Raw genomic sequence first — 72,089 nt, 5'->3', positions numbered from 1 at the left:
AAGACGCGTGTTGTGAGGTGAAGCTAGCGACGGGAGCGAACACTAGGTTCCTGGCAATGACGAGCTACATGAACGAGCCTCGGACGGTGCTCTTTGGGTGGCTAGTGAAGTTGTGATCGCCGGGACCGCACAGTTCCACAGAAAGCTCAACGGCGGATCCACAGAAGGTCCAGCAAGGCTTTCTCCTTCATATCCTTAGAAGGTTCTAAGCATCCGCAGAAACTTTTAGGCATTCCGTTGAATTCGTCGAGTAAACGGCGCCGATGAAGAGGAAAGAGATGCACTGCTACGAAGGCATGCGCAGCGAATACACAAGCGAAGAAGAAGACGAGGCTTGAAAGCGAGTGGAAGCCCGCCATGTACGCCGCCGCTGGACCGGCAGCCCTGGTAAGCGGCGCTGCTCTGTTCACCATTGCTTTTCTTTGCGGAATCACCGCGGAATCGCGTAGGGGGGGAGGAGGGGGGATTAACTCTCTGGAAAGGCGTGAATATGGCTGAGGGCAGGACTGGACAGATCTGCAACGTCGGCTAACGGCACCAGCTTTCCCCGCAGCAATGTTTCCTGCCCCCGACTGAAGTAATCACGCAATTGTTCTTTCATCACGCGCCATTTCCATGGACGTCGCAATGACATCCAGCTACCTCGGCGAACAGTGAGCGTACAGCGTTTGTTAGCCTAGTTATTTTCATGTGATAGCGTGCATTACATCATTTTTATAGTTTGTAACGTCTTTAGCTCATGTACGAATTGTGTATTACTGAATTCTCCTCATTGTGGAGCGCACTTCGAAGCTACGAAAAGCTTGAGGTCGATTGGCTCGCGCTACGGAGCATAGCACTGGAGGTATGTTATGACACTGACATATAGGCCTTTAGAAAGGACTCTACTATACTCGTTTACTACTCAAGAACGGCGCCACCTCATGTAGTGTATCACTCCGCCAAAGTGCCGGACCCGTGACGTCAGTGCGCGCGCGTTTTGAAAGGGGTTTGCTATGAATGCGTGATCGTCTGCCTTGTCTCACGCAGTTTGTTTGTCGTCACTAAAGTCGTTTATAAGCATATTAAGTCCAAAAAATCACGGGAACGGCTCATGCCATGTTCAAAATATTCCCAGTAACGCCCTACTTGCGCCGCGTGGAGAAACATCCGGCTACGGTGATAAGGCACAGCGGCAACTTCCGGTGCCGTTCTTAAGTTTTCACCGAGTATAATTAGTGGGTAGGCCGAAAGTATAGAATTGCGAGTTTCTATGCTGGGTTATAACTGCGCAATTGACGCAGTTTCTTCTTCATGCTAGCCTTAAATTCCAAGTGCCGCTTTTCTGGCACCGTCATTAACATATTCGCGACATGGGCTGGGAGAGACAGTTCAGAAAGTTCACAGGGCGCCGTTTAACGAATTTTGAGATGGTTCGATAAGCGTACGGGTGTACGTTTTGTTCGTTTATATTACGGCGGTACATGTCGTTACCCTGGGACGCCAGCGGCTAGTTTTGCTTGTTGTGGCGTTTGCTGATGCGGTATCACATCACGGAGCTTTGCGTGGAAGGTAACACCGTTATAGATTGAAGAAAAATCAATTCTGGGCACTGTTGCGTAGAGGATACTACAAAGGTTGTAAAGAAAAACGGTAGGAATACGTTGCAAAAGAAAATGTTTTCCAATTAGGTACTAGGCTACACAAGACATAGCAGCGGGAATAAGCTGACAAAAACATACACAATTAAAAAACACACGGCAAGCGATGGGCCCGCCGTAGAAGAAATTTGTTGAAAAATATAATTTTGTATGCCAAGGTTAACTTCGATTAATTTTATTCGAAATATGACGAAGCAGATTGCAGGCTTTACTGCATTGTAGCGTGTACGCGTACTGGATGAACATACCATGTTTGCACGAATCTAACGCCCCGCCGATTATAACGCGCCGCAGTACAATTCAACGCCCGGAAACTACAAAGATCGTTTTCCGCCGTTAACAGACGCCTCAAAATGTTACAAAACTCAATTGAACATGAATCGTCGCACGCTGTGGGCAGCTGAAGTCCATCCATGAAGCTTGGCGCTTAAAAATGTGGTCCTTTTTTTTCTCCAATCGCGAACTTACGACTCCAGGAGGCCTATGGACGGGACGCTGCCCGGTTGTCTTCTGTTTCCGCCAAGATGATCACTTTGCGTTTAAACGAAGCCTCCATCACTCGTTGAACCACTTCGTTTCGGTTTCGAGTTCACGGCTTCGGTTTTGAGGTTTTTGAGTTTTGCGTCTGATTGTAACGCACCGGTATTTTTGAACGCCTATTTTCATTAAAAAAAATTATCAGTGGCTTCGCTCGGTTATGCCAGGATATGCGTAGCGTGAGCTAAGGTTTAGCTGGTGTTTCTTAGCTTTCCTGGTTGTCTAGGATTAGCTTGACTATCATGCTTACTGCTGCTTCAACGACACACGCACACGATATACGCATTATGTGACACATGTACATTTATCAAGCGGCTCCGGCGTGGCGTCACCAATAGCCCCAGAGCTATGCTGGTTCCACAGGCGCACGCCGGTGTTGCTGCGACGAACGAGCCATTGGTGCCACACCCCGCCTCCCCTCGCATGATCATCAAGTGGAACGGGCCGCCACGTGCCGAACGGAGGTCGGCGAAGACGCTGGGCGCGTGGGGTGTGTGAGAGACGCCGTGCAGCAAGCAACGTTTTGTGCGCCGTGTGACGACACTGCTGCTTGCGCCTGCGCAGCACGGCTCTCCAGGAGCCACGCGAAACTGCTCAACCTCGGCCAGTGTAGCTCACGCTACGAAAAAGATGCGCGTTGGAATCGTTCAAATACGGTAATCACAGCCACGCGTTTTTTTTTTTTTTCTGTATTCTCTGTTCGTTCGCTTTGGGGACGACTGATCAACGGCGAAAACTTTCGTCGACATATCCCATACATCACTCGCAAAATAAAAACATTTGATTTCGCACGCGAATTAAACCCGGGTAACCGCAGCAGGAGCCGAGTGTGTTACCGGCGCGCTACCTCAACATTATGTATGCGGCGGAACTAGAGTAGTGAAATCACTATGACCTCACGTCGCGATATGACGCTAGCCGCAACAAGCGCTGACGTCATATCGCGTGAGAGGTGAACGGTACGCCACCTGAGTGGAACAGGTTACCCTATAGACACGGAGAAGTCTCTGGGGCAGCTGTGGCCTGAAGTGTGGCCGGCGGGTCTGAGTGGCTTCATTTCGAATTACTTCGACATGTCGAAAACGGCGAAACGAAAGCCAAGAGGTGCAAACATCGATGTATTGGAGCAAAGAAGTCTTTGGCAAGTTTCGCTTGACGCCGGGAATGGGAGTGTTTCGGGAACCCTCAGTTGAAAAGAGGGCTCTGTGTTAGAGTCGCGATTTCACTCTCGCGTTCCGAAATGCATGCATAACACGCTTAAAGGCCAACTGCACTCAAAATTTCGGCCTCTTGAAAACCCTATTTTCGTATAGTCGGCTTAAAAACGAAGAAACATACCAATTACAAGAGGTGAAATACGCGCGCGGACGCCGGAAGCGGCCAGCAAAAATCGGCGATTTGAAACCGAAACCGAGGAGAGCGCGGCCATTGCAGTGACGTTGCAGCCGTCCCGCGAGCGGCCGGACTGTCACCAGCTCGGGAGAAAGTCTGCGTACGCGCGCACGGGGCAGCACGTGGGCACATGGGTGAAGCGTGCGCAGCAGAGCTCGACCGGTTCTCAAGCTGCGTGGCTGGCCAGAGGAAGAAGCCCCCGTCGGCTGGAACGTCACAGGCGCGTCATGGTTGTTTACTGCGATCAGGCGGAAGGTGCAGCGTGCTCTGCGGCGGAGCTTTTTTAAACGCTTCTGACTGATCAACGAGGCGTTTCACGGGGCTGCCACTCGTGTCCCAGATGATTTGGGGATACTTACTACACATAAAAATAAATTTGGTTCAGGTGAAATTTGAGTGCAGTTGGCCTTTATATGCGACATAACAGGATACGCTGCCTTAACATAAACGAGCACGTTCTTCTTACTGCTCGATGCGCGGAAATCGTCAGGGTGTGTTCTACAAGGAGAGTTGGAGAATTTAAATGTTGGAATTGGAATTGAGGTGTTGGCAGGGAACAACGTCTTCGGATAAAGGCAGCCGCAGCAAGTGGCAGCTTGTGTAGACGATGCTCGGATTAAGAACTGTCCGGTTACTTTCAAATTCCAATACAAGTTATTTCGCATTTTGACATATGCAAAAAAATCACACGATGGCTGCGAATATTTTCTGCATTCGCTGTCTTTGACCAGATGCGCTTTTACATGAAAAGCTAACGCAGACTTTTTAGAGTCCCGCTCCCTGTATCACAGCCCTCATAAAAATTTTTACCAACATTGAGTTCAATGTTTGTTGACAAAAGTCGACAAAAGCTACCAACATTGAGTAGACTGTCTACTTACTGTCTATAGACTTCCTAGCAACAGCCTACCAACTTTTTGTCAACCATTGGCCACCGTGTTTGAACTGAAACGTTTCTGTAGACTTTCTACAGAAAGTTTTTTGTAGACTTTATACTCAATCGCTGTTGCTAACCGAAGCGTTTCTGACAGGATATTCGAAACGTGATGCAGTGAGAAAAGCCGGCCATTCCTAGACCGTGGTGTCAATACAGCTTAATAGAACGTCGTCATTATTGCCCTTTAAAAGATCGTTTAGTGGGAGCAAAAATGAAAAAAAAAAAAAATGAAAGCAGAAACAGATTAGGCCTCGGGAACCTCGTCTGCGAGGGTTCACATTTTGCGGAGCCACACATCCACACGCGCACTTTCTGAAACACAACACAACAAACAACACAACCCCAGCTCACAAACGTACTACATCCGAAAAACCACAAGCGCTTGCAAGCAGGACACCGACACCGCACGAATGCTAGCCATGCTAGCAGTGCACTTCATGTATATATACCCGCCAGCCGCGGGATGCCGATGCCGCGGTGAGGTGCGCCTCTCATTGCATGTTTACAAAACTACGCGTTATTATTTCCAGAATATAATACCGCGAAACACTGGAACGTAAGCAATTGCACATATCTTCATGTTTACTTTATTGTTGCAAGCTGTAACTAAACAAAACGGAAATCTGGAATGGGTTGCGCGCCGCGTTTCGGCTGCCTCCGGTGATTGACGCGTTTCTCCCGGAGGTACGCAAAGAGGGAGGGGCGCCGCTGGCGGTTGGCCGAGAGCGACCAAAACATCTGCGCCGGCCGTATTAGGTGGGCATAGCAGGCGATTTTAGATTATCGCCGTTGTTGGAGACACGTCCAGTAGTCTGTCGCGAAATATATACTGGCATAATTCGTTCCTTTCAACCATGCATGGCACTTAGCTTGCGCAAATCAAAACACAGTGACGAGCGGTTGCGCGTGGTTGATGCCGCTGGCTGGCGCTTGTTCGGAACCGCTGAATAGTCATGTTAATCACCGTGAAGAGTGAAAGCGAGCGGGTCGTGAAGTACCAACCCGTGCGGCTGAGGGACGAAGTGGTTGTTCCGAGGGAGAAACTGCGCGGCTCGAGGTACGAACAGTGAAAGTTGCTCCCTTTTGCTACTTTTTTTTTTCTCGGGCTGCACAAGTGTGAAGATACATGCAGAGAGAGAGGGAGAGAGAAAGATACGTGTGTGTGTGTGTGTGTGTGTGTGTGTGTGTGTGTGTGTGTGTGTGTGTGTGTGTGTGTGTGAGAGAGAGAGAGAGAGTATGTGTGTCTGTGTGCGTACGTGCGTGCGTGCGTGCAGGCGCTCGGGCGCGCGTGTGTTTGTGTGTGTGTGTGTGTGTTTAAAACCTGATTCAAACAAAGTAACGTAATTTGGTTAAAGTCAAGTAAATAGTTTGTCCCCAAATATTGTGAACCTGTCCTGGTATTTAGCAAAAACCAATATGAATTAATTGAAATCGGACTCCAGGACGAAGGAAAAAGATGTTTGCGTTAAATTCAACTTGAGACAAAGCGTGTCAGAACACTTTTAGTGGTCATCCTACAGAAGCTCGTCAACAGACAAATGTCAACAAAAATGAGGTAGACTTTCTATATACAACCGTCAACAGACAAATGTCAACGTGAATTAAGTAACTTTCTACATACAACAGTCAACAGACGGGTGTCAACATACATTCAGTAGACTTTTTACAGACGACTGTCAATAGAATGTGAGAGTATGTAGGATAGCAATAAAGTTGGTAGGATGTCAACAGAACGTCTACAGAATGTAAAAAAACATTTTTGTAAGGGAGGGTCGAAGAAGTACCGTTGGCTTGGCGACAGTGTCCTGCTCGATTTAAAAATCGCCCTTGGATAATCAAGCACTTTTTTCTGGGCTACATGGAGCTTGTCCTTAAAGGGGTCATGAAGACAATATACAAGATTAGCTGATTTAAGAACTGCTTTGTCCCCAAAGCAATGGTACCACGTTTATCGCAAACTTCCTACAAATAATGAATATAATAAAGATAACAGATGAGGCAGTGTAACTGCCCAGCCAATTTTCAGTGATTTCGCTATCTGGTTACAGAAAATTGGCTGTGCGATTTGCAGCCGTCGATTTGAACCACCGCCAGGAAATACGACTGGGCGATTGTAGTTGGGCTTCCGGATTTGTTAGACCGTACGATTTGAAGGCTAATGCGCAGTTACGACACCGAGAAGCATATTTTCAGTTCTAACCCAATACACGTCACTCCTGCCTATATTGCGTCACTGTAGCGCGAAATTCGAAAGTTCTTCAATATTTCTTGCGATTTTTTTTTCGTCAAAAAATGTCTTTTGGTGCTGTAATTGAACTGAGTTACCTAAAGCTATATATTTTGTTCCAATAAACCAAGTTGTATTTTGTCTTCATGCCCCCTTTGAAATTTCTCGCAGCCGATTCCCTTCGAGAAAATTGCTTAAACGTTAACCCCTTAAACGTTAAGCGTTAACCCAGGGAAAATTCGCAGCAAAATCAAGAGCCTCGAAGCTAAAAAGCTGATTTGACGACATTGTCTTTAAACGCGCATTCTAGCGTTGTTCAAACGACACGAATAGCACAAACCAGGTTCGTCTAAAATCTGAACGACTTTATACCTAGCCGTCTTTTATATACCGGAACTTTCGAACACGCAACGAATGTCCACTTTAATAAATTCTATATTCGCGGAAATAGAGACGAAAATTACGCGAATTGTGTGTATTCAACGCATATTTTATCAAAAACGGCAGTATCCTTACCTGTTATCAGAACAACACGCGAATGGAACATACCAGGGATCAGCCGATGCTTACGCGCATTTGAAATCGACTCTTTTATGCGCTGCTGAGCACGAGGTCGCGGGTTCGATTCCCGGCCGCGGCGGCCGCTTTTCTGATGGAGGCGAAAAGCAAAAACGCCCGTGTGTACGAGATTTCCGCGCACGATAAAGATCCCCAGGTGGTCAAAATTAATCCGCAGCCCTCCACTACGGCGCGCCTCATCGCCCGCGTTGCGTTGGTGCGTTAAACCCCACAATCAATCAAATCAATCAATCGACTCTTTTATGTCTAGGCCAAAGTAACATCCGACGGTCCCGACTCCCGTGTACGCAGAAAATTCCTCCGGTGAAAATCCGTGCGCATGCGCGGGAAAACGAGTTTTGGGAGGAATTAGAAGTTAGGGGTGGGGGTTGGTTTTATAGATGACGTTCTCGCATGTACGCCACGGTTAAGCGGGAATGGCGCGTCAAAGGGGAGCGAGAGAAAGAGTCTCTCGCCGCAGAGCGCGCGCACAGCGAGCTGCTGCCCGAAGCACAGCTCAGTTAGCGTCGGAGTACCCGTACTAGCGCGACACCCCGTGTACGTCCTTGCAGGGACCACCCGGGGAAGTTGACTTCGAAGGTGGCTACTCTCTGCTGGCTGTGGTGGTTGCCTCGGTCGTTGGAGTCATCGTCGGGTCGGGGGCTGGCGCCGTCGGCTACCTGATCTTCGCGTACGCCACAAGAGGCGATCGCACAACCACAAACACGATTTTGACCACGACTTCGGCCTCAGCGCCGACAGTGAAGCAGATGGAGCCGTCCCCACCACAACCCCCGCCGCCACCGCCACCTACACAACCCCCGCCGCCACCACCACCTACACAAACTCCGCCGCCACCACCACCTACACACACACCGCCGCCGCCACCACCACCTACACAAACTCCGCCGCCACCACCACCACCTACACAACCCCCGCCGCCACCGCCAACTACACAACCTCCACCACCCCCGACGACCCGACCAACAACGACCCGTGACTACGTCGCCTGTTACACCAGCAGATGCATAGAAGTTGCGGAAATCCTGCGCAAAACGCTGAACCCTGTGGTGGACCCATGCCGGAAGTTCTCACAACACGTGTGCGGGCGCTTCGACTGGAAAGAAGGGGACACTTACGTCAACCAGGTGGGTTTCAGTAGAAGAAACACATTTATCGGTGAGAACCGCCATTTTGGGAGCGACCGTGGCCGCCCGGGCTACAGCTGTGCACGGGCCGAAAATTTGGGCCTGAGCCTAGCCGGGGCCCGGTGCTTATCGCAGTAGGCCCGGCCTGACCCGACGAAGAAGGCCGACGCGCCGGCCCGGTCCGGCCCGAGACCTTAACCTTATGGCCCGGGCCTGCCCGGCCCGGCTGCGTGTTTCCAACCCAAATACCCTAGGGGCCCACGCCTGATTGGGGCACGTTTGGAAGCAAAAACTACCTAAAGGCGGTAAAATGCATCGTAAGGGAAATGATAATAGGCAAAACCAACATTAAACGAGCAAAACAACCCTAGTTAAACATAACAATCATGCATTTATCCCTACCGCAGCTGTCCTTCGCTCTGCTACATACGAAAGAACTGAAACCGACATAAAAGTGACCGAACCGGCCAACCTAAAAAAAAGATGAACCAAAAACCCCCAACCACGGACAAATTCATGGTAATATTGAAAAATATTGAAGAAAAGCAGCCGAAACTCAAATATCCCAAACCACTGAAAAGTAAAAAAAAGAGCTGGAGCTCACCTAAAGGGAACAAAACCACCCTGCATTTTGTGTAGAATTTCATAATGTGCCATAAATGAATTAAAACAAGCAATTAAAAATAGAATGGCACCTTTGGCATTTGAACCTGATTCTTGACATTTCTATCCAGAAATGGACCCTGTATGCCAGGGTACCAGCCGGTTCGTGTTTGTTTAAACAGGGTGTGTACTTGCTTTGTTGTTTCGTCCGAATACGATACCTTTTCTCAAGAGTATATAGGGCTGTCGGACTCGGTCCCTTCTTTTTATCCAGACGCAAAGTACACGCGTGCATTTATGCCCATTTTATCGTTGCCGCATCAGTACGTTCTATACCGACTCATATCGCTTATCTATAAAGTTTCAATCATATTAAGTGTTACAGTTTAGGCGGCTGTTGGCACATTTAAACCACCCTACTCCCCTGTTGAGCTTTTCCTTTCGTTTTCGTCTGCCGGCCACGACGCCCGAGGGCACAGGCCACCACCTACCAGCAGGTACGCTCGCCACGATGTTTTCCCGCCGAAACAAAGAGCAAAACTAAAGTTGAATTGTTACCTCAGTCTCTGACAGTTTTCCTTTTGTTGGCTCAGAGAAGGAAATCTGAATAGGGCACTGCTACAGAAAACAGATGGAGACGCAGGTTTCTCTAGCAGTGTTTGCAGTTCAAAGTGTTCCATCTTGAAAATTTGTTTTCGCCCGAACTTAGAGGTGGAAACTAACGCTGAATTGTCATTCGCTGTACTTCCCTAGGCAGTGTGTCGCTGAGCCGCATGTGTTGATCAGTTCATCCCAAGACATGCAGTTGCAGATCTCACACTTACCCGCTCGACATACGCCCACATGTGCCTCAGGGCCTAACGATAAGTCCCGTGGAATGTAAAAAGAAACCTGACCCGTGCTTTTACCGCGTCAGCAACATGTAGTTTCTATGATATCATAGAAAACCTAAGTATTGCTTCACTGTGCCGGGCCAGCCCGGGCCGTCGGGATGGCCCGGCCCATCTGAAGCATTTACATTTCGGCCCGAGTCCTGCCCGCGCCCGGGTGAAAAGTAAGTCGGGTGGCCCGAGCCCGACCCGTGGGCCGGGCCGGGCCCGAGCTTTCCGGTAAGCCCGAGCCCATGCACACCTCTAGCCCGGGCTACCAGTGAATCTTGAGCCTCCTATTCAGGGCAGTGCAACGCCTCTCCCACTACTCAGACGTTGTTTTAACACGACAGTGTTTTATTCGTGGATACACGAATATTTCGCTGACACAATATACGTCACGGAAGGGACGCCAGGACAACGAAGCAAGCGGCCTGTAAAGGGTGCACCCCTGTACACAGGGTCCTCTTGCGGGGAAGCAACCTTTAGTACTGAAGAGTACGTCATCCCTAGGGTTGTTCGTTTTCTGGTTTTATATTTCAACAAGACAGTGTTTTATGCCGCGATACCCCAAGACTTTACTGAGGTCATATCCGTTACAGAAATGACACCAGTGCACCTTTGCCTAAGCGACCCGCCAGCAGGACGTCGCTCGCCAAGCACACCCATAAGACAACCGTCGACCCGCAAATCATGCTTACCTGCAGATTTCGCTGCACATTTCACTTTCGTGTTTTGCTGATTCTGATGACAGAGGAATCAACCGCAGTTTTTGCACTGGGAAGGAGTTTCTCGGGCATCCCCACGTATCGAGTACCTAGCGATTCCGTGGAACCTACATTTTGTTCAAGAGCAATGTCAGCCACCTTCTGTAGAGTGCATGTGAAAATCCAGCGTTGCGTTAGTGGGGTAACCACATGTAATGTCTAAACAAACTCGCGGAAATAATTTTAATTCGACCATAAATTTTCCGAGATATTAAAGGTGCTGCCATGTAGTGCCTAAACGCGACACCACCATTTGTTTGCCAGCGGCTCCGTCGGCTTCGATGTGGGATTCAAAAGCTAAAAGCAGTTCCACTTAAAGGAGTCTTCTTGAACAGGCTGATAGAAGGGGCGGTGACATAGTTTCCTCCTCTTTTAGACACCATCCCGAAAGCCTCCCCTGTGTGATGGTTGTCATTGGACCTCAGGACAGCGGACGTATCTTTATATTCAAAAGTGCGCAGTACCTGGCACAGAGCCTAGCCAACGTTCGTTTTTGAACTGTAAGCGCTCTTCCACTCAGCTACGCAGCACCAGCAAAGGTCTCCACTGATGCGCTACTAACACCGCCGCGTTGTTGCTATTTCCTGATAACCATATTATAACCCAGGCGATAATGCTTCTTTCGGCGCGACTAACGCAATCTGAGTACTAGCAACTAATTTCAGTGCAGCATTTTATTTGTACCGAAGTTGACGGCAAAATGTTGAAAATTTGATTCAAAAATTGTCCGCGTATGCGCTCACTTCGCTGCAAGCGTCGGTGAAATACGATAGACTTCCACCACCAACGCCCCGTAAATGCCTCTCTACGCTTTCCTGACCACCTCTCACCTTCTTCCATATCGTCTCGCTCCTTCCACAATAACCACAGTGGAGGTTTGTTCAAGTGAATTCAATTTTCCCGCATTCGCAATTCTCGCGCGCCATCTGTTGCAACCTTTTGTTACTGCTGGACTTGGAATGCCGCCTCGAGGTATGGGCTCGGGCGCGTGGCCTCGTTGTGTTTTAGGTCAAAAAGCTTACAACGCATTTTAATTTACTATCGCAAATGTCGCGCACACATCACTTTTAATTAGAACACTGCGGCTAAGAAATAAGTATTGATGCTAGGCCTCAAATATGCCTAGTATAGTTTTATTTTGCGGAACAGTGTTGACAGTATTCAGCAGTTTGGAAAAATTTTCCTTTGGAATTTATTCAAACTATTGGCGGGGTGGCTGAGTCGACAAGCAGGCAGACAGACGAGCAGGGCGACGAGCAGACAGACAAGGCCGGGCAGCCAGGAAGGCAAGCAGACAGCCGAATTTGCGTGCGAACGTTCAGGTCTTGTCACTGGAGCTTCGTAACGCGTGCACAGGTCTAGTGCATCACACAGCTTACACTAAAAATGAGTGTCGGGATTATTTTTGAATTGGGGGAGGGGTGCGAGGGAGAGCTCTTTGTCACAACTTATTGCGGCCGTGAAGCGGCTGCTTGACGTTTCTCACTTCCATCTTGCGCTGAGCCGTTAATTTACACGGTTACAAGACGGGGTGAAGGCCGAGTTTGATTGTATAACTGGAATACATTTGTCTAGATACCTCAGAGATCGTCACCCGAAACAGAGGCGAAATAACGGCCATTCTTTTCGCAGGATTTCATGACGAGGTTGAAGTCCGTGATCAACTCGGCCGAACGTACGGGCGCGAACATCAAAATCCACACTGACGACCCATATGAGAAGCTATCCTTTTACGTAGCGGTTTGCACGAGTACGTTCAACACCAGAGACGCTTCTAAGTCGGACTCCGCAGCGGTTGTGCGCTTCATGAATCAGCTTGGGCTGTCTCTGTCGAGCCCGCCGCCCCCCCGGCTCGCCGTCGACGCGCGACCAGCTGCTCTCGCTGCACGTGGAACTGGCCTTCGGGTACGGCTTGAGCGCCATCATGATCATCCGGCCCCGCCCGTACAACTCCCTGCACGTGGCCTTCAACGGCAGGATGATGCAGGCGGCGCTCACCCGGGGAACCGACCCAGGGTGAGGGCGAGCTCGAAAACCTGCTCCTGTCGCTGCCTACCCGAGGTTCTCAGGGAGAAAAAAAATGAATGGATGGGCTTCATTAAAGGGGCCATGAAGACAAAATATGTTTCGTTCATTAAAAGGACTCCGATGACAATGATATCGATATCGCAAACTTGAGGCAAATAATGGGGATATAATGAAAACATAGGAAGCTGTGGCGACTCCCCATCCGATTCCAGGCGACTTCTCTGGGAAATAACGGAATTTCGTTTTTTACTATTAACGCCTGCAGACCTAAATCACCGCCAAGGCACATGATCGGCGATTGTAATAGGGCCCCTATAATTCCGTTTTATAGTCTTATCGTTCCGTTTCATCGTATCACTTGAATGCTAATGCCCGGTCGACAAACTGATAACTATGTTTTGGTGCTTGCCGGTAATACGTCACTCCTGCCCATATTACGTCACTGTACCATAAGAATTGGAAGTTTTTCAGTATTACGTTTTTTTTGTTTCTGTCAAGAAACTTCTTTCGTGACTGGAATGGAGCTTAGTAAGTTACCAAGCGCTAGTTCTTTCAAAACGAACAAAGTTGGGTTTTTTCTTCAGATCTCTTTAACATAAACGCATGGCGACTCGGCCTATTTGGATGGGGGACTATCAAGCGATCTTCACAACCGTAGGTCGAGAGTAAAGTCACCCAAGAAACGTGCTCGCCTGTGGCTGCTGCGGATAACAAAAAATCTTGCAGAGAACGTAGAAGCAATGTTGATGTATTCGTTGCGTTGTTCGGCTTGGGAAGCGTGAGCCGATTGTCACGCGTGATGAATCCAGGAAAACACCAGGGGCTGTATTCTCGTAACTGTCCCTTTTGAAAACGTCCCTTTTGCGTCCCTTTCATCGTGACGTACTTCCGGTTAAAGGAGCCATGAAGACAAAATACAAGTTGGGTTTATTAGAAAGACTGCTTAGTCCCGATAACAATGATACCAATATCATCGCAATCTTCGAAAAAATAACGGAGATATTAAAGAAAACGTGTGAAGCAGTCGCGACCCCCTAGCCAATTTCCCGCAACTTTCCTATGACGTCACGGAACCTTGTCTGTGCGATTCGCGGCCGCCTAACTGACCTGTCGCGACGACATATGACTGGACGTCTGTAATGGGGCCTCTAGTTCCATTTGACCGCATCACTTGAATGCTAACGGGCAGTTAACGCACTGAAAATTATATTTTATTGTTGGCCCGTATGACGTCATTCTTGCTCATAACACGTCACTGTGGCGCAAAATTTGAAAGTTTTTAAATACTTCTTGCTTTTTTTTCGTTAAAAAACATCTTTAGTGGCTCTAATGGAGCTGAGTGAGATACTGAATCCTAGTTCTTTCAAACTAAACGAAATTGTATTTTCTCTTCATGGCTCCTTTAAGTAGTGGGCGTTGGCAGTAGATTTGCCGCGCTTGGGTTACGTCACTTCCGGTTGTTTGCTTTTAGCCAATCAGGGCTCGCCAAAAGGGACACTTTTGAAAGGGACGCAAAAGGGACAAAACTAGAGAATACCACCCCAGTGCTGGAGGAAGGTCATCATCATCATCATTATCATCATCATTTATTCTACCCTTAAGGGCCCCTGGTATTACATAAGGGAAGGGCAAGTACAAAGATTCCACAGCAGATGATGGTCGATAGTACAGGCGTAGAAGTGAGGCAGATTCGTAATGAAATGGCAGCAACACAGCAAATATACACATATACATAAAGTAACAGTAGCAGTAAAAAAAAAGAGCGCGGAACACCTTTCAAAATAATTAATACCAACCATTGATTGACCACAAGAACCAACCAATCCTACACATGTCCCCACCTGCGGTCACGGGACCCGGTATACCGACAGAACAGCACGCGACAAAACGGCACGCGACAGAATAGCACCGACATAACAGCGCGGCGTCAAAAGGGCACGCGTCAAAACAGCACGCGTCAAAACAGCACAGCGACAAGAGCGCACAGCGACAAAACCGCACACGACAGAAGAGCACGGCGCCAAAACAGCACGGTGTCAAAACAGCACGCGACAGAAGAGCACGGCGACAAAACAGCACGGCGACGAAACAGCACGCGACAAAACAGCACACTGCAAGAGATGAGCACTGTAAAAGTTGGGTGCGGTGGCGTTGCTAGGTGGTATGGCATAGTGCACTCGTCGGAACGGAATCCAAACTCTGCGGCAAGTAAGGAATAGAAAAGCACATTCATTTGAACTTATTTTTACAAGACTTATCTGTGCAGGAACATATCAGTACATGGACATTTAGGCACCCGCATATTCCAGTGGAGGGCGATTTCGGTACAGGAAGAGATTTAGGTGTGCCTGTGATAGGCTGAAAGAACACAACATAGTGAGCCGTTGATATCAATTACAGATTTTACTTGTTCGTATTACTTTCTTTTTCACGCATGGTTATATGTGCAATTATTTCTATGAAACGACTACTCCAGTAATTGCCTATTAAAGGTGGTTCCTCGATCCCGTTGTATTGATTGGTTTTTGGTCATGAATTCAGGGATCTATTTTTATGAAGACGGCATCTGTGCCCTTTTCGTGGTAATTTAACGCAGAGCCATGAATCTGCATATTTCGTGAACACTTTTTTCTGTGTTAATTTACTGAGGATTGTTCCTCGATCCTCTATTATTTAATTACTGTTCTTATAAATGTTGTTTGAATTATTCATTTGCTCATTGACGCCATTCTTTTGAAAACTTCGATGTATAGTGACGGTCTTTTTCACTAAAGTGAAGAATGTGAGCTGCCGGGTCACCAATGAGCCACGATCCACAGTAGCTCATATTCGCGGACGCTGCTTTGACGCGCAATATTGTTGCGGAAATATTTCTTACCCACTAAGAGCTCCTCTGTGCTGTTAAACAAATTAAACCACCATGTATAAATTAGAATTAAGTGGTGTAGGACTTCAGTAAGAAGCAAATTATCCGTCAGAATAGTAGCGCTTAAGGATTACACTTCGGCTTTTTCGCTTCCGTCATATTCCAGGTGATTTGGGTTGCAGCGGCTCAGGATAACCTGAGGCATGCCTATTGCAACTGGCACTTGTTCTTTTTTTACACTTTCGATAAAACAGCAGCAAGAGAAGATCTTGTGGGAGCCGAAAGATCACGGCCGCTGCAAAGCATGCCTCGGTACCGGGTTAAGGTCTTTTCTTGCCTTGATGCCGTTTTTTTTTTGTATTCGCAGTGCGGACTCAATAAAAGAAGCACACAAAAGCTTTCATTTCTTTCAGCTTTTTTAGGCTTCAAAACCAGAACGCTGAATTTGGAATATGGGATGCTCCGCAGTGAAGGACTTCACACTTCTTCGCGTGCATTTAAATGGCGACACTCCGGCGTGTTCGCTCTTCTCCTTCATTTGAAATGCAACCACCATTGCGAGCATCTAACTCGCTTTCTTTGGCTCAGCGGCTCAACGCTATCCGCTCTTTCCAGCCCCTACAGGTGGCGCTGCGGAAAACGGCAATAGGAGAAGCGAGTTTAAAACCGGTAGGCGGAGGGCTAACCCGTTAGGGTAATAAAGGGTAGGTTTAATGAGTAGAGTAAGACAGGCAAGTTCGTTGGTGGCAACGGACGTCCCGATACAGAGGGAGGGCTTTTAATCATCATCATCATAATCATCATCTTAATCATCATGGCGTACCAGACTGTGATCCGGCCTTCATACCAACATGCGCGCCAGCATCAATAGAGGCCCAAAAGCCCGTAGCTCTACTAGAAACAATTACTTTATTAAAGATAAACGCAGGCATATGTTGCTAAATGCGAGAGAACGTTAAAGGAGCCATGAAGAGAAAACACAAGTTTGGTTCATTCAAAAGATTGTTTCGTTAGAATCATACTGACACCACTTTTAACGTAAACTTCGCTCAAATAAGCTACATAATTAGGAAAAACGGGAATGGTCATGCGACCCACCAGCTCATTTCCCGCAACTGAACCTATGATGTCACATGAGCTAAGCTCTGCGATTGGCGGAGGCTGGCAGAAGCAGACGAAAATTAGGTAGAGCTTACAAACTAGACGAACGAGCGATTTGCGCTTAAATTTAGGGCACATTCTTTACAAAGCAATAAGAATGATGGGACAAACAGTGGAAGTTACGAAAGCACATGTAAACATAGAAGTACTGATGCGTTCTGCTGTTCGTGCTGCGCACAGCATGCTTGGTTTAGCCAGCTGCACAGCACTACGGTGCTTGGGGTTGTCTCAGACGACACTGGCCGATTGACGCAAGCAACGGTGTCTTACGTGACCCCATTTGTCGAGCGAGCACTGTTTCAGGGAACGAATATTTTCTCCCAGAACAAAAACAAGTCAGGTTTAAATGCGGGCAAAAACAAACCAAATGCTTGCCACGGTATGGTGGCGCCATCTAGGTTACGGAACGTAAAGAAACGCCGGAACAAACCAACACCGCTGTACAGGGTGGAGACAACCTTTGAACGGTCCCGTGCCGCCGCAATTGGGCCAACGGGCTCAACGCGTTATTCTTTTCGTTTCCCACGAGACCTAGCAACGCGAAACAGACAATATGATTCACACTTCTTCAGTAAACCGCGTTGCGGCGATAATTTTAGCGCGGTTTTGACACAATGACTTGCTTCGGCGGCGAGCGAGCAACCAAACATGGCGGCGCAAGCGTATACGTGTGTCTACCCTGTACGGCGGATGCGTGAATGAAGGTATTCTAGGCTGCAGAGCGGTCGGTTCCCGTGATGTCACTTGGGACCACGAAAACGCACGATTGAGCGGGAAAATCAAAATTTTAACCTAAATTGTTTAATTTCTCAGTGAATAAAGCACCGTTTGTATCCGGACAAGCGCTGGGGGCACTATAAAACACGAAATCTTTCGAATAAAACCAACTTGCATTTTCTCTTCATGGCTCCTTTAAATTTGTTTCAGGGTGCCTGGTGCGGCGTAAAAAGAGCCGCGTTATACGCAATCCGCTGTTCATGGCTCCGGCCGCACGGAAGTGGTTCGCGAACACCCGCCTTATTGCGAAAAAAACTGCTATAGGATGTGCAACGCTAATCTCGTGGGGTGTTTGCAGTGTACGTCATCGCAGTGTACGTTAAACTTGAGGCGTGTTTGTTTTTTTCCTGCGTAACTACTAAGCAGAAGACCATACGCACGATGTGCGGGCGATATGGTCCCGGCACAAATGGTCCCGGAGCTACTGGCCCCGGAACTGATAGTCCCGGAAGAAATGGTGCCGGCAAACATGTCCCAACTTCAAAGTAGGAAAAAAATTTCCCACCACTACTTCACCTATGCATGAGCGCCTGTATAAGGGAAGCAGGGAGGGGGTCAGTTTATTTGTCTTTACATATTTGTATTTGTGCCCAATGTATTTGCATCGGTCCGTACATAATATATTTGCTAAGGCTGAAATTATTTGAAATAAATGCTGCATGCGAATTTGTCGTCGTACGAGTATGTTCTCCCGTGCTTCCATTGCTTGTATCCTTTCGTTTATTAACGCTTGAGAAGCGAGTATCACGATTCAGGCTGTGCAGTGAGCGCTTTTACAGGCACAATATTATTTAGGTTACATGATGTATCGAAAATGGGAGTGGGCCGGCACCACTGAATATCAGACAACATAAAGCTGTACTAGCGATCCCGCTCGCCGATTTCTCGCTATTTAAAAAAAAACGAACTTTACCCGATGAATGGTTTATTGCGTTACCTAAGCTGCGATACTGTGCTCTTCATCTGAAATGCTTCGATATCTGCAGTTAGAATCGAGCGAAGCGGCACTAAGGTTTTGGACCTTGATACTTTTGCAGCTTGCAGCTTCGATACTTTTGATTTTCCCCGAAAATATGACATATAGCTATTATCTATGACGCCTATTATCTTGCTGCAAGGCTTAGAAGACTGCTGGCTAACATGCTTTGTTCAATTTGCCGGCGTGTTGCGGGAGCCTAACAATTGCTGACGGCAGCAGGTGAGCTCATAAAAACAGGCCACCCACCATAAACAACAAACTCTGTTGTTGGGAACCGCATTTGTGCAGAAACATATGCAGTTCATTCGCTAAAATACATAAACATGTTCGTGTGCATCTTTCTGACGGCTTTACTTTACCAGAAATTGCGAGAATCAAAGACTGTCACTTGTCATGGTACAATGAAAAGCCAACGATTGATGCAGCGATTGATGCAAGAACGGGTGGACCACGAAACAACCCGAACGCATTTTGCCTGTTTCCAAGTCCCGCTCTCAAAATAACCTGGCTCGTGTTCAAAATCCCTCCACTCAATGCGCATGTTAGCAACTGCCCCCTCTCGTTTCCCCTCGACCTCCTCTCTCTCCTCAGCGAAAACGAGGGTTGGGTCGGCTTTTGTTGCCGCCAAGACGAACAAAGGGGCAGTGGCTGCTGTGGAACGCAGAGCGTACAATGCGCACGCGGAGACGTACAATGAGTTGCTCCCCTGCTATTCGCCCCGAGCGCGAACACAGTCGGGCCGTGGCGGCGGCGGTACGAACCGCTCCTAGTGTGGACGGCGCTCTCGCGTCGTCTGCTTTTTCACGTTGCGTGCGGCGCAAGGCGCGTGCTGCACACGACAAAACAACCAATATGTGTGCTCGTTTGGCAGTAAGCAATGACATAGTAACCTCTGCGTGCTCGTTTCCTCTAGAAACGCAATAATCAGCGGCCGTTGCGGGTTAATGCGCTGGTTTAATTCCACGAAACATCTTCGTTGTGGTCACCGCTTGAGTGTGAAACGTGTTATAAACATTGCTTCCACACATTGCACTTTTCTTATTGTTGAGTGCAGTCGTCTGCCGTTTCGGGAACGTCGAAGGGGGCTTTTTGAAGGTGGCGTGGCGATTATTTAAAGGATAAAAGTTTAGTACGCGAAACGGGTAAGAAGCGACAAGACCTGTGCATACGCGTGCAAATTCCACACCCTTGTAAAATTGCGCTGTATCCTTATAGAAAGAAGAAACAAACAAAAACATTTACACTGCACACGACCCGTGCGCTATCGCCCATACATTACCGGACACGTATTTTACACCCGCAAGCGTCTGTGTGATCGTGTCCTTCCCGTACCTTTTCTAAAATACATACTATTTTTGGACCGTCGTTGGTTATACTCAGGAGGAGGAATAAACATTTATTCAACTGTATCGAGTTGCTAATTTTACGTATTATTTAAAATACGTTTCTATGGATGCGCAAGAGTATTTAGGGGGAATGTTTCGGTAAAATCAAGCAGTTGTGAGTTTGCGTCAGTCATGTGGCATTTTGTGTGTCATTTTCATATATATCATTTTCAAATCCGGCATGAATCACCTTGTCCAGAAACGTGTCTCACTCAGCATAACCAAATGCCTAATTTGGTCACGTCTTAACCTCTTAAGGTAGACCTAAGTTTAAAGAAAGAGGACAAAACGCGTAATATATAATGCACGTTGTTGCCCACATGTGTCTGGGGTGTGTGCCATGACTCTCTGTTTTTTTTTTTTTTTTTTCATTTTTTCCCACAATGCTTGATTTCAATACAATTTTGAAAAAGGCATCACACAATTTTTGGACAATCTCGGACCAAAGGGGGGTTAATCATTTTGGAAAATACGTGTACTGCTTTTTCACCGCTACAGAACACGACGCCTAGTGTAGTTTCGATTCTAAATAATACTGATAACCATAGTTTGGCTTTTCGCGCGCGTTACATGCGTTATCTTCTCGCTGCTCTTGCAACGTTGGCAGGACCCCCCCCCCCTCCTCCCCCTTCCCGAAAAAAAATGAAATGCGCAGAATTTAATTTTTTACCAATCCTCAAGAATTAAATGCCAAGACAAAGGCGATATTCAGTTTACAAAACAAAGTAGTTACCGGGAACCCGTTACGCTGATTTGCAACGATAAAGAAAAAGGAAATGTTTTACTACATCTGCAACAGCGCAACTTCATTTATTGCCGTCTTTAGGGTTCGTAAGCGACCTTATACGCAAGAATGCAAACACATCTCACTGTTGCAGGCACCTGTTAGATTCTAAAAGAACGCAAATCTTCAACAGAGCAGCCGTCACAGAAAATTTGTGCTCACTGTGGGGTCCCAAAAGCTTGGTTTGCACACTGTAAGCCTGTTTGTCACTTTGCGAAAACCTAGCTAAACATGAGATGTTGATTGTACTGTGTGCGTGGACAATTCAATTCGCAAGTTCACTTGCGACGAAGGCCGTAAATAGGTGATCCGAAACCGTTACTGATGAAACCTTCCTTCAGAGTCGCTAAAATTTCATTTAAAAGACCCGTTAGAGCGGTTACATTTATATCTCGGCGCTGATCAAAATTCAGTAATTTTATGTTGCCTTTTGAACACACAAAAAATATCGTAAGCTCTTAGAAGGAATTTCGGGGCAGTTAAGTAGTGTTACCATTTCAGAGCATCCCACAAATGCAAGAATGCGTCATTCTACCAGTGAAAGCGATTGAGATTGCCGTTGTAAACTGAATTTCAGAGATCGAGGCTTCCTGATTTGTTTCTATTTATGCTTTTATTGAAGGCTCAAAGCCCTAGTCTGGAAAGATCGAGCTTGCTACGAGCCACAGCGTACAAGTTTATTGTCACAATTACGGCCATTCTGAGATTCCCGATGGGTCGTCGCGTTTTTTGGCGTAATAATTAAAACTGACTGCCGCTTCCATGCTATACATTGAACGTTGAGTAACCGAACCACAGTATACCACTCTTGTTTGCACCTGTCGTGCGCACATACGGCAAGAAAAAGGCATGAAGCGCGCCCATAGTGTGCATTCTTACGGGCCGCTCAGCGCAGCATCCACACTAGCAGCGCGACGCTGTCGCCACCTACATGTCGAGCTCGCGGCGGGGGCGATCAAAGTTCACTGATAAGGCATTCCTGGCTTTCCCTCCATCTTAAGGCGCGGGAACACCGGAAACACAGGCTTCAGAGTGATGTACAGATGAAGTACAGAAGTGACGAAGCAATTAGGAACAATAGTATCGCAATAAAATTATTATTATTATTATTATTATTATTATTATTATTATTATTATTATTATTATTATTATTATTGATTGATTGATTGATTGATTGATTGATTATTATTATTATCATAAAAATTGTAGGGCTACCTAAAAAGGAACAAAAGTTTTACCAAATGTCGTCCCTGGCTTTTGCTTCTTTCATTTCAGATATCCCACATGCTGTAATAATTAAAGCCGTAGTATTTTTCCCGAGAAAGAGTAACGAAACGTGAAGAGAACCTCAGAGAGAGCAGTTTGCGCCCACTAAAGTGTTTTTATCCACGTTAAAATCAAAATATTTGCCCATTTAGGCGTTCCATAAAATCGTGCCGTTCTGTCGCTGTGCTGTTTTGACGCTGTGCTGTTTTGTCAACGTGCTGTTCCGTCGCGTGCGCTTTTGACGCCGTGCTGTTTTGTCGCGTGCTGTTTTGTCGGGTGCCCATTTGACGCCGTGCTGTTATGTCGGTGCTCTTCTGTCGCGTGCCCTTTCGTCGTGTGCTGTTTTGACAGCGCCCCACGGGACCCAACACTCTCTCATGCACTCATAGTACGTTTCCCCGCGCACGTTATTGCGACCGACAAGAAAATACAAGACATCTGTGGACGAGGGCTCCGGAAAAGAATGGCGCAGCGCACGGGGGGAAAGGGAAACAGCCGCGCAAAGGGGGTGGAAGGGTTGAAAGTTGCGCTAGTCGGATACTATCCGTCGCAAATACAAAAGCCAACAAACAGCGCATAAAAATAACAGCGAACAAACAGCTGACCCTTGTCTTCTTGTGTTCTCGTCTTGTCTTATCACCAGCAATACCAGCCGCCTTGAGAGTCCACCTGGGCGAACTGTTAAATGGTGGCTCGCGAATGGAACGAGATTCCAAGGGTGCAGCCCCAGTGGCTGATCAAGTGATGACATGCGCGGCCTGAAAGTACGACAAATAGTTCAACAGCAGGTCGCCAAAAGGCACAACTATATGATGTCCCTTTGACATCCTTAAGGAGTTCTAAGCACCTGCAGCCATTTTTATATAAAAGAATTTTAAAGCGACAGCTGAAGGCGCAAATTTTAAGAAAAAATGGTCACATCTCCACTCTGTGGATGATGGCGAGGGTGCGGAGTACGGGGACTCGAAATGACATCCCATTTGCGCCCCGACATTCATTCGATTTGAGCCGTGAGTTGCACCTTGATTATTCCCTAAATGAAACTGCAACTCGCGGCTCAAATCGAATTTCGCTTGATTTTCGCTTGATGGTGGTGTGCGCACGGATGACGCGGACGGACATTAGGCGGTCCTAAGGTATACCGTTCCAGGCGAGGGAGTAAGCCGTTTCACTCTCGGGTACTAACTCACGGTCGTAGCCCAATGGGTAAGACGGCTGACACTAACTCTGTCTGTTCTACCAGACACAGGCTCGAACCCTGCCGGTGCCTGTGTTATTTTTTTGCGATTGTAAATGCTATGCGCATGGGCGCGGAAAGACATTGTACGGTCCTAAGGTACTCCGCACCTGATACGCTCGCCGTGTATTTACGTTTATGTGAGCGTACCCTTTTTTAATTGGTTAGAGTCGCTCCTCCGGTAGTCAATATTGTGAGATCGGCGATCCCACTCGGTGCTTATATTTTTACATTTATTTCTTTCCTATCTATATGAAATTTCTTTTCCCACCATAAAGGAGACTGACTACCATTCCTATGCCAGCCTTGTCGTACTGACTACAAGCTGCTTACGCAATGTCATACGGGAAGCCGCTAATTCACACCAATATGCACCGCCGCTGGAAACAAGGTCCATGGATGGAAACAAGGTACATCGAGTGGCCGTGACTGAGGGCTCGGTATTCTTAGTGTTGCTATCACAGGTAGCATGGGCGGGATTCCAACCAGTAGTCTTATTCTGGTACGCATGGCGTAGACGCTCAAGGCACGGCTACAGCGCCTAAAAAGTCCCCTTCGCACCAAAGTTGTCCAAGCTATACTCTACCGGCCCTAAAAGAAGGGTGCCTTTTCAAGGCGCAGGGATGCACGAGTAAATGGAGAGAACACGGGCAGTCGCTGCTGGAGCTCAATTGGTAAAGAATCGGTCGCACAATCCGAAGGGTGGAGTCGGTATACCACCCGGTGCGTATATTTTTCTCCATTTTCATTGTTTCCCACCATTTTGAAACACATTTTTTTCACAGGGAAACGAAAAGTACTTACCAGAATGCTTCCCTTAGGGGCTTACATGTTTCCTGTCATTACTCTTGTATGTTTAGTATCTCCCTCCGCCCGTCCGTCCGTCCGTCCGTTCGTCCGTGTACGTACGCACACACACGTGCACACATGCGCGCACGCGGTCGCACGCACGCACGCACACGCACACTCACACAGTGGTGACAATCGAAACAATTAGCTTGATGGATGGGCTGAGCACGAGGTCGCGGGTTCGATTCCCGGCCGCGGCGGCCGCTTTTCTGATGGAGGCGAAAAGCAAAAACGCCCGTGTGTACGAGATTTCGGCGCACGTTAAAGATCCCCAGGTGGTCAAAATTAATCCGGAGCCCTCCACTACGGCGCGCCTCATCGCCTGCGTTGCGTCGGCGCGTTAAACCCTACAATCAATCAATCAATCAGCTTGATGGATGGGCGCACTTGATGTCTAAATTTAAAATTTGACAGCTGCGTGCCTATTACGTTCGCAGTTATGCCACGAACCTGGCAGGCGTGGCAGGTGTCACGGCGACCACTTCTCTGATAGCATCGAGAACAACGGTCTACAGCAAGATGAGAGTGGCCGTCACCTCGGGCACAATGCAGTTGGCGAAGCCAACTGTTCCTGCGCCATTGGTCGTCGTTCAGGTCAGCGAAGCGCTAATACTGGGACGCTTTGAACAATTTCTAAGCGCGAACAGAACAAAACTGTGTGCATTCTGCCTAAACTACGTTCGGCTGTCGGGGAAGCCTACATCTGGCAATAGCGTAGTGGGCAACCTGTGTCATTGGACCTATGCCTTGTAACCTTAGATCCTAATTCCGCGAAAGCTAAGAAAAGCCGCTATCTTTTTTTTATCGGCAGCAAACTTGCTGGTCGTTTTAATGCGTAGCATGCTTTGCCGAGCACATCTGCATCCCGAACCGTGGAACGCCTGGCATGCTCATAAAAATGCACAATTGGCATTTCATCGTTATGATCGCGCAAATAGAGATAGCAATTTCGAAAAATAAAAAGATACGAAAAGTAGAAAATCTAGAAATTATAAATGTTCACTAACAGAAACATTCAGTCTTAAACGGACCGCCCTCCTCAAAGAGGCGAGTCTCAAAAGGCGAGTAGTGTGGTACACATAACTGGAAAACAAGGTTGCAACCCAACGAACCATAGAAAAAATGGCAGCTCCTCCACTCCGTGGATAATGGAGATGGTGCGGAGTACGGGGACTCGAAATGACATCCAAGTTTCGCCCCGAGTAACATCCCATTTGCGCCCCGACCGTCATTCGATTTGAGCCGTGAGTTGCACCTTGACTATTCCCTAAATGAAACTGCAACTCACGGCTCAAATCGAATATCGCTTGATTTTCGCTTTATGGTGGTGTGCGCGCGGATGGACGCGTACAGAGACTACGAACATTGGCAGGTCCTAAGGTACTCCGCACAGTTACAGACGAGGGAGTCTCGGGTACTGACTCATGGCCGTATATCAATTGGTAAGACAACTGACGTACACTAGCTCTGTCTACCAGACACAGGCTCGAATCCTGCCGATGCATGTGGGATTTTTTGCGATTGTAAATGCTATGTGCAGGGACTCGGACGGACATTGGGCGGTCCCAAGGTACTCCGCGCCTAAAAAGGTGATAGGAGCAGTCCTCAGGGATTAGCCACAAGCGCCTTGTATCAGAAAAAAAAAAAAAAAAAAACCTCGGCAGAGTGAGCCACAGCCACGAAGCACCTCCCTGCGATTGTAGTGGAGCCTCAGGTTCCGTTAGATCGTACGCATCACTTGAATGCTAACATGCAGTTAAGACACAGCTAACGCTCTCTTTAGTGTTGCCGCTATTGGCCTCTTCGATTTACGGACGTTCCGGCTGCCGGCGGGCTACAAGAAGTTTGCTCTCGGGCAGAAAGTTCTCAAGCACGTAGCTCAAGCGTGTCGGGGTACACCGGAAACCAAAAAATCGAGGAGCAGGAAAGCCCAGCCGCAACGGACACTGAAGGCAGCAACCTTTTTTCCAGTCGTCTGCTAAGGTCCCCTTCCCAAATGTTGTATCGCTGCTTGTGTCGTCTGTGTTTCGTCGGCGCGCTCGGTACGGACGGGCCTCTGCCCGAAACTGAAAGCGAGCATGGCGTAGCAACACCAAGAAGGGATACCGACTCATTTAGGCAGCAGCTTGCCGTCGCTAGACATCCAGTTCTTTTCTACTTACGAAATCGGGAAGGCGTCATTATTTTATCTTTTGAACATCCCTCGCGTTCTGCTTTGTTTGAATCTTTTCCCTGGTTGTTCCTCGCGTCCAATGAAAAGAGGATGCCCTCCTTAAGCCGTATTTAAGGTTCTTCTGATGTGCTTCCCGACGCCTCTTATTGAGAAGCAGCCGGCATCGCTTGTGGGCGCGCACACGAAAACATTCATTTTAGGCTTCGCGTACGGACAGCCTGTGTTCGTGCCAAAAAGACAATTGCCTGACCTAACAGAAACATGCATGATTCTGTCTAACTTCTGAACGCTGCTCTCGTCTACCAGCTGAGAAACGCTTGCCGTGTATAACACAAACCCAATGGAAAATTAGTACCAGGTAAAGTGGGAAGATTCTCGTGCTGTATCAACAGACAACGTTTTAATAAAGTGAAATGTTGCGCTTGCAAAATTAATTAAAGATGACTGTGAGATGGGCGTAGTTCATTATTAACTATCAGTGCGAAAAAACAAACACGGCACAAAAAGAAACGAGAAACGGATATCATTAGAGCGCAGCGCTGTCCTTTCCGTTTCTCGTTCTTGTGTGCCGCGTTTTGTCGCTCATCTTTAATATTGCAAAGTTAGGTTGCGCATAAGTTACAGCTACTTTAAACCTTAAAACCCAGAGTAGCCAAACAACCCCCCAATGTTATGCTAAAACTGGCTGCACGGCACGAGTCAATCTTTTGTCGTCTGCTAGCAGCGTCGTCTGCTAGCTTGCTTACTGGTGCCAGCTCGCCACCAGATCACAAACGTCGTGGCGCTTATGGGCAGCGTGTGGGGAGGCATATTTCTCGACCCGAAAAAATCGAAGACTATTTGCCGCCGCCGGAAGTGACGCATGGAGCTTCCCGAGAAAAACGAATGACCGCCTATGGACTGTGCAGCCGACGGGCAGTCAGAATTGGAAAATCAAGCAAGCGCGATTGTCTGTTGCCGCGATTGCATCACTGCTAACGTCGTGTAGCGCGAAGCTATCAAATTTTTCAAAATGTCTTCTGTTCTTTCTTTTTTTTTTGTTTCAGCTAAACGTTGATGCTTGGGCGAGTTGTTTTCCGATATTCTTGAACTCACTCTTGTATACAGCGTATTCTTGAATACGGTGACACAGTCTCCTCTAATCCCTGTTTTCTTACGCTGCAAATTAGAAGTTTGATTTATAAATGTATTTCGTCCCTGTGATAAATCTGAGCGAATTACCAAAGTCAACTTCATTCGAACTCAACAATGTTGTAAATTGCCCCCGTGGCCTCTTTAGGTGCCAGTTAACGCGTATGACATTTTGACGGCACGTTTAAGCGTTTACCAAGTTAGAAAAGGAGGGCGCGGAACTCGGCATCGGGCAGGCGAGTCTGGCTGCTCCATACACTGGAACTCAGAGTTACTTGATCTAGGAGTTGCGAAACTCCCCATAGACCCCATGCATCAAAAAGTGGCCCTATGATTGGTCCACTGCTTTTGATCTTGTTTTACAGCGGCGCCATCTTTTGGTGAGAGAGAGAGAGAGAGAATGCAGTTTAATTATACTTACGAGGCCTGTTCAGCCGATAGCCTAACATGCTACGTCAGGTGAATAATAGAACAAAAAGAAAAAAAACCGACTAGAGGTTTGTAGACAGAGTTAAATAGTTTGTGGTAAGAATAAAATAAGTGTTAAAACACACTGGAGGAATGTTCAAACGCACTGGAGAAATGTTCGCTTTCAATTTTCGCAAAGTTCAGGCAACTGCGGAGCGACTACACGTGGTCATGAGTTCACTAGATCAGGTTAAAAATTAAAAAAAGTTGTAACCACGCACTGGAGAAATCTACAGTTTCAATTTGAGCACAGTTCAGGAAACCGCGGAGCGGCCACAAGCGATCATGGCACGTTGACAGCTAATATAGCAGTCATGGTGATCAGTGATCACAGCCCCGAAATGTTCACTGGGACACCACTGAGAGTTTGAGAGCGCAAACGTGATGATCACAGTCCTGTAGCACATGTCGAATTAATGCCCGGCAGTGTTAAAGACTTAACTAGGCCTGAACTGCGAAGGAAGCTTAGGAAGGCCTTCGTCGCACGTGAAGCCATCTTTGCACATGACCAGGGGCCAAGTACATCATTCAACGTAAGACACAATGTGGGTAGCCTGCCCCAAAGTCACTGTCAAGGAGCGTCATGGTTCGTCGTATCGTTTACACACACCTACGACATGGTGAATATCTTCGGGACAGTTACAGTCTGGACAGAAGGGTGAGCTGGTCTGCTGAAGCTTGAAACGAAAAAGGCGAGTGTAGGCGACATTCAGGCGTATGCGATGTATTACGGCTGCATCGTGTTTGGTGAGATTAGAGGGCAAATTGAAAGTACATTCTGGGTCGACAGAGTAGAGCGGGGTATAGCGGCGCGATGGATCAGCCCATATAGAAAGGTGTACCTTCCGCGCAACACGACACGCAAGTGCCGCTTCCTTCCTGGAGAACGGTATTGCCGCAGTGGGCACTTGGCGATTGTGAGCTTGGGAAACTGCAGCTTCTGCTTTAGAATTACCCGATACAGCGCAATGTGCCGGTATCCACTGTAGTTCAACGAAATGGCAAGCACTGGTGGCTTGGTGATGTAAAAACCGAATGTCCCAGACTAGCTGGTCAGTACGAAAAGACTGAAGGCATTGAAGGGCCGCGCGGGAATCTGTAAAGATAGCCCATTGGCTGGGCGACTGCGTGGTGATGTATTCAAGAGCAGCACGGAGGGCGGCGAGCTCAGTCACTGTTGATGACGTCCTGTGACTGAGTTTTTCGGTTATCGTAGTGCACGACGCAGGTATCCAAACACCAATCGTGAAGATCCTTCTGTCACTGAGCCATTAGTATACATATGTTTATGGCCGGCATATTTGCTGTCTAGAAGTTGTAGAGTGTGAAACTTAAGAGCTGGAGCGGGAACATTTGCTCTTCGCGTCACTCCTGGCACGGCTGTGTGAATACTTATGGGTGGAAGCAACCATAGCGGGTACCATAGCGTAATGTTGCGGTAAAATGTCATGCAGATCCAAAGCAGATGCCTATGCCAATGGATGGTGACGTTGTCTCGTGACAAAACGCAAACATGCCCGAAGCAGTTCCCGTTTGCGCAGCCCTATCGGTGTCAATCGTCTACATTCAATGATAGTTCCCATAGTGGATGTTGTTTTTGGGACGCCGATACACACCCGGAGTATGCGCGCCTGTATGCTTTCCAAAGCCTTGAGATTTCCTGCTGAGAGGGGAAACACGCAGGAAGGCTGTAGCGTAAAAGACATTCGCAGAGAGCGTCGTATACAGGCGAAGAAGCGAGTAAACTTTGCAGCCACAAATGTTTCTGGAAAGCATTCGATAGATGTTGAAAAATGACGAGAATTTTTCTTTTGAACTGTGAATATGGGGCGTCCATGTCAACAATCTGTCGAATGTTACGCCGAGAAATTTATGATTTGTGGCATAAGGTATTAGTATCCCCATTGCCGTGAGCTGGCACCGTGTGACATCTCGTTTAGTAAAAGCGATGGCGGCTGATTTTGTTGCAGAGATTTCGAGTCCACGCACTGCGAGGAATTCTGAGATAGAATCTATTCCCCGCTGAAGCCTTGCACGAAGAACACGCCAAATATCATCGGCATATTAGGAAACTGCGATAGGAGGTGGAAAACATTTTTCGATTCGATTAGGGAAATATTAAAAAAGCGCTGGGCTGAGTACTCCTCCTTGTGGAACGCCATAAGTTACGCTGTGCTTCGATGTGTCGCCATCAGAGGTGGCCATGAAGATTCTTCTGTCGCTAAGATAATCCGACAGCCAATCGTACATCCGACCACCAATACCCAATGAGTGCATTTGAAAGCGGATAGCGTCATGCGTGACAGTCATACGCAGCCTTGATGTCCAAAAACACCGCTATAGCGGTGTTACGGAGTGCTTTTTCGCGGTTGACGCAATTAGCAAGGGCGATTACATTGTCGACACTGCTCCTGTCTTTGCGGAAACCAGACATTTGTGGTGGGTAAATACTTCTAGTACCTAGATCCCAATCTAGCCGAAGCAACACCATTTTTTTTTCCATCAGCTTGCCTACGCAGCTCAAAAGCGCAATAGGTCGATACGATTGAATGTCTGCGGGTTGTTTTCCTGGTTTCACTATAGGCGCAATGCGAGAAGTCTTCCAGCTGGGCTGCAGACGGCCGGTCCTCCAGGATTGGTTGAAAATGTCCAGGAGAAATCTCTTTCCCGCTTTTCCCAGATGGGTCAGAGCTGTACAAGTTGTGCCGTCTGGACTAGGGGAAGCGGACTTGTTGACTGCGGATAAAGCCAAGACGAGTTCCGGCATTGTAAACGGGACATCCGTAAGGGGCGTGTGATGTGATGGGCGTCCGTTATCCGAAAATGGAAGTGACGGAGGTGAGGTTGATTTTTTCACAGAACATCTCAGTGACGTCTAAGAATGTGGAATTGGTACGTAATGAAATTTAATTATTTGGGTGGAGACACGTCGGAGGTGTGCGAATACTACTGATGAGGCTCCACATTCTAGTGAGTGGTTTCCTGGGGTCCAACTTTGAGCAGAAAGATGTCCATTCACGCTTAGCCAATTGTGTCCATGTGCCGTTGAATGCGCTTCTGCACTCGTCTGGATTCTCGAATGTCTTCAGGTACCAGTGTTTTAGGCGCTCTTCTTTTTGCTCGCCGGCGTATGGCACGAACCCTTTCAAACTCTGCGTCGGCGACAGAAAATAACTTGGGTAATATAAAAGTCTTCGTGCTCGTTTTGCGTGCATTAGCTATCGTGCTTACAAGGTCATCGTAGGATAAGACCCTCTTGGACTGCTGTGGTAAATACCTCCCAGCTTGTGAATCGGACCACATGTTTTCTATAACTACCCGGAACACCATCCAGTTTTATGTAGGTAGGGAGGTGGTCGCTGCCGTGGGATTCAATATCCACAGACCAGCTTAATCTGGAAAGCAGCGTGGAGGAAACGACGGTGACGTCAAGAGCGCTTGAAACGCCTTTACGAAAAAAAGTTAATTCCCCGGTATTAAGTACAGTCATGTTGTGCTGGTATGTAATATCTAGTAAGTGCTGCGCTTATAATTGTTCTGCAGCTTCCCCAGGACGGATGATGCGCACTGAAATCACCAGTGAGTGTATGCGGAGGCGGCGTAGCGCGAAGGATACTCTCTAGACGGTGCTATCTAACGCCTTTCAGGGTGGTATGTAGGTGGCAATGACGGTGAAAGACAGATCTTCGATTTGCACAGTGGCTGCTACGTATTCGTTTACTGCACTTGGCGTCAAATCATGGTGCATAATGGTGAGGTCATTTCTGAGAGCCAAAAGTACTCTTGTTGAAGAAACATCAGTTTTGGAACGCAGTAATGTGTAACCTGACTGGCGTACGTGTTGAGATAGACGTGATTCCGAGATTGCGATCACAGGGAAATGGTGCTTGTTTAGAAATCTCCGGAAATCTGGTAGTCGAGACTGCAGCCCACACGCATTCCACTGAAAAATTGTGGCTGCATTGCGAATTTGTTGCATTGTAGGAGAACTGACTGGAGACATAACCCATACAGCCACTCAGTGACAAAGCGAGCTATGAGGGTGATGAAGGCTTCTGGTGAGGTAAACGAGGCCAGAAATGTACGCATGGTCTGTGTCATAAAGAGAATTAAGGAGCTCAGTTTGCCAAAGCCTTGTTGATTGGAGGTTTCTGACTGACCTCCTCTAACGCATGCGCGATGTGGAGATTTTGCAAGACCGGCATTACGAGTCTCTCTGGGAGTGGGAACAGCAGTTTGTTTTGCTGTAGGCGAGGTTAGAGCTGCAGCTGGGGATGCAACCGAGGGCACAACTGGTGATGTATGCACAGTTATATCTGTCGGGGCAGCTGTACCGGCGGCTTCGAGAGGAGGCTGGGGTGGTGTAGGTTCCATTTGGAGTTTCACCGACTGCCCGCACTCGCGTAGAGGTAAAGGTGGGAAATCCTTGTCGACATCGACGGACGTGTACCCATCGGGCGTTTTCCTATTCCTCTTCGGCATATCTTTTGTTGTCGTGCCGCAGCGCTGTTGCACAATCGCCTTGGCTGACTTGTAATCAGTTTTCTTAGTCGACTTGACACGTGTGTGTGGCGTACTGGGCAGTTAAGGAATGCCGACTCGTGCTGCTTAGTGCGGTTGGCACAGCGAGGATCCTTAACACCGCAAGCAGAACGATCATGGTTATCTGCACATCTGGCGCAGCGCAAGGAAAATGTACATGCCGCAGCTACGTGGCCGAAACGTTGGCATTTCGTGCACTGTCTTGGAGTTTCATTGTATTCGAAGACACGGTATACAATGACGTGTTCCAGCGTAGTTTCAGTAGCGAACACAATCAGCACGCTCTGTGATTTTTGTCATAATCTTCGGATCGAGCGTATAGCCACCCTCTCACGCAAAGCGTCAGCGATTACCAAGTCTGAAAGGTCCGTGACCACACCTATAATTACACCCATCCCGCAATTTCTGGGGTGGGGCTCATATGCGTGAACTTGGATCTTCGCAATGCTAGTAATCTTTAGCAGACGCTCTTTGGAAACCGTATTTCGCGTATCAACGGCTAGTAGTTTATCTAGTTTATCTTTTGATGACAAAACAAACTATACAACTTGCTTCGCCGCTCGACGACCTGGGCGAAAAAAGATATTTGAGGGCCTACGTAAATTTATTATGCCAAAGAAGCCCAATGTGCTCAACTATGCAAGTGTTTTGAATACATACGAAGCAAAAGCATTAAAAAGAAATGCGACCATGGGGTCAACCGTCGCTTGCGCACTGTCGTCTGCTGTGCGTCCTCTTCGGTCTTCTGGCGGGAAAAAAATAAATAAGTCGCTTCGACGGCTTTATGCAAGCTGAAAGTGATTATTTAGAGCCACTTGATCGGCTACTACAATAGTTTTGGCATATGAGCTGTAGGCCAAACGATAACTGCAAATTTAGCACTTCAGTTCGGACCTATGTTGTGCCGGAGTGTCCGCACGAGGCAGATGCGCGGGCGCAGAAATAATTACGAAAGCACAAATATAGAGAATTATGCACTTTAAAACAAAATTTAACGTTAAATTGTCAGTTTGAATAATTCGTTTGTTTTTTGGATAGTGCATGCGGCTGCCGCATTGGCGCCACGGCACGCACGATCCAAAGCAGGGGGGGGGGTCCAGGTGCGGGCCGTTTATTGAGGCGGAGTTTCGCAACTGACTACACCGAAGAGCTCTGACCGGAACTCGTCCCAATTGCTTGAACGTTGAAATATGCCCTCAGGTGAAGGACGTGCGGTTTGTCGGGCCCAGCACCATGGCATTCGCGGACGCAGTCGAGGCGAAGACTCCGTACAAGCGCAGCGCCACGCTGTACCATCCCGACCTGCTCGTCAGCGTCGTGAAAAGCGTGTGGGTCGAGCTCAACGAAGCGGAGCTCTTCCTGTGGACCAGCTGGCACGTGGTCGACGAAGTGGTGCCCTTCGCCGATCCCGTCAAATTCTCGGGCAAAAAGTGAGCCATTTACAGGGAGGCGCACTGGGCGCGGCGATGTAGTACGATATTACGTAACTCGCCATAGCTGGCCTTCTAGAACGCGTTTCTTGCCATGGCGTTCGCTGGTGCGCATGCGCAGCGGGGAAGGCGGGCGCTTCGTGTTGCTGTAATTGGGGATTTGGCAGTCGACCAGGTAATGTGTGCCAACTTTTGGAGATTTCTTAGTCACGAAAAATACATTTAAAGGTTCCTTGAGCGCGGTTTTGAATGACGGCCGTCACCTAGGTTCCTGTTCCCGCGTTCCGTTGAACATGAAACTGTCTGACGGCTTTTGTTTTCATTATTTCTGGGTACGGTCTTATAGAAGCGATGCCTAACGGCCCGTCGGACCGGCAAGCGACTTCCCGTGCACTTCGGTTCTCTGCAGTGAGTGGCGCTAGCGGCTTCAGCGTACACGTGTACAAATCAACGGCCAGCGTGAGACTCATCAGTGCGGATAAACGTATTTCAATTGTAAAAGCAAGTAATCTTCGTATTAGCTGGTTGGATAGCGGGGCGGTAGGCTTACTTGCAGCCTTTTCGTACTTCTATCAGCGAGTAGTAAACACCGTGTAGTTCAGAGGCGCCAGAACTTCTCCGTACTGAAAAGAAGCCAAATTTGCGGGCTAGGATGCGGGTGTTTGGCGTGAGAGTTAACGCGTGTATTTCTTCCTGAATTAGTACATTGAAAAGGGTCTGCTTGAATTCGTTATTTTTGGCTCCTCCCGCAACCCGCAATGCTTTCGGCACTGTTCCAGGTTGGTAGCATGTGTTCTAGAGTGATTGCTGCGTGTTCTTGTCGTGGTAATGTAAAATAATTTTCTTTGAGTGCAAATGATGGAAGCGCCAATGAAGTCGTATAGGTCGGGTAACAGCTCCGCTAAGCGCAGTCGCATTACCGCTCGTCGCAAGTGCGAACACCAACTCATCGCGCGACAGGCGTTGCTCGACGTGCCCGAGTCGCAAGGTGGGATGTGCATTAAAACGGCCAGGCCCTTACCACGACGAGTTGGCTGACCTATGAGGCAGCCAATCTGTCACTTGGACACCAGCTTTAACACATGCATTCGAAGACTGCAAAGCTGCTCTCTGCAACGCCACCCTGCTCTCTCATCCAAAGCCAGATGCTCGCATGAGACTGTTCACTGACGCATTTAGCACCACCATTGGCGACTCCCTGGTGCAGCTAGTGGACAACTGGTGTCAGCTGACGTTCTTTTCCAAGAAAATCTCCAGCCCAAAGACGGCCTCGTCCTCCGGAAGCTCTGCCGTACAACTTCGGCGCTTGTAGAGTGAGAGAGAGAAAACATTTTAATGAGCTCAAATGTGAGAGTGGAACCCTAGTCCGGGAATCCCTCGCCATCTTGGCCCGTATCACCAGGAGAGTCTGGCCCTCCTGTTTGCAGCTGGTCAAGAGTGTCTCCCACAGCTCAGGAAAGGAACAGGTGGAGAGGGGTGGTAGGGCTGGGTTGTGAGCGCATTCCACAATTATATGCTGGAGGGTACCTGGTTGTGGAAAAAAATTGCATAGAGCGGTGTACTGTGTGAGAAACAATAAATTCATTCGAACCGGGTGAACGTACGTCCGTGCTTGTAATTGTCGAAGTGTTATTTCCTGAGTTTTGCTGGGGGATGGGGGGGGGGGGGGGGGGGGGGCACAGGAATTTTTGTGGTCCTGTAAAATTGAGTAATTTTCCGATAGGTGAGAAGTGGCGTCGGAGCCGCGGTGACCTCTGGGTCTCGGTTGGCCAGTTCGCGAGCCTGTTGGTGGGCGAAGTTGTTGCCCGTGACAGAGGCATGGGCAGGTGTCCAAATGATCGCCACTCGGTGAGATGGACGGTATCGCTGAAGTACCCGTAGTGTCGTTGGTGCCACCCTCCCTGAAAGGAAACTGCGGTCGGCTGCTTGAGAGTCAGTGATGACTCGGCTGGAGCGTTGGATGAGGGCCAAGGCGATGGCGAGTTCTTCGTCGTCTCGAGGGAATATCGTACGAATGGATGCGCATGAAATTAAATGGTTTTGGGTTGTTGTCACTGCAACCATGGTTTGGTTGTCAGCGTAGCTCGCCGCATCGGTGTAGGACACGTCAGAGCGATTGTCATATAAGCGTTCGGGGGCTTGGTTGCGGGTGGTCCTGAACTCGGGATGGAGGTTGGGGTTCATATTCTTTGGTAGGGGCCGTACAGAGATATGTTTACGCCACTCGTCTGAAAAAGGGGCCAGGTGGGTTTGTTCTGCACAGTGCCAGTTGATGTATTGCAGAACAAAGTGGCCTGCTAGAGTGTTTGTCAGACGGAGGCGCTGGCTTGCGAAATGACCTTCAATGAGTTCCTCAATAGTGTTGTCAAGACCCATTTGAAGAAGCTTGGTTGTCGATGTACTCATGGGGACCCCGAGTGCTTGTTTAAATGCCTTCCGAATGATTGTTTAGTGCTTCAATCGTATTTGGTTAGGGCCATGTATGGGGCGACATAAGTGAGGCGAGAAATGACGAAAGCTTGAATTAGTCTCATTGTGTCCTTTTCTTTCATTCCTCGATGCCGGTTAAGGCGCGGTCACACTAGGCGGTCACACGAGTCGCCAAACCATCGGCCAACTGCCGAGTTGCCCGACCGCGCTGTCCTACTACGCCGACGGCGACGCAAACACGTCGGCAGATGGAAAGTCCGCGTAGTGTGACTGGCTCGCTGACCGAAGACGCCAATAGAACCGGTCGCCCGACCGGTCGCCCGACGCGTCGTCGGGAATCGATCGAGAAGCGAAAACTGCGGCTCTACTGCGGCTCTCTTTGATAGTTTCTGGAGTGTAATAAACTCAGTAATGTCCGTAAAGCGCATACAACTCAACACCAGCGCTAATGCAATCGGTATTTTGGCTTTCGACGCTTCGGCCGTGCTCTTAGCTCCGTTACCCTGGAGCTGCAAACTGCACATGCGTGGGGGATCGGCTCGCCTGTAGAAAATAAAAGGTCAATTTCGTGCAGAAGAAGAGTTACGTAGGGTAATTTGGGCAATAAGGGATCAATATCGGCCAAGGTTTTTAACGTGAAACCAAAGTACGGGAAGCACTATCCCCGCAGTGGGAAATCGCAGTCGCAGCCGGGCACACATATTTTTGCGAGCGCTGTCACGAAGCAGCGGAGTTGATGGGTATAAGCTATTGTGAGGGCTTCGGGGAACCTTGCTGGGCAAGCGCTATAAAAGAAATTTTAGTTTACCAGCCAGGAATTCTGTAAACCAGCTAGTAAACACCGACGTATCACACGGAAGGATGACCTCCATCTTACCCACGCTATTTCGGACCGCGGCAGCATCAATTGCGCGGTGGCGCAGTGGTCTCGCGCGTCGTGCCCACGCGCTCAACGTTGTAGGTTCAATTCCCGGCGTGGTTAGTTTTTTTTAGCGTTTTTTTAAGGAGCAGCTGACCACGCCATATATGGCCCCATTTGCCCCCATATATGGCAAGTTATAGCCTGATATGAACACATATATAGCTATATATGGCCACATATAATTTATATATGGGCCATATGTGGCATTTTCGTAAGGGATGGTTTGCGTATCCAATTGGTATATCATTTTCTGTGTGATTTTGAGAAGCAGCTACCTTTGTAATGGAAAATTGTCTTCGAAACAGCGAGAGGTGTCTGGAGCCACAACAATTAATTTCCCTTTTCTTGCACCGTGTTTCTCAAAAATGCGGTACCATGGCGCAACGTAAGAGGCCTTCTCTATTAGAGGAGGTTAAATTTCCGCTGACGTACGCATTAATTTATATACATATTTTACGTGCTACAGAGGTCTTTTCGCCGGAAGTTCATTCATAACATCCGTATTATTACTGCCGCGGCAGCAGCGAACACAGCTCTTTTTTCTTGTTTGTTCGTGACAAGAAGTTGAGGAGTACACACAGTACAAGCAGCGCACACGCCAGCACGCACGAACGGCTTCAGTCGCGGCAGCGGCGACACGTTACTCCAAGTTTGATTAGAGAAAGACGGAGATCCCCGGCGGAGAGGCGAGGCGGCGGAGTGGGTCGTCGCGCGGTCGTCGGCGTGGTGTGACAAGCGCGTCGGCCGACATCGCGCAGACACCGACGCACCGCCGACTTCTCGCCGACGCTGACGGTTGGCCAACGGTCGACGTCGGCGTGGTGTGACATGACCGCCGACAGCTCGCCGACACGGTGTTGGCCGACCAAATCGGCCGTTGGTCGGGCTAGTGTGACCGCGCCTTTAGTAACCCGCCTAATCATATGCATGACTTGATCTGACCTATTACGTCGTTTTGACAAGGCAAAGTCGTTTCGGGTATTGGCTTGTATGCTAAGGCCTAATATCTTGAATGAGGGGCTAGGTTTGATCGAATGGTCGTCAAGAGATATTTCGATGGGCTCGACGAGGTGTCGGGGGGGGGGGGGGGGTCCGGATGATGACAAGTTGTGATTTCTGCGTTGAACAATGTAAGCAACAAGCCTGAACGTAATTATTCAATTCTTCGGCTGCATGGTGCAATGTGTCCTGCAGCCCACCGGGAGAGTCTGTGTCAGTTCAGAGGGTGATGTCGTCTGCATACAGTGCGTGGTGAAGATTCGGCATCTGCTCTAGCTGTCTTGGTAGACCCTGAAAAGCGATATTGAAGAGGAGTAGAGACAGTACCGAGCCTCGCGCTATACCGCGACGGCCAAGAGAGATTGGTTTGGATTTTATATCTCTAACTTTGAGCACAGCCTAGCGGCCTGTGAGAAAGTCCGAAATGTAGGAATAAATTTCGGACTTCCTCACAGGCCACCAGACTGTAGACGACCTGGCCAGCTTACTGCTGAGAGCTTTTGCCATCAACGAGGCGGCTCAGTATTTTTGCCACATCCTCGAGGCACAGTACTGCACCATCTATACCGACCACAAACCTACGCCTTCTCTCAAAGCCACGATAAACTCCCACGGGTCCAGCAGAACCAACTGTCTTTTATCGCCCAGTTTATCACAAACATCCAGAACATCAGCGGGAAAGATAATGTGGTTGATGAAGTGCTCTCCTGTTTCTCCACTGTCAAGTTGCTACCCGTGACGACTGACGCCCTCGCCGAGGGTCAGAAAACTGATGCCGAACTCCAGCCGCTGCTTGAAAACGCCTCGTTTCTTCAGCATCAACAAGTTTCTGTCCCTGCGTTGACATAGTCTCTACTGAGGCGTATCCACCTGGCGAGTAAGACCTTATGTGCCTTCACTGCATCGCCGCAACCTTGTCAACAAGTTAACTTCAGCCATCCCGGTATTCGCGCTTCTACACGCCTCGTGACTTCCGCACCTGGCCACGCACTTGTACCCGATGCCAACGCGCCAAAATCACCAGGCACGTCACTTTGCCGCGAGGACCATTTTTACTGCCGCCGGAACAGCCGGACCTTACCGCTGTTACGTCACAGCCATTGATCGTTTCCCTCTATCGACTGAGATATGGGCTCTCCAAAGGATTACTGCAGAAGAAGTAGCCTCAGCTTTCTTCTCCTGCTGGATATCCCGTCGCGTCACAACTGATCAGAGACGGCATTTTGGATCTGAGCTATTCAAACTCCCCCGCAGGGGCACCTTGTGTGTTCAAGGTGACGGTAGTGGCGACACCGCGGACCCCGAGCCCATGTGGGTTGTACCCAAACACGCTTTAGTCTGTGCGTTGCTTAGCCACGTCCACGGAAAGAGGATCCTGGTGGCTGAGCTGACGCCGAGGTTGTTATGGACCTTTGAGCCTTTTCTTGAAGGCAACACGCCACTTTGGCCCTCGCATCTTGTAGAAGGCACCCACGGACTGACCCGGCCGAGGGGGAATCAGCCCGTCGCCTTTTCCTGTCCCTCTCTCCACTCTTTCGCTTTCCTGTCTTCTTTCTCCATCTTTCCTGTCCTTTATTTTTCTGCCTTCTGATCTCCTCTTCCGGGTTGCAAGGGTTAACCCTGTGTGAATGGTCGCCCTAGGTTTTTTTATGCGGGGTTATAGTGACCACGTATGGGTAACGCTGGTCTGCGTTCCCATGTTGGGCTCCAAACAGGGGCGGCGAGAATGGCTACGGCAAAACCTTCTTTTGATCTTGCCCGGAAACAAGTCCGCACCGCAGGAAGCTACCCTGTATCAAGGATAATAAAAGGAACAAAGCTTTCCACAATTTCTTGTTATCGAATCCACCGACAGCCAGTGCCCCTACTAAAGGCCTCGCCATTTATATTCGCTAAAGAACTGTAAGCTGTCCTCGGCAGTAAATGTAAAGCTACAAAGATGTCCCCTGGAGGTACCCACTCAATGCGAAAACAAAGCCAAGGCTGATGCAGTGCTGGCAATGCAAAGGCTAGCAAATCTAAGTATTAAAGTATCGGTTCACCGAAGCCTAAACTCATGCCATGGAGGGATTTCGTATCCAAACCTTGCAGACCTCACCGAGGATTACATCCTTGACGGCATGCAAGAAAAAATGTTACTGCTGTCAGGCGTATCATGATCCGACGTAACGACATTGACATCCCTACCAACTGCCTCGTCCTGACTTTCAACTCCATTAAGCTTTCTAAATCTCTTAAACTCGGCTCCCTGGTCCACCGAGTTCGTCCATATATCCCAAACCGGCGCCGGTGCTTTAGATGCCAGAGGTTTCGCCATACACTGCAGAGCTCTCGTGGCAAAGAGACTTGTGCCAAGTGCGCCAGCACTGGTCATCTCTCGAACTCCTGCGCAGTGCAGGAAGCAAAGTGTGCCAACTGTGTAGGGCCACCTCCTGCATACTCAAGGAAATGTGGGAAATTTCAAGACCAGAAATAATGTCAACTGAGGGCTCCTTTCTGTGTGGAGTGGAAGGTTGTGTGGCGTCCGATCGGCGTTTCTCAAAGAGGAGCGCCCGGCGGTGAAACGCTATGCTCCGTAACCGCAAACGGCCGTCAGCAGCACGTGAGAGAGTGCGAGAATAAGCGCCCGCAGTAGTGCAAAGCGCGCATTACGCCAGAGGGGCAGTTGTACGTAGCTGGGAGGGGAAACAATATACTCATGTTTCTGCACACGTTGCTTGAATCGTATGGCTTATTCAACGCCATAACATCCCCTACCCGAATAGCCATTAATTATAGCACACCTACACCCCGGTACAAGTCAAGAACGACAACGGAAGTTGACGCTGTGCCCCATCACCGCAGACGGATGTTACTCCGCGCGGCACAAGTAGTGCGTTACTGGTAATATTTTGAACAATGCACGATCCGTTTCCATGCTTTTTTGGACTTATATGCTTATAAACTACCCCAGTTACGACAAACTATGCGAGAAATGACAGACAGACAATATCGGGCATTCATGGCGATCTCCTTTCAAAACGTGCGCGCCCGTTCACATCCGGGTCCGTTGCTTAGGCGAAGTGATACCGTACATGAGATAGTGCCGTTCTTAACTTGTTCCCGAGTATAACATTAGCTCAGATAAAACGCTGTCTGGAGTAATCTATTGTAATGACATACCGGACCACCCTGCGGTTTCTTGCATTGTTACACTTTGTAGCGGCGGCACATCTTGTGCCGACCTTCAACACGAGCTTAATGAGAATCGAATACACAATAATTAGTTAGCGATGAGTGATGCCCTGATGTCTGGCGATGATCCTAACGAAATGTGTGGGCAATTTAATGACGCGATTGTACAGTATAAAGTTGTAACACCAGTTACAAGCTACGAAACACCGTTTATCCTCGTATGCATTGCAGCACCCTAGAATTTTCCCGCACAAAAGAGTGCTGGTATGATAAGTAAAGAAAAAATGGCACTACCTACTATAAGAATCAACAAGTGTACTATAGAAATAAATCCTTGGCGTTGATACGTCGATCAAAAAAGGGGTATTACAGTCGTATCATAGTAGCTAATAATCTGAGTTCCACAAAACTGTGGGAAATGATTTTGTTATCAAAGGTAATACTCAGCTTCAAAAGTTTCCAGATGCTGGCCTATACGGAAGATGCAAATCAAGTCTAGCGAACAAGTTCAATGAACACTTCAGCATCATTGCTAGCAATTTTGCGCTTGAGCTACCCTCCTGGTTAACCCGATACATCAACTATACACTCGCATTTTTTTTATATTACTCCTCCTGAGTAAGGAAACAATGTCACCACAACACAAGCAATCGGTAAGGCGTGCGCTCATAGAGCTTCCGCGCAGGCTTGCTGCCGAGTTGCTGGCCGTCCAGCCGCTCCCTAGCCGGCTGCAACGTCACTGCACACTGGCCGTAATGGCCGCGCTCATCTCAATTTCGGTTTCCAAATCGCTGATTTTTGCTGATCGCTTGCGCTGCACATGCGAGTATTTCAGATGCTATATTTTGCACCTTTTGAGATTCTAAGGCTGAATCTCAAATGAGGAAGAATAAAACTAGTGAAAACTAAGAAACACCGCATGGAGTCCGTCAGAGCCATATCGCAGGAGTTTTAAAACCCTCTTCAAAACAAATTCGCGCTCCTAAACCAGGAGAGCGAAGCTAGTGTAGACAGGCTAAATGGCAACTTAACGTCGGCAATCAGTTGGGGCATTTTTTACCTGAACTGGTGCAGGTTAGTGCAGTGTCGTGCAGACCAGTGTCGAGTGCTACCGGGGTTATCAATTAGTAAAAAATCAACATATGCTGCACTGCTTGCGCCGGTGCAACCAGTTCAGGTAAAAAAATACCTCTAGTGAATCAGCAGCAGCTGAACAAAAAGGTAGGGAAAAAAACTAAAAAAAAAACAACGTAGGAAGTAATTGCGAAACGCTAGAACAGGAATGTGTCAAGTGCAGTGGATCGAGTTGAGTTAGTAGAGCTGTCGAAACTGATTAACAGAAGCAAAATACGCAACATTCGTTTATATAAAATGGCACTGATCGAGGAAACGCTGCAAATAGGGGGAAGCTTGAAAGCAACCAAGAGTAACCTACATTTGCAATGACGGGATGTGCGCACTCAGCGCCGAACAAGGTAACATTGCGCATGACTTCGACGATATAATAAAGGTAGCAGAACGATTCCACATCAGGATGCATGCCTGCGATGTTAGACCAGGGGAAACTACTGAGAGTACAAGCTCAACTTGCGATGTCCCACTAGTAACCAGAAAGGAGGTAGGAAATGCTCTCAAAGGCATGAAAATAGGATAAACTGCAGGTGGCGATGGCATAACCATGGATCTTCTGAAGGAGGGAGGTTATATTGTGCTGGAAAAGCTTGCTGTACTATTTTCGCATTGCTTAAAGACTCAAAAAGTGCCGTCAGCCTGGAAACACGGCAATATTATTCTGATTCACACGAAGGGAGATCCCAAGGACCTCAAGAATTACAGACCCATCAGTCTTCTCTCAGTTGTTTACAAGATGTTATTCATAAGTTATATCTAGCCCCATAGGTGGCAGCCTGGATTCCCAACAACCCAGAGAGCAGACTGGGTTTAGGATAGGGTACTCAACCATGGATCACATTCATGTCATCAATCAAGTGATAGGAAAATCGCAGGATACTCTAACCCCCTTTTTATAGATTCGGATAAATCGTTTGATTCCCTACTCATCACAGCCGAGCTAAAAGTATTATAAGACCAGGGAATAGAGGAGACCTACATATGACTTCTAGAAGACACATACAAGGAATGCATGGTCAGGATAGCCCTCCACAAGCAAAGCGATAAATTTCCTATCTAAAAAGGAGTATGGACAGGGAGATACCATCTTCCCAAAATTATTCAGAACATTTCCGGAGGGGTTATTTTGAAAGCTTGGCTGGGAGAACACAGGATTAAGGATAAACGGAGAATACTTGAGCCGCTTGAGGTTTGCGGACAACATAGCCTTGCTGAGTAAGACTGCAGAACACGTGCAAACAATGCTGGAGAAACTACAATCAGAAAGCACGGCCGTGGGGCTAAACATAAATATTGTCACAGTGTGTGTCAGCCGCCGAAGAACGGGAAGTTAATACTTATCCCTATGCATTGTGGGCATGTGCTAGGGCTCAGTTGAAAAAAAAGACGCTTGGATCGCTTCGGTTTCGAGGAGCCGTTGGAAGTAGAGGAAGAAGTTCGTGCCATGGCCAACACGGTGCTTTCTTCTCTGTAAACACGTGTTTTAAATACACCTTTATTTTTAGGTATTTCTCTTCGTAACAATATGAATAAATCTAAAGTAATGAGGATGCCAAAAGCCTCCAGTTCAGCTTAGGAAACGAACGGCTACTGAAAGTAGAAGAATGTAACTACCTCGGACAGATGGTTAGAGCTGACCCCAACCACGAGAGAAATCCAGTGGAAAATAGGTATGGGTTGGGGAGCACCATGCAAGCACTCCCAAATAATGAAAAGTAAGCTACCTCTGTCACTTAAATCTAAAACTCGGGGCATTACTAAACAACAAGCAAACTGAGGTCCGCGCAACTGGCCATCGAACGAATACTGTTAGGAGTAACACTCGGGGGACAGGTAAGGAGCTAACTGGATCAGAGAACAAACTAGGGCAGAAGATATCATAGTTCAGATAAAGAAAAACAGATGGGCTTGGGCTGGCCATGTAGTGAGACGAACCGACAATCGGTGGACAATTATGGTAACAGCGTGTGTACCAAGAGATGGGCCTCAAGAATAGGGGAAGACCACTAACCAGATGGAGAGGTGAAATAAAAAAATTCGAGTGTATCTGTGTACTTGAGCAGCGGTTGGAGATCAATGGGTTGGAGATCAATGGGAGATGACTTCGTCCTGCAGTGGACCTAAGTAGCCTGCTGCTGCTGCTGATGATGATGATGTTGATGATGATGACGATTGTTCACCTTGTTTTTTAGGCAGAGTTTTCAAGAGCACAAAATTTTGAGTGCAGTTGGCTTTTAGTGTCACCGGCTTACGTTGGCAGTTGAAAACACCCAGTTTTATTTGCATGCGGGATCTATTCACTTTTGGGTTGTTTTCTGATATTCATTTTTTATTTTGTATCTCGTGTTTCTCTTTTTAAGACATTTATTTTTAAACGAGTCGGGTATGATTTTTTACATCATACTTTTTCAAATGTTATTCTAACATGAAATAGGGGTCCTACAACATTACTTACAACTTTTCTTTTACATAAATCTGGTACGCTTTCAGAACGCAGTCAACAAGTGCATCTAGTACAAAGTACCTCAGCCTAAAATTGGAAACTTCCTAAAAAGATTTTTCTCTCTGTCCTGGTGTTGGCCTAGTTTGAGCGATCGAATAGCGCGATTCTAGCGATGGCCCGGCTATTGGACGACTTTCTTCTATAGTTGCAGTAGGAAACGCATACGATAGCTGATCTAATTAAAGAAAAACACAGTGAAATCAAAGCAGTCACAGGAAGACGCATGTACCGGCTGTGACCAGCAAATCACGCAGACGATATTTATAGCTTTCCCAGTCCTTTCAGGCACAGCGGAAAGAGTGGAAGCCTTTTTCTGAAGTGTTGCAGGGCCCCTTCAAGGTTAAACTTTATTATACCCCATTTAATGGCACCTGTAGCTCAAGTGGCAACGCCTTTTTCCAGCAACCCGGCGGACAACAGGGCTCCGAACCGGGACCAGTTTCGGTGGGAGTGCATGCGTATGGTCATGCACATGTTCGAGCCCGTGCTTGTGTCATTCGTGTTTCAAGTAGATAACGACACACGTGCCGCGGTGACCGACATGACGGCTGCGATCGCCACCTGCCTCAGCGGACAGTGAGCACACTTATCTTCTGCCTGTTTGAACTTTGCGCTCGTGCATACACGTGCTAGGCTAGGAACCTAAGTGCGATATGGTTAGCGCGCGCAATTTCAAAAAAATAATGCCAATAAACGTGGAGGGCATTACAGGTGACTTCCGCGTAGAAACACCGTAGTTACTCGCGTAATGATCGCACTTTTTTCCCGAAAATATGATGCAAATTTCGGCGTGCGTTCATTACGCGAGGTAAATCTTTCGCGACAAAAGTGTCAGCGCAGAAAACGCAAGTAGCAGGTCAGAATTTTTACGATAAATCTCATGAACACAATAAACATAACAGATAAAAACATAATAACAACTCCACCGACCACCGAGCGACCACGGAGTGACGCAAAATGCAGTGTTTTCATTGCGGAACGCGCCGGAATTACGGAATTACGGAACGCGCCGGAACGAGTTTGCTGCGAGGTGAGAACTGGTCGACTAATAAGTGGCTGCTGCTGTCACAGTGTGGGACGTCAAGACAAGGCTGCCGTCGCAGCAAGCCGAGCGCGTTTATTTTATTTTTTTGTCTTGTGAGTACATTACATGCATCTAGTGAGAGTTTCTTCAGCACCAATAATGAACTCATGCTTTCCGATATCGCTAATATCATCAAGTCCGCGGCAATAACGTAGCCATGTCCGCTTTGAAAGAGGAGGAAACTAAGGTAAGCACGACCATCTTCAACTAGACTTGGCACACATACGACATATGGCTGCGGCCAGTTCAGGGTGCGATCATTGAGCGGGTAATAAAAAAAGTATTTTGACCAAGAACTTCAGGGCTGCGATCATTATGCCAGTGCGATCATTATGCGAGTAAATACGGTAAACAGCTCGGCGCGGAGACTGTTGTCCGCAGTAAGGTTGCGGCCAGTACTTGACAGTTGTGCGGCGTTGAAGAGTATCACAATGAAATTCAGCAAGAGGCAGAAAGCACAAATGGTGCAAGCGCTGAGTCAGCTTGCACGACATGACTGATGAGTGTCATAGAATGCATGTCAATAGCATGGAGCCTCCCTGGGTCGCTGCTCTTAGCGTGGAGAAGGAGAAAATGGGAAAAGTATAGGGGTCTTTCCTTTCACAAAATTTGTGTTCACGCTGCAGAGCCAGCACTAAATGTCGTAAAAACTCACGATGCACGAGTGTTGGGGAGGAAGGGTGTCTCAGCGCTTTGTGTGTGTGAATTGGGTGCACAATTTGGAGCTTGTTGCCGCTCCTCATTGTAGACAGTGTAGACATTTATGCTTCCCATATATATTCACATAGAAAGACGTAATGATTATACCCACAGAAAAGTTTAAAAGGGCGAGCATTACATTTGCAATTGTACCCCCGACAGAGTGAAGCGGCCCAACAGCTGATAGCAACGCCCAGCCATACTGCTAGACATAGGGACTCGAAATTCCGGCAACATATTCCAACCATGGTGTAGAAACTCAAAGGGTCACCATTGTCTTTAAATTTCGTATCTCAACTCTCAAGGGAATGAAAAGGACTAAAATGTTTTTCTCTTTTACAATTACTTGTAGGCTCTTTCAAATATCGAAATATCTATATTTTGATGATATGGGTAACCCATACAAATTTCTGAAAGCTGTCTTGAGGGGTTTCTTCCTTAATAACCCCCGCTGGGGATCATCAGGAATTGGGGTTAATGGCGTATCTTTGCGGGTTCCCAATATGTAATTTACCTCGTGTATATAATCAAATGATTATAGCTTACAAATATTAGCCCTGCTAATCCCCCAAGACCGGTTCCAAGGTTTTGTCCTTACAAACCTGTAATATGGGACGCGGGATTTTGAAATTACACCCCTAATGATGTGCACCCGACTGAGATGCGATATCAGTGGCCTGCACAAAGTGCTCGCCCTTGAGTTTTGACATTTCCGGAGTACGTTCCTATTCAGCCGTTGTTGCTCACTGAAGCCTCATTTTTAGAATTAAACCGCTAAGAATGTTAAAAACTTCGCGCAGCTTCGCACTAGTGCTGCGAAGACCGGGCAAAAAGCGTAAGTGGCGGCCCCGTGGACCTAGCTTAGTCTTGGTTCAGCTTTGTTTATGTGTGGTTCTGGTTGGCGACTCGCCAAGTTTCCTCCGCGGTGTCGTCATTAGCCCCATAAAGAGCAATGGACAGTCGGTCATTAAAGTATGCACAATGTACGCGTGTTATCGACTTCGCGGTGGGGCTCCAAGAGTAGCGGAGGGCGCAACGGCACGAGCGTTTGCTCAAATTTTTTGAACTCGCTCGGTGGCCACCGCTCGGTTTGTGTGGTCTGGCGTGTGGGAGGCTGATTAAGAATTTGATTAACGTTATCACTTTCGGCCTTTTGGTACCCCAGCAAATGCTCGCATGGCGGTGCACGAATCGCGGCAAAATGGACGCGCCCTGGGAGGGCCCAAGACTTTGGTATAGAGTGGAATTTCGTTATTTCGGCCCCCATTAATTCGGAAATTCGGGTAATTCGTCATTCCCACGCCCTCTCTTCAAAAATGTACATAGCCCTATGGCAACAAACATTTGCTAATATCACAGAAAATTGCACGCGCTCCAGTTAATTCGGACTGGAGGCAAGTCAAGGACGGCGCAACCGAAACGGGTTTTTGGCAAGTTGACCGATAAGAAGATCATCAGCGCTGCCCTCGCTGCTGCGGATGAGGCGTCCGCTGAAGATAACCTGTGAAGATAACCTGTTCCTGTGAAGATAACCTGTTCCTGTGAAGATAACCTGAAGATAACCTGTGACGATATGAAGATAACCTGTTCGATGGGCTACGCCCGGTGCGTCGTTCCGCAAAAGAAGCCCTATCGTATTAGAGGAGTTTTGATACGATGTTCCAGGAAATGCACTTGCGGTAGAGGGATTATCGCGTACCCGCAAACGAGTCCGTTCCGCTCAGATCTCCGACGGATTTTTTCTCAAAGTAAAGATATGGAATAAAAAAATTACCCCACCTTCCCGCGAGGGGAACCCTGTGGAGATGCGACGCATCTAGGGGGTTCACTTGGTGTTTCCGTTGGGTTGATTCTCTAATTGCGTGAAACGTGTGAGGAACGCGTATGATGTATTCTTTATTTAACACGCGGCGTAACATTAACGATGACGGCTTTGTGGTCGCTGAAGTGCACGGGTAGTGGATGGTGAAGTAACGGGACCACCGTGCAATTTGCTGCGAAGATCAAGTCTATGCACGTGCCCCGTTTCAACGTGCTCGCTTCAACCGTTTGCGTTCGGTATCACGTTTACGAAGTTCGGAATCGGCTGCTCGCTTCAATCGTTTGCGTTCAGCATCACGTTCACACCGCTTCGCAGCCTTGTCTTCAGTGGTGCTAGCATTCCTGTTATCACAGTGATCGGTGCTTGTTACGGTTGCGCGGGCGATAGCGGAATTGTTAGGCTCCATTCTATGCATCGATGGAAATCGGAACGCCGGTGCTGGAACGACCACGGCTATGACGCAACGTGGCGCGGCTATGACGCAACACAATCCAACACAATCCACTTCAATCCAATCCAATCCAAGCCAAGCCAAGCCAAGCCAATCGAATCCAATCCAATGCCCCTCGCGAGAGAGTGTTTGCTATCGGAGAGGAGAGGGGTGAGCATCGGAGAGCGCAGCTCGCGCGGCGAGGCGAATGGGGGAGGGGTGTGGACGGACAACAACAACGCCGTATGGAGGGACAAGGCGAGTGAATGAGATGCAGTCGCATCTCAAAATGAAAATGTGCGTTTTTTGTAATTCATTCGATAGTTCAACAGTCGGATAATTCCGAAATTTCTTTTTTTTTTTTTTTTTTTCACTCCCTTGATGTCCGAATTAACGAGGTTTTACTGTATACAGATGCGCTGCAAAATACTGAAGGGTTTATTTTCGAAATCCTGGGATTATTTTGTGGGCCCGTTCATATATCAAGCTGTTTTATGCTCAATCACGTATAATGCGTTCTAATGTCTACAAATACGTAATTTTCTCGAAACAATACCGGATTAGGCGAACCTGGATTCAGGACCAAATAACGACAATTTTTCGCGGCTTACTTGTGTTACATGCTTGGTTACGCTGGCACTCTTCGGCATCGCTGGGTACTTCTACGGCTCGTGGGATATATTAAGGATTTCGCATTAACATACCTGGACGTTTCAATGCAAAGGGGCCTGCATCGCATTAGCGCCCCTCATCGCTTGTCCGTGTAATGTGCGCGGTGAGAGATGAAAAAGTCCATTTACAGTATTTAAACACGTGTCTCATAAAAAGTGGGTTTTGCATTCAGCTGCTGGTACGAACTCTTTTTTTGGGTTTTACAAAGTTGGGGGTGATGTCTGTTTTAGCTGCAGATTGCCCATGACTCGGCGTTTACGACGGCATCAGTTGTGATGGTTTAAATTATCTCCGTGGTAGTCGCCTACGTCGGCGCAGTAAGTGCGGTAGGCCCTCGTGGTGACAATTTTTTTTTTTTTTTTTTGCAAACAACGAAATGTCACATGGAGGGTTAGTGGCTATAGCCGCCAATGGGGTGACACTACTATGCAAACGATCCAACAGATCTAAATCTACGTGGGTGTCTGTTGTTTTTGTCTCTCTACATTTCTGCAGTCAGTGGCTGGACTCCTTCACCAAGCCTGTGAAAATTCTTGTCGGCCTGCCTTCTGTCGCCGCCGATTACGGAGAGTTAACAAAATACTACAAGCCCGTTCCGAAGTCCAGTCTGCGTTTCTTCTCCAGCTGGGTAAAAGGGGCCACTGAATGGCGCAAAATCATCAAACCCGCCGACGATAACTTCGATCCCCTGTACACCGACATTGAAGTGACCACCAACGGGACGTTGGTGATTCCAACGTTGTTCCTGAGACCCCCTTACTTCAGAAAGGACGGGCCCAGTGCGGCGAACGTCGGAGGGGTAGGCCACCTAATCGCCAGGAGCCTGGCCAAAAGGTACGCCCAATTGCGGAGTTCATTCGCTCACGGAAGCCGTTCTTGCACGCGGAGAGTGGAGTGTTTGTAAAAGCTGCATATTTGCGAAATGCAGGTGGTACAATTGACAGAATTGTAGGCCCGTGCACTAAAAGAATACGACGCGTGAAAAATGGGAGGCAAGTTTCGCGCTCTTGCACTAAATGAGGGATAAGCACTGCAAGCGCGGGAAAATTGAATTGACATCGCAAGCAGTAACAATGCAGCAGCGAGCGATGAGGGAAAGAGCGTGAGGGGTGGGAAGGGAGAGACAAGAGCGTGTTACGTAGCAGGGGCGGCTGAACGCTGTCGTCTTACGGTGTCATTAGCAGCGGAGCAAGCAGGTATAGGGGAACAAGGGGAAAAGGAGGATGGGGTGGACAACGGTGAGGCTTTTAAGGGGCCATGAAGACAAAATGCCAATTTGGTTCATTCGAAAGATTGCCTCGTTAGAATAACACGGAAAATTATTTTAACCTGAACCCCGGGAAAGCTTAATTCGCCGGCGTTTGTAGCACAGGCTTGGCGGCCCATTTCGCGGTACATCGCCACACCAAGATGGCGTTAAAAAACACTTTCTGACTGGCTGTGACGAAAATGAAAGCCAGTCAGATCAACTTGTCACGAAGACGGAGTCGATCGATGAAAGTCGGTGTTTGCTCTGAAATGTCACGGAAAAAAATGGAACTGAAACCGGGGAGATAAATGAAAGCTATAACTATTGATTTCTCAGCAAACGAGGCGTCGCTGGCTGTCCAACATTAGCCGAGAGGGCTACGAAACGCGTGATCTTTCAGCTCACACAGAAAATTGGCCCCAATCCACGCTGTGAAGGTGGTTGGAAAGCACAGCTTTAAACGACACCTACAACACAGATTGTGACAGCCGTTACCTGGAATTCGCGGTGGTGGCGTTTAGAACGCCGCAGCGTCGGCCACGATCGGGCTATGGCGGCGGACGCCGCCGCTGTGGCCCGGCCGTGAGTCGGGAGAAAGAAAAAATGCCAGCATCTCCACTCCGTGGATGATGGCGAGGGTGCGGAGTACGGGGACTCGAAATGACATCCAAGTTGCGCCCCGAGTGACATCCGATTTGCGCCCCGACCGTCATTCGATTTGAGCCGTGAGTTGCACCTTGATTATTTCCTAAATGAAACTGCAACTGACGGCTCAAATCGAATTTCGCTTGATTTTCGCTGGATAGTTATGTGCGCATGGATGGACGCGGACGGACATTGGGAGGTCCTAAGGTACTCCGCACCGTTACAGGCGAGGGAGTAAGCCGTTTGACTCTCGGGTACTAACTCACGGTCGTAGCCCAATGGGTAAGACGACTGACACTAAGTCTGTCTATAGTCTACCAGACACAGGCTCGAATCCTGCCAGTGCCTGTGTGATGTTTTGCTATTGTAAATGCTATGGGCACGGAAGCGGACGGACATTGTGCGTTCCCAAGGGACTCCGCACCTAAAACGGATAGGAGCGTCTTTCGAGGGGTGAGACAGCGGAACCTAGCCATCCTGATGTGCTAGCTTGGGGCTACGCCACCGCGCCACACAAGCGCAGACACCGAAACTATTCCGCGTGTGAACTTATAGATTCGCATTTATACCGATTGAAACTAGTTTAGTAAGTTTGAGAATTGCGAGAAAGCTGAGGGAACTTTTATAATCGCTATTTATCAGAACTAGTTGCTCCTTTAGCCTTTTATAATACCTATTAAAACACAACCGAATTGGCATTAATCAATTTAGAAAACGGAGTCCCATTCGTGGCAAGCAGTGTGCAAAAGGAAGTGTTTCTTAGTGGCCAGATGTCTGTAGGTGGTTTGTACATTTTGTTTTCCCGCCCTGCAAACCAATCCTGAACGTATCTTTGCCGTACGACCACTTAATTCCGTCGGGTGCGGGCTACCCAGGAGGTGCTGTTTAACAAGTTAATCAAGCCGGGTGAAGGAAGGGCGCAATGGACGCGAAGCTGCGCCAAAACAGGCCCGAAATAACCGTCGCCAAAGCAGACGACAAAGCCGTACCGCCGACGCACCCGCCGGCTAGGAGGCACCTCCGCGCGGGCAACGCTTTGCAAATTCTCCGCGCCATCTTCAGTGTGCTCCGCGAATAAAACCCTCCGCCCCCCCTCTCCCCCCCTTCCGCCGCGGTGGGAGTTATTTGTCCCGTACGCCGCGAAAGAACCATTGGCTGGTAGAGCTTGAAAGTTTTGCTTTAAAACATATTCAGTCTTTAGGACCCCTTCAGTACAAAACCTTGTGTGCACGGGCATAATAGTGGCCGAAACTTCTCGGCATCCGCCGCATCAATGCCTAGGGTTCTTTGATTCCAGCAGCTACAATGGCATTCTCTGAAATGACGCCGCTGCCAAGTCATCTAATAGCTCTGTAAAGTAAGCCTGGACCAAACGCGGGTTCTCCGTACAGGTATGTAAAACCCGGTGCCGCAATCCCGGCCGAGTGTTTGGAACCACGGGGACCAGGGGGTGCCCTGCTGGATGGTGTGGCGGAAAACCTGCTCGCCTACGCCTGCGTTCGTCCCGCCATGGTGACTACCAACGCCACGCGAGAATTGGACCTTCCACAATTGCCGTGGCTTACCCCAGATGGGGTAATGTACGTGTCCGCCTGCCTCAAGGTAGGGCAGACCACCGTTAGCATGCAATGCTATACCGGCCCTGTTTACCGTATCCTGAGGTTACTTATTCACCCTTGCGGCCAAGGAGGGCTGATGCCAATACGCATCACACATAGATTTCGCTTCCTTATTTTAAGTCACACAACTAATACTAGCAGGGTTAATGTGCGTGAAACGACCACAAGGGCACGTAGTCTTTGCTGGTGATGGGGGCTGATTTTGTTAATGTTACAATTCTGTAGGAAGGGTTCCTTTTGTTTAAGATAGTGTAGTAACTCGATCGAGTGGTACGCATCCCTGTAACGAAATCTTCCGTTTGGAGGATATGAACTGATTCATCCCGTGGGGTAAATTGTAAGACTGAAACTGCAACTAACGAAATCGGAGCGGGATTTAGAGGACACAAGTCCTCCATGCAGTTACCGGTTAAACCAGGTAATACGACTAAACGCATTCGACGCTTTTTGACTGCATTATATCGCTATTTCATTAGACACGACAAGGTCATGTGTGATCCGTAATAAACTGCCAAAAGAACACCACTTCTAAGGCTGCTAATTTTATGATCCACAGGACTGCGTGAAAACTGACAGAAGGGAGGCGGCGACGTGCAGCTTTCCGTCCGAGCGCATGAAGCAATTCCACGAGGCCTTCTCCTGCAAGTCCAAAAAGCCTTTGTGCAACATCCTCTAGGAGACACGCACACAACGGCCAGCCTGTGCCTTCACGGAGCACCAGATGTTTTTGCGTGCTTATTGTTATTGTTCGCACCGAAGACAGAGTGACGTTTTGGGGACTGTACGGGATGCCGTACAACGATAAAGTTGTTGGTCGGAAAGAACTTGATTAGTCCAACGGAATGCTATTTTGTTAAATACATATCCCGTATTTATGCACTCAATTCTTAAGTGAATTTCACGACTGCTTTACGAGCGTGCACGCTAAGTTGTTATCGACTTCGGAACAATCTATTTGTATGATGCCTATACCGGGCCACGTCCGAAGTAGAGGCGAAGCACCAACCTATAGGGACGTAACTACTTATGACAGGCACGACAGGCGGAAGCTCCCAGCACCACACGCAGAACTCGCGAAGGAACAGCGAACTATATGCCCGCAGGGCAACCACTGAAATCCCCATAGCGGCCCCTTGGAAAGCCGTCGCAGGACTCTGTGGAACGCTCCCCACTGTCGGCGCTGCTTTTGGCGGTCACGTTCACGACTGAAATTTACTCTTGTATGCGTTCTAAATACATAATAATGTGCAGAAGTCACTCTGTTCCCAAACGTGGCGTATTTATGATAGTGTAAACGTTTCTGACGCGATCTTAGTGTGGCACGTTCGGTCTGTATGAGCGCCAGGTGTGTGTGGCAGACCAGCGTCCCGAAGCCGGCATATACATGGAGCTGCTTTTAATTCCACTGCCCTTAAACCAGTGTCTCCCTAAGCAGAGTTTCCTCGTATGGCCGTGCTACGGCTTTACACTATGATGTGAGGCGGTTCTGTGCGCTCACATAATCTAGCCGAGCCCTCACACCTGACAGCAGGCCAGTTACACTTACCCATACCATATCTCGGATATTGATTACTTGCCAGGGTAAGCAATGCGTCATAAACTTCACGAACATTCTGCACGAACATTCCCGAACATAAACTTCACGAACACGAAACTGCGCCAGCGGGAGTTCTGTTCTTTTTGTGCTTGCTTTTCCCCCTGCACGTGTCGGTGTTGCACTACCACTTTTTTTCGCTTACTGTCGTGAAAACCAACCCAACGATCGTTCCCAACTAAATGAACGCGGGAGCTGCCGGTTAATTACGTATATTTTGCCTCAAATGTACCTACAGTTTTCTTTGCGCTAGACAACGGGTAGATGTATGTGCAATCGCCAGCGCTTAACGAGTTTCGAACGCTTATAACTACATAAACCGCTTGGCTGGCGAAGCTTCTGGGTTACGCAACGCGACGGAACGCCGTGTGCCTCTACTTGGGTCCAGCGATGAAGCTGCGACGACAAGGCGAGGCCCCCAAGTTTTCTGCTCTTTAAAAAAACGCTTCAGTGGCCGGAATCGAACCTGGGCCCGTCGCGTTATGGAGCCGCGGCGTCTATCCGATTGCTCAATTTCGAAATTTTTTTTCTTGATTGCATGGGAGAACACCCTCAAACATGGCAGTACGAGGACTACATAGTCAAGCAAACAAAAGAACACACTGAAGTTGTAAAAAGCACGAATACACCAAAACAACACGCACAAGCGTTCAAAAGAGGGAATCACTCAGGTGGTTGGTCAAACTAATGATACGCATGTACAAACCCCACAGTTTGTACATAGCGGCTTGGAAAACTCGGACGACAACCAAACAATCTGTCACCAAAAGAATGGCGTTGCTCTGTGTGCCGTAAGGCCGTTACACACGAGGCGTTAGGCCTAACTTCCCATTTTGAAATTTATGATTTTAGGCCTAACGTCACATCTTGGGGTTTAACACCTGTCTCACTTCGAAGGATGCCCATCCCATGTCTCCCTGCACTGCCTCATTTGTTGTTTTACTGTGTGCTCCTAATGCCAATCGACCTACGGCCCTGTGATTTACTTCTAGCCCTGATTGAATCTCTGATTTGACACACACTACTGCGTTTGAAAAGGTGAGTGCTGGTACCATAACTGCCTTCCAGATTCCTCTCACTACTTCATATCTTTTATATCACCACAGTGCTCTGTGCTTCATAATAGACGCCTTCCTTCTGCCTTTCATTCTTAAATGCTCCTCATGAGTTTTTAGATACGCCTGACGTTCGTTTAACCATATGCCCAGATATTTGTATTCTGTTACACGCGGTATTGCTGCTTGTTGAACGAATACCGATTTGTTACGAGCGTCGTCATTAAAAGCCAGAACTCCCGACTTTGCTGTGCTAAACTCTAACGCCAGTTCAGTGGCTTCTTCCCCGCAGATATCTGTGAGCTGTTGCAGACACTGTTTGCTATGTGCTAGTAGTACTATGTCATCTGCATATATCAGTCCCGGGATATGTGGTTCCACTTCCTGTCCTTTGCGGCTATAACACAGATCGAAACCTATTTTACTGCCTTCAAGCTTTCTTTCTAGTCTAGCCATGTACAGCATGAACAGCAATGGCGACAGAGGACAACCCTGCTTTAAACCTCTATTTGTGACTACCGGTTCCGTGCACTTTTGGTCCTCCCAGGTAATTTGCACCTCGCTCTCATTGTAAATTCCCTGCAACAGCTGTATAAAGTCCTGGCCTAATCCCTCCCGCTCAAGTATGCTCCGTAGAAGTTCTCTATCTACGTTGTCGTAGGCTCCGTTTATATCGAGAAATGCTATCCATAGCGGTCGCTCCTGAGCCATTGACACCTCTATGCATTGGGTTAGGACAAATAAATTGTCCTCTAACGAGCTGTCTCGTCTGAAACCATTTTGCAGTTTTCCCAGTATGCCATTCCCCTCTATCCACGCCTGTAGTTCCGCTTTTATGGCTTGCATTGCCAGCCTGTATGCCACTGAGGTAACTGTAATATGCCTGTACGAATCGGCATCAGCCCTGTCTCTGTCTCCTTTACCTTTATATATCATCTTCATCCTGCTCTTACGCCAATTGTCCGGTAATTGCTTAGCTTTTATCACTTTTTCGATTGTTCGAATCAGCTGTGCCTTGCTTTTTGGACCCAGTAGGTTGACCAGCCGTATAGGAATTTCATCCGTCCCTGTTGCTGTGTTAGCTGGAACATTTTCTTCGGATTTTTTTCCAGTTTAGATTCTCCAACTCTATCTCTCTATCTGTACGCACCTCAATTGCCCCACTCCCTAAATGCTGTAGCCCTCTCTCCGTTCTTCTTAACTTGTCTTGTATCATTGAGCGTATGTGAAATACCGCCTCTTCTCCTTTTAGTACCTGGCCTTCACCGTTTATGACATGACGTTGTACTTCTTCGGTCTTTTTCCTTAGTTCCTTTGCATGATTCCAAAACTCTCTCGGCGCGCCTTTATCCTTTGCCCGTATATTCGAGACCCATTGCTCACTTTCTCATTTAAGTTTTTGCTATACAAGTTTTTGTACTTCCAGCTTCTTTAGGCAGTACCAATTCCACTTCAAAGTTATTTCCTCTCTTTTCATTCCCACTCGCTTGGCCTCCCTGTGCTCTCTCGATGCTTGCTGCCTTTGTGTTATAGCTTCCTTGATTTCCTTGTTCCAACAGATTCTAGGTTTTCTTTTTCCTTTCCAGTAGTTGCGTTCTTTCGCGTTCCTTATCTTTCCTTGAATGAAACCAATCGATTCGCTGTATTCCCAATCATTCGTAGGTTGTCTCTCGATTTGTCTCCTAGCTTTTGGCAATATTAGCCATTTGCTGATCGTTTAATTTCATGTCGTGTACCACCATTTTCTGGTTTTATGGGCGAAGCTCCTCTTGCTCGGGCTCTGTCCCGTCCCTCGTTGCTGCCAAGCACGGCGGAATGTTGATGATTGCGGCAGGATCCCCCTAGGGATTGACCAACCAAAGATTAGCCGAAGAGGTCAAAAGGTTCAACGCGTTCGTTGCTACCCAACAAGGAGGAGGGGAAGAAGAAGAGGTTGTCGTTCGTCGCCTGCGAGCTGAAGACACGTACCGGGGGTACGCGACGCAAGACGCCCTCATCCCAAACAAGCCCTACATAATCACCACAAACATCGACGTCGTCGACGGGCTTGTCAACGGAGCGGAGGTAAGCTTGACGTGCCGAGTCTTTATATGATGTGCGGGCGAATGTTTCACGTTTTTACCGATAAGCATTTGAGCTTCTCCCCTCTCATCATCATTCACTTCGTGGAGGTGGCGGGATTTTTTGAACTTCCATTTTTCCAAAACTCAAAGTTATCCGTTTATCGTCACTTCCTAAGCTGTGGGCACCTATTTCATCTATTTCCATTAGAGTCAACCTGTCATACACTCCTTCTGAAAGGAGGCTGTAGTCTATACTGGACTGCTTTTCCCCTCGTTCCCAAGTAATTTGGCCCTCACATTTATTCTCTCTGTTTACTACAATGAGATTATGTTCTTCACACATATCTAGTACGAGTTTGCCGTTGCCGTCTGTGTATCCGTCCAGGTCCTCAATGTGGGCATTCATGCCTCCCACTAGAATCACCTCTCCCGATTGTCTTAACTGATCGAGGTCCCGCTTAATGCAGCCCACCAGTTTTTCATTCTTTTCTCTAACCTCCCTGTCATCCTCTGACCACCGATCGGCGACTCCCAACAGCGTTTCTCTTCCCACTATCGCACCCTTAACCCACATATGTTCTTCGCCAGTTTTCGTTTACTCTGTGCTCCCTGTTGAATAAGCATGCCGACCCCTCCCCCTTTTCTAGTACCTACGGTTCTGTACAGCCTTGCCATATAAATTCGTGCATTGCTGGGGGCTCTTCTAAATCTCGAAGAAAAGTTTCTGTAAAGGCATATGCTTCAGTTTTTTTTCTTTTTCTAGTTGACCGCGAACCTCTAACCATTTTTCCCGTGATCTTCCACCGCGCATGTATATGTAGTTAATCTTAGTCACCCCACGCTTTTTCTTTCGGTTAATCCTTTTCCGATGTTTGGGATAAGAGTCGGTCGCCGAGGGGACGTCGCTTGCGTCTTCGCTCGCCTGCATTGCTACCTCATGCCCCTTTCTAAGCGTTCGTGCGCCCTGTTTGCTAACTTTGGCACTTTCCTTTGCGCTGTACATTCGACCTCGATTGCAATCGCTTGTCACTGCCGCATTTTCACTGTGCCTGTTATTTGTCCAGCTTCCGGAAGGCTCTTGCCCCCCCCCCCTCCCCCCCCCCTAAAAAAGCTACCGCCCGCGCAGCTAGGCGCCTCCCCACCGGCTCCGCTACGCCCTCAGTGAAATGCACTCCGTCCCTAACAAACGCCTGGCCCCGACCCGCACGGTGCACTTCCCGGTTGAGGTCAACTACTTCAAAATTCATTTTTTTAGTGAACATCCAAATTTCCCTCTTCGCTTCTACTACTGCCCTTGCTACGTGGCCTCCCCTGCCCTCAACATCCGGCACCGTGCAGACCGCGATCTGGACGTCGTCCGAAATCGCTCGAAGTTCACTGACCCCCCTTCGCCACCTGCTTCGCTATGCCTCGTCCTCTTCCCAGAAGCACGTTGTTTAATTCCCCCATTATCACCACTATAAGCTACCTGCAGCACTGTGGAGGCTACATTGTTGTCCCCCTCAGGGCGCCTAACTCACCGCGAAGGAAGCGACAAAAGGCGCTGGGGCCGTGCGGTGCCACTTGCCGAGAGGGGAGAAGAGAGTGTCCTTTCAGGACCCCTTCACGGCGGATTAGGCGCCCTCAGTGGGCGCACTATTGATAACAATGTAGCCTCCACAGTGCTGAAGCTAGCTTGTGAGATGAACTATAGGTGCTTGTCTGTCATTGTGTCCCACACCTGCTCTTTCGCCTTCTCCATCACTACCCTAACCATCTTTCCAGGGAGCGTGCTAGCCTTAACTCTCTGGTCCTCTCCTACCCTCTTTGTAATCACCTGCTCTGCCCTGCGCATGTTCGAGTCGTCCACAATGGTGACTCGCCGCTCCCCTGGTTCTTTTAGCTGCGCAGGTGTTTTTGCCGCCGACGCTTCTGATTGCCTCTGCGTAGCTCTTGTCCGGCGGCGACCCCTTCCCTTCTTCCACGACAGCGTTAGACCCCTCTCCGTAACCAGCGCTGTCATGTCCGCCCGCTGCGTCATGCTCGGCTGCCCTGGCCTCCCCTTGTCTTCCCGCCTCGGAGCCAGGCACACTCGGTGCGCTTGCCCCGTGGCGTACGCCATTGCTTTCCGGAATGGCATCCCTCGGCACACACACGCTTTCTACCTGCTCTAGCTTCCCTTCCAGCACCTACCGCTGTTGCCTTTCGGTTTTCAGCTCTTCCACTAACCCGTCAACCTGTGCCTTCAGTTGATGCGTGACTCCATTACACACATTCTACACATGAAGCCCTGCCCTTCCGCATCCTCAGCTGTCTCGAACCTTGTATCCTCAAGTGGATACTCCCGCTTGCACCTCATGCACGCAACGACCGGCTTCTTCTTCGCCGGCATATTTCGGAGCTACCTGACTGCCGTCCACAAAGTTAGTACTGCCGCTTTCTCCCGCACGTGCTCCGCTTGCCTACAGCATCTACAACACCGTGCGATGCTTGCCTACAGCATCTTCCTTTGTTGGTGCACTGTCAAAAAGGTGCTTAAACTCACTACTAACTAATTAAACGTTAGTTCTATTTGCTCTACAGCATTACCTCCCTAAAAGAAAAAAAAATGGCCGCGTATCTGCTCCTTTCGTTGCAAATGCCGTCAAAAGACGATAGTCTTTATCGGCTTTTGCGAAGTAAATGCCTCCCTTCGCTTTCCCGCTCACCTCTCATGTTGTTCCTCTCGCGTCGCGCTCCTCCCAAGGTAAAGACGGCAAAGGTTTGCTTAAGGGCACAGGGTAAGCCCTATACTTCCCATGCATTTTTCGCCATATTGAGGTACATTTTTCTCGGCATCTAAGAAAGGTATCTACATAAATTATATATCATTTTCTTTCAAATTTTGCGCTCTTTTAACTGTACTAGAAATATGAACATTCTTAAGAAATTCAGTTTTTTATAATTTTTTGTCCGTTAGTACCTAAATTTTGGCATATTTTAGTATTAAAAGTTGTGTGCCAAAAAAACTGTAACGTGCATATTTTTAATTCTAGCACAGCAGGTGTGACAAGTTATGTAGATCACAGGGGAAAAAAATGAGCTCGTTGTCGTGGAATATATAGGAAATAATGGTACCTATGTAAGAAAAAACATTGTTTTGAGATAATTGAGTTTAAAGTACAAAAAGAGGTGAAAAACAATACTTTTTTGCCATAAACACCACTGGAGCCATTTATTTAAAAAGCACCAGCTTCATAATCACTGTCAAAGTCATTTTTTTGCTTTTCACCTGGTCGTCTGTCCTTCCTTGACTATTTTGTCCACCATCGTACAGATCTGTTCACAAAGTATTTTGCTTGAGGTCAACCTCTTCAAGCCACTTGATGGTGGTGTTGCACCCAGGTTTTGGTCTGAATGATTTCAAAACGCTGGCTCATGCATTGCTTCATCACTTAATGAAAGAACAGCATCCAATGTTGCAATCATTAGAGTGTGAAGCCCAAAAGAGATGTTTTTATGTGCGCAGCATCGAAGGGCAAATGTGGAAAAAACGTGAACAGGGTATTTGGATTCCTCTCACGGAAAAATCAGCTATGCAATGGTTGCTAAGCAATTTCCTAATACAGCTGGTTCCAAAAAAGCATTTTGATCTGAAACGGGAAGTTTTTTGATGAAAAAAAAATGACAATAAACCCTGAGAACATTCTTAAGAGGATGTGGGCACTTACTACTTGCTTACGGGAAAACTGCTTTTTAGAGAGAAATAAGACTTTTTAAGGCAAGTGTGAATATAAAAAATGTGCACAAGGAATTGAACTTCCCTAATTGCGAAGAAAAACAAAGTCATTTTTTCAAAATTTCGCCTTACCCTGTGCCCTTAAATCATTTTAAATTTCCCGCGTTCCACTGCTCTAAACCGGGTGTCTCGATGCGAACGCTGCCGTACGGCGAAGACGCTCGTTAATCGAGGCGTCCTACTTCAACGTTTATAGAACCGCATTTCCCTACTCCACGTGCGTTGCAAGCAGAACGTCGAACCTATGTAGTGTAACCTTGCTTAACTGTGGCCGGTTGATTTCTTAAAATGGCGCCAGACGCTATAGTGGCGCGGGCGGCAGCAGGCGACGGCGGAGTGAATTCTTTTTCTGCAGTTGATGAAATATTTAAGCATGTTTCATTTTTTATAAAGGAACACTGCAAATATCCCTTCTGTATTGATTTGTTGTCTCATATTTGCGTAATGTCTTGTTCTTCTTCCACAATGTTGACAAGTATGAACATTACACCGGACATAGACGGGTAGATTTAGCTGTGACTATATAAGACTATTGCGCAGGCACTGTTTTGCTTTGGCCGGGTGGCTGAATCGAGTCACAGACAGACAGGCGGACAGACAGACAGACAGACAGACAGACCAAAATTTCTGGGTTTAAGTAGCCCAAGAAAGACTATCGTCTTTAAAACAAAACAGACTTATCGCATTCGCCGTCTGGGCCGTCGTCGCTGCGCTGGGAATAGGACTTAACAAAATTACACCTCTCCGCCTGGCTCCGCGCCGAACGGGACGGCCGGAGCAACGGCGCGCCGCCGGCAGCAGATCGCGGAGGCCACGGATGGGCGAAAATGTGGCAAGGGTCGTGACGCAGTGTGCGGCTAAGCACCTCAGCAATTTTACGACAGTTTACTTAGGCCTAAAGAAGCATTACTTTAGGTAAATTGTTGCTGATAATGTCCTCTTAAAGGGACTGTAGGAGGCTGACTCGGTTGGTGGGCTCCTACATTTATTCAGGTCGCGTTGGCCCGGCCAGGAGTGGGACGAGGCGGGCTGTGACTGGTGGGTTTCCGTGACGTCGTCTGCTACAAGTGTCGTCGGTGGCGTCGGTGTAGGGGCGGCTGCCGCGCTGGAGGTGGCGTCTAGGTGGCCGATACTCGTGGCCGCGGACGAAGGCGAGGGCGCAGAGGATACAATGGGCGGCTGCGGTGTGTGCGGAGAGCGTGCGTGTACCTCCTCTGGTGCGGGCCGAGGCCATAGTGCGCGAGCACGGCAGCGCGAAGGTCATCGTAGGGGGTGGCGCTGGGCGATTCCGAGTCACCAGATCCAACGCGTCAGTAGATCCAACGAGTCATTACATCCATTCGTGGATCTACTGACTCGGTGGATCTATTGACGCGTTGGATCTAGTGACTCGGTTGGATCTACTGACCCGTTGGATCTAATGACGCGTTGGATCTAATGACTCGGATGGATGTACCGACTCTTTGGATCTTACGACTCGTTGGATCTAGTGACTCGGTGGGGTGGGAGGGAGAGGAGGGTAGTTAGGGGAGAAACCTTCCCCCGCCGCCTACCATTCGGACTTTACAAAATGAACAAAAGGGCGCCCCTCTGCTTACTGCTTGGGGCGCGGCTATGCTTTCTAGGGTGCCTCGATGCGCGCCCGGGCGCGCATCGAGGCACCCTAATCTAGCTCTGCACACCTTTATTTCCGCTTTGTCGACAGCTCGTGGTGAGCTCGTGCTGCACACAAAGAAGGCTTTCAAAGGAAAGGGGCAAAGACGTTTGAGATTGACCACGACGATATTATGTGCACAGGTTCTCCGAAAACCTTACTTTGGAGATGGGGGGTGAGGGGGGTGCCTTACTGCTAATTTTAGTTCGCCGAAAAAGGTTTATTTTTTTTGTTTGTTTTTGTCGGTTCTGTGCCCAATAGAAGTAAATGAAACATCGTAAAAAAGCAACGCAAGGAGGGAAACACAGACCCGGAGCTGTGCCTCGTCTTTTTCTGGGGTTGCTTTTTTCATTGCATCATTGCTTTTATTATGATGTTTAACACGCCGACGCCACACAGGTGATGAGGCGCGCCGTAGTGGAGGGCTCTGGATTAGTTTTGACCACCTAGGGATCTTTAGCGTGCGCCGAAATCTCGAACATAAGGGCGTTTTCGCTTTCCGCCTCCATCAGAAAACCGGCCGCTGCGGTCGGGGATCGAACGTGTCCATTTCTTTGCTAAATTATTTATTTGCTTATTTTATACTGCAAACCTCACTTCAGGGTATACAGGTAGGAGTATAAAACGAGAAACCAATATACTATAATACGAAGAACATTAGGATTCGTGCTGCCGGTAATACAATCCTAGCGAATGCTCAAACTCTAACAATCAAACTAGGAACACCGTACTCCGATAGCCTATTTCGCACTTAAGAAAAAAAGATCTTTAAACCCGTCTAGACGAGCCAGATAAGGCCTTATCGGTTCGTTATAACTTAACGGGGCACCTCGTTTGGTGGCCGGTTGTTCATACGCGTCTTCGTTTATTTTAGTTTATCCCCTAATATATAATTTCAAACTTTTTTCAGTCTCTTCTTGTGTCAGTTGACTTGCAGCAGTTCCAGATCATATGATTTTAAGATATTTTTGACTGATACTATCCCGACGTATAGTCTCACTGGTATTGTTTATTTTTTTTACTAATCTTTTGCTCAGTCAATGCTGATGAGGACTCCGCATGGAAGAGGCATATATTATTTTACAATACTGCAGGCCATAAATTTGGCCCCACCAGGAGAGGGTACAACGCTAAATGCACGACACTATTCACATGAAGGTTACACATTGACCAGAATGAATAAATGTTTGTCCCGAAAATTTAAAAAGGGAAATGTTTTTCTCCCTGGGTGATGAAATTAGAAAAAAGAAATAATTGTGCAGGGAGTGAATTCCAATCTTCAATTGTTTGAGGGAAGAAATTGTACTTGTAGCTATTAATTTTTGCCAAGATGGGAGCGAATGAATGTTGGTGATTGTGACGAGTCCTCCTTGTTTTTAGAGGTTCTACATAATCGGGTAGGTTTAGTTTAATTTTTTCTGAGAAACAGTTGTGTAAGAATGCAATGCGACTAATCTTTCGGCGAGTTTCCAAGGTCTGAAATTGATTATCATGCATTAACTGGGTAGGAGAGTCCTCCCTTTTGTACTTCCCAAATATAAATCGCACGGCCTTGCGGTTGACTCTTTCTAGTTGAATCTTATCTTTTTTCGTATGCGGGTCCCATATTACCGCTGCATATTTTAATTTACTTCTTACAAAAGTGTTATAAGCTAAAATCTTAACTGTCCGGGGCGCTTCTGAGTTTTCTTATGAGAAAATAAAGCTTACGCATTGCGGACGCACAGGTTTTCGAGATATGGGCTGACCATTTTAAATCGCTTGTGAAGGTGACGCCAAAGTATTTGTGTTCTTTGACCTCAGAAATAATACAATCTTGAATTTTATAAAAATATGAGCTCGGTAACTTTTTCCTGGTTATGCGCATCAGTAAAGTTTTCCCCTGTTCAGTTCCATGCCCCATTTCTCACACCACCTGTCAATAGCAGAAACAGCACCTTGTAGTGAACTATGATCATCTGGAGATAAAACCTGTTTAAAAACAACACAATCATCCACGAACAACCGCCATGAAACGTCAGCCGGAATACCAGAATTCACGTAAACTAAAAATAACAGCGGTCCGAGTACGCTTCCTTGCGGAACTCCAGAAGAAACACCACATACATTTGAAATACGATTACTAACATCAACGTACTGTTTTCTATTCATAAGACAAACTTGTACCCATTGTACCCATCGCATACTTTAAAAAAGGGCATACAAGTTTCTCGCATGCAAGTAATTTAATATTTTCGGGCATGTTGTCGTTTTTTTAGGAAAGTGGAACAGCTTTTAATAGGCCTCCGCCTCCACCGCATCCTCAATCTGAGTGTGCCGCCCAAAATCGTATTTAACGCCATGTGCTTTATTAATGCTGTGTTGAGTCAAGGCGTGGCGGGAATGGAACAAGGTAAGAAGCGAATTTATTTGCGCGGCACCCACGGCAGGCGTTCGATGTTTGGCTGCACGAGGGGCGAGCCTCGATTTCTTTAGTTTCATTTCGCTGGGAATATATTTTTTTCGCCCCCTACTACACGCTTTGTTTGCATTTATCCGAACCATACCGTATTGGCTCGAGCTTGCACAATCGCACCTAAAAAAGGCCAGGACATCTGCCGTTGTGGTTTAGCGGTTACATCTTAGCTTTTTGCTACAGAAAGCAGTGGTTCGAGTGCGGCTCGTTGCCATCCTTTATTTTTCTTTTGCGTTTTCATACACAGCTTAGGTTAGTTTTCGCTGTTCTTTTTTTTTCTTCTCGTAGTTAGGTTGTGTTCGATTCGTTAACCGTATACGTTACCATAATGGAAGGCGAAGTAGTGCCAGACTACAGTGCCTAGTATATTCTAGGCACTACAGCCAGACGGACCATTTTTCATCAAAATACCGCCGGTGGGCGTCGCTTTAGTGAAGGGCTTATAATACCGCGGGGCGGCATTTAGCCACAGCCTAATATAAACGCACTCGACTTCATTGAAACGATTTCTCGTGTAATTATTAATTGAGAATAGTTCCTCGATCACGTTTTATTCTCTTTACGTTTTTTTTTAATATATCCGATTGGTTTGTAAAAAAAACATTTATTGGTGCCGCAGTAAAGTCTGCATTCAGGCTTCAGACGTGGCCTACGTCGTCTTCTTGACCCCAACCGCGGCCGAAGCCCCGCTAGCCGTTCCCGGCCCGCCGGGCTCCTGGTCGATTCCTCTGAAGCGGGGGTCCCAAACACGCGGTGCGCGGACGTTTTGATTCGAACTTATTTAATCAAACCTATTCATTACAGATGTCCTTGTTCGCAATTATGCGTTATTTTTTGCCCAGCGGATGGTTATGCGGCATCAGCAAAAGCACATGTTTATTCGTTGAATCTTTTCTGGAATATTTGAACCTTCCGGAAGCTTCGCTTTAAAAACGCGGAAAGCCAAAACAAACTACTTCAGTAGCGATGCGCACAGTTTGTACCAAAATACGGAAGCTTCGCATAAAAACTGAGCATCAGTCCTGCTCAGCTGATTGGACAGTGGAGCTGTTAGACACCAATGAAAATGATGTTACGAAATGAAATACAAAAGCGCTTTGAATTGCAATTTAACAATATAGTTGACTCCTATTGATACGAACTCCATGGGGACCATAAAAAGCTTGGAACCAACACAACTTTGAAATAAACTGAATACCGCTGTGGTAGCTCTGTGGTTAAGGCGTTGTGCTGTTGTCCAAGGACGAGGGTTCGATTCCCGGCCGCGACGGCCGCTTTTCGGATGGAGGCGTAAAGCGAAAACACCCGTGTGTTCGATATTTCGGCGCACATTAAAAATTTCCAGGTGGTTCAACTTAATCCGAAGCCCTCCACTGCAGCGTGCCGCGTCGCCTGTGTAGCTTCGGCGCGTTAAACCTCATAATCAATCAATCAATTAAACATAGCACAAAGACGGCATTGCCATAACTACGGTAAACTTCTTTATTTTTGATGTTGGTCACAGCCTTGTCTTTCCTCGCCAATTCAAGCGCACGACATGGTTTGTCCTGAGTGTCAAGACTCATCGTTAAATTTGAAGCCTGAAGCGTCCAAGCACGTAAACTGCTTACATGGAGTTGTGTGCAACAAAAAACGTGGAAAGTACGTAGAGATGCGTTCGCTGGCGCGAGTTTCAACTGAAATGGCTGCGCGTGACCTCAGTTGCGATGGCGCCGACATAACACAGTTCACGGTGCTGTTTTGGCGCCGAAAAAAATCGAATTTCATCGAGAAATGACGGCCACCTGTATGTTTTTTACTCAAAATGTCTCCCAATTAACCGACTTGCTTGGTTTTGGCTTCAAATTATCGGGTAATTTTTTCACCTAATTGCACGTATATTTGCCGGGACCAGAACATCACTTCAAGTTAACCGAAAATTCTAATTAAGCCACTTTTAATGATCGAGAGTCGGTTCAATCTTGTTTGCGAGCGCATTGACCGGACGTAGTCCGAACGAGCGCAAGGAACACGACACTATTGTTATTTTCGACTTAAGCTATTTTTCAGTTCAATGTAGTAATCAAATCTGAAACTGCTGCAGTTTTATTCCAACAGGTGAACATGACGCTGCCTGTTTTACGTTGTTTTCGAGACGCTAATGGAATGTCCTAGGAGCAGCTGCTTCATGTTCTTTGTATTAAAACTGCGCCTGGTAATTACCCGTGATATAGTCTATAAAACTCCCCGCGAGTAGTCAGAGTTAGTTTTATGTTTCTGGGTTCGATAAAATGGCGCTCGATAAAACGGCGTTCGATAAACTGTCCGGATCCCGTTTCGGGGTCTCTTCAGCAAAACAAAAGTTACAGCCATTTTCTGCAACCATTTTTATCCCGTACATGTCCAAATGTTTACAACAAACGACAATTCCTCGACTTCAACCATTTCACTGTGGATCACCTAATTACGACAAGTAAATGAATCAGTAATAAAATACCTGTCAAGCCGCACTATAGTTTTTCCCGGGATGTCTACGCTACAGCAGCTTCCTGAAAAGTTGGGGCTTTGTCGCAAAGCGTATTCTGCTGAACGATCCTGCTGACATAGCACGGTAAAGTAGAAATGCACACGAGCGAGCGACTTCGAGCTGCGCTGTAAAATAAATAACTTTATTGCCACCTACTCGGGAAAAAATTGGGTATAACAAATGGTTGAATAAAGCAAGACCAGGTGACGCTTTCCGGCTTACCGCAGTTCTTCCAGATGTGATTACTATGAAGTTATTGAGCGCAGTGCAATGAATTTTTGCGCAGCCTATATTGGGGACAAAAGCTTGCTTTTTGCGCAGTTTCAAGATTATAACTTTGTTCTACCAGGCTTCATGGCCATTAAAATATCCCTTATAGGTGTCTGAACAGTAATTTTTGATATTTAATGACACGCAAACTATTCGGAGTTTCATATCCAAGTCCACTTCTTGTTCAGTGCGAAATATCACTTTTCTCTTGCGGATTAACTAAGCTCCTGCCCAGTTATATTTTTGAGCAGGAAAGCTGGGGGTGAATCAATTATAAATGAGTGATTGTTCGTTGATCTTCCGTCTTGCACGCCAACTGGAGGTTGGGGTGACTTTGCGCGCCAAACTCGTTGCCAAAGTAAATGAGGGCCAGGAAGACGAAGTTTGAAGTAAAATAACGAGATTTACGTATGCTTATTTACATTTGTGAAAGATGGTAAAAGAGGGGAAATCATCCGGATTGACGACATGGGAACAAACCCGTTCGGCGAAGTAGATTGGGCTGCCCACCCTACACAAAAATACTGAAATATTCGTCCACTCGCGGGGAAGTATTTTCACCTACACCCTTGCGTATCCCATCCCTCCGGGTGTAGGCCCGTTCGTCACATGGCGTTTCGTCATAGGCCGGTTCGTAATAGGCCATTTGGTCACATAGGATCATTCGTCATAGGACATTTTGTCACTTAGTGAAGTTCGTCACAGGAACGGTATAACAAAATTTGCGGTGTGTTTTTAGACGTAAGTGGTGATAAGGCATCACTCATTATCTTTCGTACATCTTGCATAATGGTTGCTGGGTGAGAAAGTGTGATTGTAACTAATTTGTACGTGTTGTTCTCACAAATTATGTGATTCCCGCAATGGACCTTTTTCCAGTACCGGTCCCTTTACCGGCCGCCACGGCGAAGTAAAAATGGCAGTAAGGCACACCCCCAAGAAATTTTGGCTTTCGGAGAACTCGTGCACAAAATATCCTGGTCCTGCTGCCGCTCCCGCACTGACCCGTCACCCGCACCTTTCATATGAATGTTACGGTAGCAGGCGAACGTTCTCGTGACTAATCTGGCGTGTTCGAAGCGCCCCCCCCCCCCCCCCCCTTTTTTTTTTCATTTTCGTAACCCCCTCACTGGCAGCCATGTGCTGGAGCATGGTCAGTCTCAAGCTCAAGCGTCTTCGCCCCTTTTCTTAGAAAGCCATTATTGTATGCACCTAGGAACCCACCACGAGGAGTCCAAAGAGAAAAAAAAAAAGAAAACGTGCAGATTATAGCCGCTCCCTAAGCAGCCGGCCGAAAACACAAAAAAGGGGGGCCCGCGTTCTTCGTTGTAGCCCGTCTTCCAAGAACTTTATTACGCTACGTCCCCGCCTCACTTTTCTGTCTAGGGTTGTGAACTCCTGTCGATAGTTGAGTGTAAGTGAGTAAAAAACATTTTATTGAGGCCGTGAAGTGGAAGTTATCAACACACGCCACCCTACATGCCCACTCTGGGTTGCATTCTTTGCTGAACTTTCCCAGAGGGTACGGGCCGCGAAGAGAGAAAAAAAAGAAAACCTGTGCCTCACTTGCCGAGAGCAATTCGGGGAGGGACAAGTCGCTGACCCTTGGGGAGAACGCCCATCGGGATCCAGAATCCAAAATTTGCTATACAACAACAAAAACAACAACAACAAAAAAAGAAAATAGAATAGAAGGCCTTTTCGGTGCATCAACATACCATTACACGCACAGTTAGGTACCGCACGGCTACATAGTGGAGTTGCAATGAATTAGATTTTTTCATGTTCATTTTTAATAATTATAAGGGCACTCAATTTCTTCGAAACGATTTCTACAGTAATTGTGTATTAAAGATGGCTCCGCTATCATGTTGTATTGATTTGAACCCCAAGAAAGACGGGCAGTGCAGGTTTTCTCGTTGGATGTAAAGTCTCGTTGGATCTAGTGACTCGGTTGGATCTAGTGACGCTTTGGATCTATTGACGCGTTGGATCTAGTGACTCGGTTGGATCTAGTGACGCGTTGGATCTATTGACGCGTTGGATCTAGTGACACGGTTGGATCTCTTGACCCGTTGGATCTTCTGACTCGGGCATCACGTGACCTAGTGGATCTCCTGACTCGTTGGATCTAATGACCTGTTGGATCTAGTGACCATAAGCGGCGCTGGGCGGTGGGAGGGCGAGGACGCAGCGGAGCTCTATGGGAAGCGTCTCCCAGAGGATGGAGTGCTTCAGAGGCTGTACACTGACGTGGTTGAGCCAGAGGGTAGCCTCAAACTTGAAGAACCATCCTCTGACGTGCCGTGGCTCGAACGCTGGTATCGGAGGGTCCCCCCACGTCACCATGTCGGTGTGCCGCTGGCCGGGTATCAGGCGCGGAACCTCCGGGTCATCACTTGTAGGGAACGTCCGGGTCACCACTTGTAGGAAGCAGTCTCGGCTGGTGTGCGGTGCCATCCTACATTTTAGTGGGGAGCGCGTAGGCCCAGCCATGAGTGGAAAGCGGCGTGGACAAGCTGCCGCCCAGCTGCACGGTCGTGTTCCATCTGTGTGTCGCGTGTCACTGCTCACGCCGCCAGGCAAGCCCCGCTGCTGGTGATGATGGGATGATGCAGATGATAATGGCGCTGCTAGAAATGAGGTGCGCGCCACTACAGGGCCATGCAAACAAAACACAAGTTTGGTTCATTCGAAAGATTGCCTCGTTATAATCATACTGGCACCACTTTTATCGTATACTTTGCCCAAATAAGCTATATAATTAGGGGGAAAGGGTATGGCCATGCGACCCACTAGCTCATTTCCCGCAAAAGTGACCTATGATGTCATATGCCCAGCTCTGCGATTGGCTGAGGCCGGCAAAAGCAAACACAAATTAGGCAGTGGTTATAAGCTTGCCGAGCGAGCTATTTGCGCTTAAAATTAGGGCACATTCTTTTGTAGCGTAAGCTACACTGGCCGAGGTTGAGCACTTTCGCGTGGACATTGACGGGCCGTGCTGCGGAAGCACGAAGAGCATTGGATTGGATTGGTTCGCATTGTATTGGATTTAATTGAATTGGATTGGATTGGAAATCCAATCCAATTGAAGAACGGGTGTGTAGAGAATTGCGTCTGCACATTCGCCGGTCTGCGCATTCCAGAAGAGTGACGTCATAGTCGCGGAAGGCGCACTGGCGCCGATGCGTGCCCACCTCTGCGCCTCCGTTGCGCAGTAGCTAAGTCTGACGCTGCGCCGGAGCCGCTTGATAGCCGTTTCGCGTGGCTCCCGGAGAGCCGTGCTGCGCATGCGCGAGGAACAGTGACTGGACTGGACTGGACTGGATTGGATTGGATTGCTGAACCTTAGCTCACGCTATGTATATCCTGGCACAGCCGAGCTAAGCCACTGCTAATATTTTTATAGCAGTGAGAAAGGTGGGATGGCCAGTGGAAGCTACTAAAGTAGCGAATTAAGTACCGATGCGTAATGCTGTTGGTACTGCGTGCACTATGAATGTTTAAGCTGCACAGCAGTGCTCCGCTTTGGGGTTGTCTCAAGCGACACTGGCCGATTGGCGTAAGCGACAAAAACTTACGTGACCCTGTTTGCCCAGCAT

General features: G+C 47.9%; 1 protein-coding gene across 3 annotated transcripts; it reads left to right on the top strand.

The window, feature by feature from the left end:
- The first annotated feature begins 12,453 nt into the window (after positions 1-12,453).
- Positions 12,454-54,015, top strand: LOC144153650 (uncharacterized). 3 transcript variants are annotated; one of them, XM_077685305.1, is made up of 7 exons: positions 12,454-12,694; positions 24,448-24,604; positions 33,525-33,754; positions 45,316-45,489; positions 50,116-50,454; positions 52,906-53,116; positions 53,690-54,015. In XM_077685305.1, exons 1-7 carry the CDS (start codon positions 12,603-12,605, stop codon positions 53,807-53,809), a joined length of 1,323 nt encoding a protein of 440 aa, XP_077541431.1. In that variant the 5' UTR covers positions 12,454-12,602; the 3' UTR covers positions 53,810-54,015. The 3 variants fall into 3 exon arrangements, with proteins under 3 accessions (XP_077541431.1, XP_077541432.1, XP_077541433.1); XM_077685306.1 differs by lacking the exon at positions 45,316-45,489; XM_077685307.1 differs by lacking the exon at positions 52,906-53,116.
- Positions 54,016-72,089: the final 18,074 nt, after the last annotated feature.

Source organism: Haemaphysalis longicornis, unplaced genomic scaffold (assembly GCF_048455015.1).
Source record: "Haemaphysalis longicornis isolate Haplotype H1 unplaced genomic scaffold, Haemaphysalis longicornis Haplotype H1 scaffold_9, whole genome shotgun sequence".
Lineage (NCBI taxonomy): Eukaryota > Metazoa > Arthropoda > Arachnida > Ixodida > Ixodidae > Haemaphysalis > Haemaphysalis longicornis.
The sequence above is the reverse complement of the archived record's forward strand: the minus strand, read 5'-3'. Positions and strand labels throughout refer to the sequence as shown.

Coding starts and splice junctions, on each gene's coding strand:
- LOC144153650 (XM_077685305.1), top strand. CDS start 12,603: ATGATCATCCGGCCCCGCCCGTACAACTCCCTGCACGTGGCCTTCAAC. Junction 12,695..24,447: donor ACCCGGGGAACCGACCCAGG/GTGAGGGCGAGC, acceptor TTACGTTCGCAG/TTATGCCACGAACCTGGCAG. Junction 45,490..50,115: donor GCCACCTGCCTCAGCGGACA/GTGAGCACACTT, acceptor ACATTTCTGCAG/TCAGTGGCTGGACTCCTTCA.